The following is a 72,089-nucleotide window of genomic DNA, read 5'->3' as shown; positions in this document are numbered from 1 at the left end:
AGGTGGATCACATTTGGTCAAAACTCTCCACTATGACTTGTCCATCTTGGGTGGCCCTGCACGGCATAGCTCATAGCTTCTCTGAGTTATTCAAGCCCCTTTGCCACGGCAAGGCAGTGATCCATGATCACTGCAGATGGTGACAGCAGTCACGAAATTAAAAGACGCCTGCTTCTTGGGAGAAAAGCAATGACAAACCTAGACAGCATCCTAAAAAGCAGAGACATCACCTTGCCAACAAAGGTCCGTATAGTTAAAGCTATGGTTTTCCCAGGAGTGATATATGGAAGTGAGAGCTGGACCATAAAGAAGGCTGATCGCCGAAGAATTGATGCTTTTGAATTATGGTGCTGGAGGAGACTCTTGAGAGTCCCATGGACTGCAAGATCAGACCTCTCCATTTTTAAGGAAATCAGCCCTGAGTGCTCACTGGAAGGACAGATCCTGAAGCTGAGGCTCCAATACTTTGGCCACCTCATGAGAAGAGAAGACTCCCTGGAAAAGACCCTGATGTTGGGAAAGATGGAGGGCACAAGGAGAAGGGGACGACAGAGGACAAGATGGTTGGACAGTGTTCTCGAAGCTACCAGCATGAGTTTGACTGAAGTGAGGTAGGCAATGGAAGACAGGAGTGCCTGGCGTGCTCTGGTCCATGGGGTCACGAAGAGTCGGACACGACTAAACGACTAAACAACACATAAGTGGGTTAAAATTTGGGGGAAAACACACACACACACACACACACAGAGAGAGAGAGAGAGAGAGAGAGAGAGAGAGAGAGGTCCTGGGGCTCAAACCAACAAGAAGCCATACTCTCCCTGGCCAGGCAATATTGCACTCCCTTGCCCAGTCCTGTCCCCAGTTGCTCTGAATGCAGGATGAGGCGATGAGTCTATGGAGGGAAAAAAGCCCTTGAGGTCTTGCCAGAAGAAAGGGTGTTTTGACATCAGGAAGGCTGACACCACATAAACAAAGAGCCAAACATCTGGGGGTGGCGAGCGCCTCGTGTTTGTCCTCCTGCACCCTCCCCCTGCGGGGGAGGCCTTTGGGCTGTGACTCACTGCAGAGGCACTCTGTGTCCTTGCCCCATGGAAGCACGGCTGTCATCTGCTGCGAAAGCTCTCTGCTGCAGCCCAAGGGTTGTTTATGCACTTTGGAGCTGGCTTGGGCAGGGACAAGGGAATGGGAATGGGAATGGATGGGGGAAGGGCAGGACAGTGGTGACTGAGCAGGACATCCTTGCAGAGGTGTGGGCATCAGCAGGTGCCCAGCTGTACCACCCCTGGGAACAGCTGTAAACCTCCTGGGAACAGAACTATTCAATTTGAGAAAAACAGCTGAAGACCACTCTGAGCCCTAGGGATACACCACAAGAATGAATGAATGAATGAATGAGTGAGTGAATTGGAAGTGACCTCAAAGATCCTCTTGTCCAATGCAGAAAATCTACAGTGGTACCTTGGTTCTCAAACTTAATCTGTTCCGGATGTCCGTTCCAAAACCAAAGCGTTCCAAAACCAAGGCACACTTTCCCATAGAAAGTAATGAATCCATTTTAAAAACAACCCCTAAGACATCACCTTGCCAACAAAGGTCCGTATAGTAAAAGCTATGGTTTTCCCAGTAGTGATGCATGGAAGTGAGGGCTGGACCATAAAGAAGGCTGATCGCCGAAGAATTGATGCTTTTGAATTATGGTGCTGGAGGAGACTCTTGAGAGTCCCATGGACTGCAAGAAGATCAAACCTATCCATTCTGAAGGAAATCAGCCCTGAGTGCTCACTGGAAGGACAGATCCTGAAGCTGAGACTCCAATACTTTGGCCACCTCATGAGAAGTGAAGACTCCCTGGGAAAGACCCTGATGTTGGGAAAGATGGAGGGCACAAGGAGAAGGGGACGACAGAGGACGAGATGGTTGGACAGCGTTCTCGAAGCTACCAGCATGAGTTTGACCAAACTGCGGGATGCGGTGGAAGACAGAAGTGCCTGGCGTGCTCTGGTCCATGGGGTCACGAAGAGTTGGACACTACTAAACGACTAAACAACAACAACAACAACAACAACAAAACAGCAATTTAACACAGATTTTACTCTCTGACGAGACCATTGAGCCACACTCTTTGCAACGGGAGAGCAAACTGAGCAACTGTTTAGGTCACCTCCCCTCTGCCCTCCCCGCTGTGCCGAGATGTGCTATATCTCAATGACAGTGGTTAATTTCTAAATTTGCATCGACGCTTTAAAATTAGCATGTGCGCATTCACTGCAAAGCTGCTCCCATGTGTGTGTCTTGTTCTCTCTTTGGGGACAATGCCTTAAGCGACCACCCTAGGAAGAGTATTGGTGGAACCCAGCAATGTAGAAAAAAGTGTCAATTCCTGCAAAATAATACTGGCCCCCTTTCGCTCCTAACTCGAAGGAAGTGTCCACACAAGGCTTTCGCCATAGCGCTCGTCTCCCTCCTGCGTAGATGCATTTCTGATGTCGCCCAAAGTTGCACCTCCTGCTCTGGTACCAGTTTTACCAAGCCAGCTGGCGTGATGCTGCCTGTCAGTGTTGCAATTCTCCCGCTCTGTGTACCGAGTTGCAAAAACTGCAGTGGTGCACACATGCTGAGTGCGCCTGTTTTCCTCTCCCTGATATTGCAGGGCATATGCTTTTAGGGGTGATGCTGAATGAACGTTGGAAGGTTCAGGACAGACCAAAGAAAGCCCTTCGCACAGCGCATAGTTCAACTATGGAACTCTTTGCCACAACCTCGATGACTTTAAAAGAGGATTAGACAAAATGTGTCAAGTAAATGTTGGAAGTGTAAGCATACCGAAGGGTCTTTTTTTTAATATACTTGGTGGACATATAAAAAAAGCTAAAGGCTTTGGGGGAATTATACATAAAGAATTGAAGAAAATGTTCAAAAAGTCCTGAAGCTTTCAATAAATTTGTGTATGTTTATTCAAAACCTGCCAAGGAGTCCAATTCATTTTGTTGTCTTTTTAAGTAATTTGTGGAAAGTTTATTGATTGATAACATGGTAGACAGATAATGTGAGCATAGCTGTCAACGTTTCCCTTTTTTAAAGGAAAATTCCCTTATTCCAAATAGGATTCCTCTCAAGAAAAGGGGAAAGTTGAAAGCTATGAGTATGAGGATTTGTATAATTTTATAACATGCAGAGAATAATATGGGTTGAGAAACCAGAGAGAGGAGCTGAGGGACGTCTCGGGGGGGGGGGAGGATTTGAGGAGGGGTGGGGAAAAAAGGGGGAATAATGAATATGATAAGTTTTGATATGTTGTTATGTTGAAATTGCTAATAAAAGCATTTAAAAAAATAAAGTCCTGAAGCTTTTCTCCTTGGGATAATAGGGAGGTCCCGAAAAAGGTGGTTAAACTATTAAGGTATGTAACAGCAGCCAGAATCCTGTCGGTGCAAAAATGGAAAGAAAGAGAAGTAGAAGGTAAAAGGTCAAGGACCCCTGGACAGTTATGTCCAGTCAAAGGCGACTATGGGGTTGCGGTGCTCATCTCGCTTTCAGGCCAAGGGAGCCGGCGTTTGTCCACAGACAGCTTTCCGGGTCATGTGGCCAGCAGGACTACACTGCTTCTGGCACAACAGAGCACCATGAGGGAAACCAGAGCGCATGGAAACGCCATTTACCTTCCCGCTGCAGCGGTGCCTATTTATCTACTTGCGCTGGCATGCTTTCAAACTGTTAGGTTGGCAGGAGCAGGGACAGAGCAATGGGAGTTCACCCCGTCGCTAGGATTCAAACTGCCGACCTTCTGATCAGCAAGCACAAGAGGCTCGGTGGTTTAGACCACAGTGCCACCCGCTCCCCTAGAAGTGCCAGCTGAGGAGGAATGGCTTCAAACATTAACAGACTGTGCAGAAATGGCAAAATTGACGGCAAAAAATGAGAGACAAAAGAGATGAACAGTTCATGGAAGAGTGGAGAACCTTTTCAACATACCTGAAGAACTGTTATAGTAAAATGAAAACACAGGCAGGGTTTGAATGATGAGCAGCGGAATGAAAACAATGATAAGTGACATGAAAGATAATTGTATTGGGTTAAAGTATGTCATATAAAGCAGTAGTAGGACGCGGGTGGCGCTGTGGGTAAAACCTCAGTGCCTAGGACTTGCTGATCGTAAGGTCGGCGGTTCGAATCCCCGCGGCAGGGTGAGCTCCCGTTGTTCGGTCCCAGCTCCTGCCCACCTAGCAGTTCGAAAGCACCCCTAAGTGCAAGTAGATAAATAGGTACCGCTTTATAGCGGGAAGGTAAACGGCGTTTCCATGTGCTGCACTGGTGCCGGCTTGCCAGTGCAGCTTCGTCACGCTGGCCACGTGACCCGGAAGTGTCTTCGGACGGTGCCGGCTCCCGGCCTCTTGAGCGAGATGAGCTCGCAACCCTAGAGTCGGTCACGACTGGCCCGTACGGGCAGGGGTACCTTTACCTTTAGGAATAAAAACGTCACGGAAGTGAGGGTGGGAAGTCAACATTTAAGGGGGGGAACCATATTGAAATATAGGTAAATTTGCAAAACCTGTGAAAAACAATTAAAGAATTATGTCTTTAAAAAGAGAAAATTAGACACATTCATGGAGGAGAGGGTTATTAATAGCTACTAGCCACAATGGCTAGTCTCCACAGACAAATACCCGTTACAGTGGTACCTAGGGTTAAGAACTTAATTCGTTCTGGAGGTCCGTTCTTAACCTGAAACTGTTCTTCACCTGAGGTACCACTTTAGCTAATGGGGCCTCCCGCTGCCACCGCACGATTTATGTTCTCATCCTGAGGTAAAGTTCTTAACCTGAGGTACTACTTCCGGGTTAGCAGAGTTTGTAACCTGAAGCGTCTGTAACCTGCAGTGTCTGTAACCCGAGGTACCACTGTAGTGGAAACCATAGGAAGAGAGAGCACTTTTGCGTTTGAATCCAGCTTGTAGACTTTCCATAGGCACCTGGGTTGCTACTGTTAGAACGTGATGCCGGACTACGTGGGCCATTGGCTTGGCCCAGCAAGCTCTTGTTATGCTCAGGGTTTAGGTGCCTGCCTGCTAGGGAATGGGAAGAAATTCAACTCCGTTCACATTTAACAGCAAACCTACTTAATTCGCACTTTCAGAAACAATTCGCAAACAGAAAGACAGCCAACCTTCAAAATTCATGCGTCTCCGGATTTCGCAATGCAGCTCTCCAGTCAAATAAATGTGTTCAGGAAATGCACCTACCAACGCAGTGGCTCCCCTCACAGACCACTTGAAATTGCCTTGGCAAACCATGTCATTTCTTCTTCTGTAAGTCGTAAGCAATTGTAATGCAGTTTGCTAGCTGCTGTATGATTTTTACTACATTGGTAAAGGGACCCCTGGCCATTAGGTCCAGTCGTGACCGACTCTGGGGTTGCTGCGCTCATCTCGCTTTATTGGCCGAGGGAGTCGGCATGCAGCTTCCGGGTCATGTGGCCAGCATGACTAGGCCGCTTCTGGCAAACCAGAGCAGCACACGGAAACGCTGTTTTACCTTCCCACTGGAGCAGTACCTATTTATCTACTTGCACTTTGACGTGCTTTCAAACTGCTAGGTTGGCAGGAGCCGGGACTGAGCAACGGGAGCTCACCCCGTCATGGGGATTCGAACCGCCGACCTTCTGATCGGCAAGTCCTAGGCTCTGTGGTTTAACCCACAGCACCACCCGTGTCTCGGGCTAAGAACTTAATTTGTTCTGGAGGTCCGTTCTTAACCTGAAACTGTTCTTAACCTGAGGTACCACTTTAGCTAATGCGGCCTCCCGCTGCCACCACACAATTTCTGTTCTCATCCTGAAGCAAAGTTCTTAACCCAAGGTATTACTTCTGGGTTAGCGGAGTCTGTAACCTGAAGCGTCTGTAACCTGAAGCGTCTGTAACCCGAGGTACCGCTGTATCTCTATGCTGCATTTTGGGCTGCCCATGTGAGGGAGCAGCCAGCTCCCTCCTGCCCAACCACAGCTCTGCTCCTGGGTCAGGTCTGACCTGGGAAGGGGAGAGAAGAAGAATAGTCATGGCAGCATTGCCACCCCTCTCCTCAAACAGGCTCCCTGCACATCCTATGCGCTCTGGCCAGGCGGCGGGAGCGTATGCATTGTCGCTGGGCATGCTGACATTGGGTGCTCACGCCCCCTTGGTGTGTGTGGCCCCAGTGCAAAAAATTGTGGGTGTCCCTTCATGGAGAATGTTGTGGGGGCTGTAGCACCCAGCCCCCCGCCCCGCACCCGGCGCCTATGCTTCTTATGTACAATTTTTGGAATAGAATGTCTTGAACTATTAAAGAGTTAATCCAAGGAGTAACTCCACACACACACACACACACACACACACACACACACACACACAGTTCCACGCAGCTTTCTCCTCTCAGGGCTGCGTGCAAACAGGATCCTTGTGCCGGCGGGTGGGCAGACAATGTGGAGACAGCAGCATATTTTACTACAACGAGGCTGCCAACTAAAGAATATATGAGAGAGAGAGAGAGAGAGAGAGAGAGAGAGAGAGAGAGAGAGAGACAGAGAGAGAGAGACAGAGAGAGAGAGACAGAGAGAGAGAGAGAGAAACAAGAATCAGGGAGTTGACAGACATGTTTAAGTCCATGCTGGGAGTTCGTTTAAAAGCAGACACACACGCACTGCACACCTCTGGCTGTTGCTAAAGATGCTTTGAAGAAGAAGGGCCGCAGTCAGGGCCGGCCCTACAATGAGGCAAAGTGAGGCAGCTGCCCCCAGCGGCCAATGCAGAGGTGCAGGGGGGGCACAGAGCTGTGAGTGCCGTGTAGCCTGCTGTGTAGCCGGCCTAGGCTAGCCTGCTGCCCTCAACAGCAGTGGAAGACACTGTCCTTTCGCCAGTATAGGAGTAAGATTGAACCACCCATCCAATTGGCTTCTGTATGTGACTTGGGGGAGGGCGCCATCTTGTCCTTCGCCTCTGGCAGCAAAATGTCTTGAGCCGGCTCAGTGGTAGAGCACCCACAGAGCTACTGCCAGCCAGTGTAGACAGTACTGAGTTCAATGGATCAACTGCTTGACTCAGCATCAAGCAAACTGAATGCTAAATCACCCAGTTTAAAAGTAAGCAGAATATCTCTGCATGGGTTTTTGGGAGGGGGCAGTGGTGGTGACTTCTATCTTCTTCACCTTCTTCTTCTTTAGTGATTGAGAGGACAGATTCTGCACATGCTCAGAAGCTATGTCTTGATCATTACTTTACACCTTACCTTTCGTGGTGTGTGGAAAACAGGTTGCAGGCCGTCTAACTCTTCAGCCCCCATCCCCCCCAAAAATGGCCCTTTGCATTTCTTGGCCGGCTCCCAATATTTTGCAGGATTCAGTTGGAGTTATTCCTCCATAGAAATCTCTAGATCTCACATTCCTCCTGCTCGTCTGCTTTCCTCCACCCATTCCTGTCTCCTTCCTTGTCAGACACTTCCTCCATTTCTCACTTTCGTTTGTTTCATTTGCATTTTTTTTAAAAAAACAACAACACACAATTGAACAAACTCGGAGTGGCCTTCCTCCATCTAGTTCAGCCTTTGCCAACCTGGTGCCCTCCAGATGTTTCGGAACACAACTCATCGTCAGCCCAGGCAGAGGTAGGTAAGGCCAAGTAATTCTAGAACCATCTTCCCCAACTTGTAGACCAGATGTTGTTGGGTGATAGTTCCCATTATTCCATCCTACACCATCCATCAGAGTATGGCAATCTCTGGAGAGCACCAGGAAGGTACTGCCCCTCCCCTGACACCTCATGCAAATACTCCAACAAATATCGGGTTCCCTATCCCTGACATAGATAGTGCTGAACTAGCTATACCAATGATCTGATTTGGTACAAGGGTGGCGCTGTGGGTTAAACCACAGAGCCTAGGACTTGCCGATCAGAAGGTTGGCGGTTCGAATCCCTGCGACGGGGTGAGCTCTCATTGCTCGGTCCCTGCTCCTGCCAACCTAGCAGTTCGAAACCACGTCAAAGTGCAAGTAGATAAATAGGTACCGCTCTAGCGGGAAGGTAAACGGCATTTCCGTGTGCTGCTCTGGTTCACCAGAAGCGGCTTAGTCATGCTGGCCACATGACCCAGCAGCTGTACGCCGGCTCCCTCAGCCAATAAAGCAAGACGAGCGCCGCAACCCCAGAGTCGGTCACAACTGGACCTAACGGTCAGGGGTCCCTTTCCCTTTAAGCTTTCTATCTTTCGCACAGGAATTACAAACCGCCACCTGTTTTGAGAGCTCAGGGAACACAGATCATATCAGCTGCACAAGCAAGATCATTTCAAGCCAACACGAAACAGAAGGCCCCAGAGCCTTGGTGTTGAGTGACTCAAAGGTGGGCCTGTCGGGTCCCTAATCCTCTTTGCTGTTCTTCCTCCTTCCCACTGGTGTCCCCAATGTCCTGCCATGACAGGAAGCTGCTATGACAAGGGAAGAGAGGCATTCTGCCCAGGGGTGACAGCCCAAGCTCACCTCGCCCTCAGAAGAGCCACGTGCCAAACAGAAGTTGCCCAACTTGTTTCGCTGACGAGGCCGAACGGTGACTTGTTACCAAACCGGTGGGACAGAGTGGGTGGCGGCTACAGCCCAGAGAGGGAGCGAGAGAGAGACAGTGAGACAACCAGGGTGCGGTTAGCAAAATCCGGGACATCCCCTCCCAGTTGTCCTTGCTTTGTGGGTGTGTTGCTTGCCGGCATGGAAGAGCTCTCCCCCTAACTCTGAAATATTTAATAGGCACAGTAAAGGAAGAGGCTGACACTAGAGTCCTGGAGGTGCTTTGGAAATTAACACATTCTTTTTTTGTCGCCGTTCCTGCTCAGGACGGAACCCAAACAGTAAACCGAATTGGCAGGTGTCCAAATGACAGCTGACTTAGACTGCAGTCACTTACCTGGGAGTAGGGAATGGCGAATCTGTCAGTTTTCGTTTTCTCTGCTTCTCATTTTTTCGTTATAAGTACAATTCTCCATATTTTCAAGCATGTATCTTTTTAAAAAAGTCCCTGTGAGAATTAAATCAGCATTTCAATGCAGAATTTCTCCTAATGCATGCAGTTCAGTATGCAATTTTGCCTAATATACACATTTTTTTGCCAGACATTCCCCTAGAATATCACATGTTTTATTCATGCTATTTTAACTTATATGTGCATTTGCAATAGAGCCACCAGCTGGTGCAAAATAGAAGCAGACAGACATAGCAGGCTTACAAATAGTGCTGGGTGAATCTGTGAATTTCAGTTTCTCTCTCTTATATTTCCCATCTTAAATCCAATTCTCCCCATTTCCATATCAGTGGGGGGGGGGGGAAGAATGAAAGAAGGAAGGAAGGAAGGAAGGAAGGAAGGAAGGAAGGAAGGAAGGAAGGAAGGAAAAGGAAGAAAGGAAAAGGCATTTTGAAAATTCATCAGCATCTTATTACAAAATTCTCCTAATGTTCACATTTTTATAAACTTTTTTTGTAGAGCACGTACTACCAAAATAATGCATTTTGTATGATATTTTCACTAATAGACACATTTTTAATGGGCACTTTACCCCAGTATTTGCATTTTAATCCATGTTACTTGACTGGATAACAGCATTGCAAAATTCGGAGAAGTGTGAATTTTGAAGGATGACTGTTTTTCCAGTAATAATAATAATAATAATAATAATAATAATAATAATAATAATTACCATGGCAATCTGGTTGGGTTTCCTCAGCCACTCTGGGCATCTTCCAGCAAAATATAAAAAATAATAAAATGTCAAACATTAAGAACTTCCTGATACAGGGCTGCCTAGAGATGTCTTCTAAAAGTTGTGTAGTTCTTTATGTCCTTGACATCTGACAGGAGGGTGTTACATAGGGAGGGTGCCACTGCTGAAAAGGCCCTCTGCCTGGTTCCCTGTAACTTCACTTCCTGCAATGAGGGAACCGCCAGAAGGCCCTCAAAGCTGGACCTCCTACTGTTTTAGAAAGTGTGGACAAGATTGCCTTTAAATATGAACAGAATCAAATTACTCCTCCAGCCCTACCTACAATTAACTGTGCTCCTAGCTTCCAGCCTGGATGAATATATGCTGATCAGTGACTGGGGGGGGGGGGACAGGTTAGAAGAACGGTTTCTGACTGTCATGTAGGGCAAGAACCCTCAATAATGGGAACCTACAGTCCCACTGGGACGTGGGTGGCGCTGTGGGTTAAACCACAGAGCCTAGGACTTGCCGATCAGAAGGTTGGCAGTTCGAATCCCCACGATGGGGTGAGCTCCCATTGCTCAGTCCCTTCTCCTGCCAACCTAGCAGTTCGAAAGTACATCCAAGTGCAAGTAGATAAATAGGTACCGCTCCAGCGGGAAGGTAAACAGTGTTTCCGTGCACTGCTCTGGTTCGCCAGAAGCTGCTTAGTCATGCTGGCCACATGACCCAGAAGCTGTACACCAGCTCCCTCAGCCAATAAAGCGAGATGAGCGCTGCAACTCCAGAGTCAGCCACGACTGGTTCTAATGGTCAGGGGTCGCTTTACCTTTACCTTTACCTTTACAGTCCCCCTGTGGGGGAGTGTCTGCACCACCCCAGTTGAGAGATGGGGTGGGTGATTGGATGTGTGAAGCTTGAGTGTCAGGTCCAAACGACAGATGCATTGTCTGGAAGGTGGTGATTATTTTTTTTAAAAAACTACTTTTTAGTTTCTGTGTTAGACATTTCTCTCCCTCCTGTTGAGTTTAAAGCTGTTAAATTAGGCTGGTGCATTTGTGCTGAATCCATGCAATGTGGTACGGCTTGATTTTGGGGTTTGTTTGGGGGTGGGTTTTTTTGCGTGGATATTATTTATTTCTGATTGTTTCCAATATGTTTTTGGAAGTGTTATATATTTTATTCATTTGATATGTTGTGAGCCTTTTTAAGCACTTATTTGCCTGTGGGCCTTCCCCTCGCCCCACCCCCTGGCTTGGGCAGTCCTCTGTTTTTGCTCTTCAAGATATGGCAACCATACCTGGACTAAAAATGAAACAGCGATTCCTTTAAAAATGCACAATTTGATTATCTGTGTATCTCTGTGCATCTACGGTATGCATATACAGTCATATCTCGGGTTGAAGTAGCTTCGGGTTGAGCGTTTTCAGGTTACGCTCCGCGGCAACCCAGAAGTGACAGAACACGTTACTTCCGGGTTTTACCACTCGTGCATGCACAGACACTCAAAATGACGTCACACGCATGTGCGGAAGCGGCGAATCGCAACCCACACACGCGCAGATGCGGGTTGCATTCACTTCAGGATGCAAAAGGGCCTCCAGGACGGATCCAGTTCACATCCAGAGGTACCACTGTATACTCATGAAAAATAAATAGTTATAATGCTAGTGTAAATTGTTGAGAGAGGGATATTTTAGGCAGAGGCGGAGCTAGCTGCTCCGGCACCTGAAGCAGTGCACCCAGGGGTGAGGCAATCAGCCCACAAGGGTGCCATCGCCTGTGGCCAGCGTCCCGGGGGGCGCAGCGAGTGGCGAGCGTCCCAGGTGACGCTGCCTGCTGCGATGTCACACCCCCCTCAGGTATGGCACCCAGGGCAAACCGTGTCCCCCATACCCCCTTCCTCTGCCACTGATTTTAGGACCCACACTAGTTGTGATGGTCATTTGTTTTAAACTGTTTTTAATGTTGTGTTTTAGATTGCTCGGACCGGCCCTGGAACCTCACGGTGGGGAACGGGCAAATAATAATAATGAATGAATTAATCTTTATTTGTGTCAGCCATCGGCCATAGCAACAAAACAACAATATGGCATACAAAGGATAGAAATAAAAAGTCTATTATATAAAATACATTTTAAGGTTTTGAATCAGTAGTCAAATAGTGGATCTTATTCTTATTGCCCCGGCTAAAAACCTTGCAGCCTTTGCTGTCACCTGCTCATCTTGATCTGCCAAGAGAAAGGACACTGTGGCAGTGGCTGGGCGACCCAGAATGGAGAATAAAAGAGGGGTGATAATCTCATTCCTCAAGGCTTTGTAAACAGTGCAAGCCAGAAGGTACTGCCATTGCCACAGGGACATAAGCATTTTTCATGTGGAATCTGTTGGAATCGTCCCTCAAGTACACCCGAGGGCAATACATTCAATCTTGCGAGAGTAAAAGCACAGAAATTATTATTATTATTATTATTATTATTATTATTATTATTATTATTATTATTATTTTAAAATAAACAGCAGGTTTCTACCTATATCCCATAGGCTGTAGGTTGCAGAGCAGGCCATTTCCATAATTCAATGCAAATGCTCTGTATAGCCCTACTTATTCCACTGCTGGCTAATTATTTGCCAGTTCGCTTCCTAAGATACTGATTAAAATTTGCATCCCGTTCTATATTCAGTTGCTCAATCAGATAATTTTTGCTTAATAATCCTGTGTCAGAGATCGGATACACTGAGGATACACAGCTAAACACTGATCTTTATCTCTGGCTAATGCTCCCGCTAACAAACAAAAAAAGACAAATTGATACTATTCCAAACGGCAGGCGGTTCAAATGTTGCAAGCATATATAGTCTACCATACAAAGGAGCTAAACAAAGACGTCCTCTTCTTTAGTCATACGGTGGAGAGCTGCTTAAATTGTGCTAAATTGCATTGCACACAAAGACAGCGCGCTTTCTGTTTTAGTTAGCCTCATGTGACCTCCACAACGGCACAGGGAGGGAAAAGCAAGGTATTACATTTGGTCTGGTTTAAGATGAACCCACACCTCCAGAACGTTGGACGTGGTCCAGCCAGACTGAAGCACACTGTGGTCCCATTAGTTTTAGAGCAGAATTAAGTGCACACTTGCCATGCTTGTATGTAACACGCTACAGCACGAAGCGTGCTTTATTAAACTGTCCGGTGCACGCTCCCTGTTGTGCTTCTCCTTTCGTGCAGTTGCATAAGCAAACCATGACTAGGCATGATGTCCGAACCGGAGATCGTGGTTTGTTTGGCCCTAACAAACCATGGGTGCCAAGCCAGCAACAAAATTATTATACAAGGCTGAATGGCGATTGTGGTTTCTCAGAGCAAAACAAAGTATGAGCTCAGACCCAGGTGTCTTGCTAAGCAAGCCTGGTGGTGGTTTGTTTACCTTGTCTGTCACCAATGTGATGTTTTGGATCGGAACTCCCATCAGCCCCTGCCAGCACACCCTTAATCCTTACTCTCCCATTCCTAGCTCCTGCCTACCTAGCAGTTTGAAAGCACACCAGTGAAGTAGATAAATAGGTATGGCTGCAGTGGGAAGGTAAACAGCGATGGAGTGAGCTCCCGTTGCTCTGTCCCAGCTCCTGCCAACCTAGCACTTCGAAAGCACACCAGCGCAAGTAGATAAATAGATACGGCTGCAGCGGGAAGGTAAACGGAGTTTCCATGCGCTCTGGTTTCCCTCACGGTGCTCTGTTGTGCCAGAGGCAGTTTAGTCATGCTGGCACCCTGACCCCGGAAAGCTGTCTGTGGACAAACACCGGCTCCCTCGGCCTGAAAGCGAGATGAGCGCCGCAACCCCATAGTCGCCTTTGACTGGACTTAACCGTCCAGGAGTCCTTTACCTTTTTTTTTTTTTTTTTTTTACACATACGTTTACACCCTTTCTTATTCGCATGGGTTTTCTCTACTCGTGGGACTGTAAAATGAATAGCATTTTACAAGCTGAAAGTTCAGGCGAAGTTGCGCAAAGGATTAATTCCTTGTTTCTTTGTTCTAGATTGAAGGAGGTTCTGCGTGAATCTTAATATTTTTTTCCAGCGCAATATTATACACAGAAGAAATATACAAAACAATGGGCAAGGTGACTTATTGTTGTGCCTGAAAATGCCCCAGAATAAAGTTTAAGAGTTGTGTGACATCAGCTCCAGCCACCATAGTTGATAGTCAAGGATGATGGGAAATGCAGCCCCAAAACTGTTGGAGGCCCGCAATCTCTGCTTTGAAAGATGCCTAGGATATAACTGTCTTAAGGCGTTTCTGGGTTGTTGCTATTTTCACGTGGTATTTGCAATCACATACCAGCAAATTCAGCTTGTGCAATTGCAGTCGATTGGGAGGGTCTTGAGTAACAAACCCTCGTTCCTGAAAGACTGGACTTTTGGTGATAAGAAAAGTGGACTGGGATAATACTTTGACCTATCATGTAACCTCCCTGCAAACAAATCAGATTCAATGCTCAATAAACGGGTCATCTAGAAGCACTCTTAATGAGGCTATCTCAGCCCAGGGAGATATGTTATTTTAAAGAAAATAAAACATTGGGATACTAAGGTGGCTTGTATATGGGAGCAGAAAGCAGTCCAGTGCTTCACTAGGAACTATTTATTGCTACATACTGCCTGGAAATTCCAGAGGAAGATCAGACTAGTTCTGCAATGGGTCTCCTAACTCCTCTCAGCACTCTTAATGAACTACAGTTCCCAGGACCCTTTGGGGGAAGCCATGGCTGTTAAGTGGTATAAGGGTGTGTTATGGTGTGGATGGGCCCAAGAGAAAAGATAAAAACTAAACTAAACAGAGAGCAACCCACCTGCTCTTGAAAAGATGGAGGTTGCTTAGACTAGGTGGAATCTACACACGTAAAAAAACACAGTGAAAATGCTTTTTTAATAATCATCATCATAACGTTTCGAAAAATATATTGAATTTGCCATAGCTCACCATCGCCACCCAGTGTCACATTTGTATATCGCATTTTGCAACACACTTAAAACGTTCTATTTGCAGCTACATAGCTGAGCCCTATATGCTGGCAGGGGGAGCATATTCCATCCCTCGCCCTGATCTCATGCAGATTCAGCTTAATTTCATGTGGGTGGCAAAAAAGGTAAATAGAGGAGAGGGAAGGAAACCCCTTTTGGCTCTGGCTAGGCACATTTTTGGGGTTGCCCCCCCCCCACTAGCAGCAAGTGGTGCTTTGATCTCCCAGGAAATATGGCTCCCAAAGGAAAAAGTTCCCTCCCCCTGCTATACACACTTGCCTGGGCCTCAATGGGGCTTCCTTCTGAGTAAAGTATGGGATTTCACTATTATACACCATATTTTTCCATGTATAAGCCTAGGTTTTTTGTTTTTACCAAAAAAATAGGTTTCAAATTGGGGCTCGTCTTATACATGGGTAGTGCTGAGGGGTGTTTTCTTAATTTGGAGCCCCCAAATTACATGGGGGTGTCTTATACACTGAAAAATACGGTATATGTGTGTGCACGTCCTTTTAAGAAAACAATTACTAGTCCTCAAAGCTAGCAAGCAGGAAAGCAGGCTGGCAGAAAGCAATTAAAATAATTCAACCTCTCTTGTTTTAAACCTTGAGGCATCCTGAACACTAAATTTATTTATTCACAAATAGAGTCATAACACTCCTTAGCATAAGCTGGCATCTGTCTGTCTCGGGCGACAATGGAGGAGTCCGCTTTTGGGCGCGACATCAAACTGTTGTAGAGTTACAGCGCCTGCTGTGGCTGTAGAGACCGATGAGGGAGAGACATGTGTTGTTGCAGCTGGGGCAGATGAAGGCGTCTCATTGTACTGATGCAGATATGCCATTGCGTTTCTAACATTACTTGGGAGGAAAATTAGGATGCAGGTTTCGTAGCGTTCAGAGATAATGGGGGCAGGTCACAAATTCATTGATGTCTACTCACAAGTAAGATAAGATTAATATATATTTTTTAAATTTACTGTTTCAAAAATTTACTGCAGCTGTAGATAGCTTGCACCAAAGTTTGGAAACATTTTTTTTTAATGGAAATGCAAAATAGTCCCACCTTGATCAAACGATTAAGAAATGACAAGCACACCCTACCTTGTCATGACGCTTCAATAAATAGAAACATAAAGGGCAACTTTATATATTTTATTTTATAGCCTCTTCTGTTTTAATGCCCCCCACGCTTGTCCCAATTAACTTCCACTCCAGGGAGACATTTATGTTAGATCTTATCTACCTGCGGCATGTCTTTCGCTTGCTAAGGGAAAAAAACAACGCAGCAAAAAAAAAAAAAAGAAATGTTATCTTGAAATTGCTTTGACAGCTGAGAGAAAGGAATAAACTTTAAACACACACAGGCACACACCTTTCCTCCGTGATGGCTCAAATGAAACCTGACAACTGTGTGTGTGTTAACCTTAGCTCTACCAGATTATTTATCGACTATTTATGGGAGAAAAGAGATTATTAAAATAAAATAAAAATGCCTTTACATACCCTTCGACATTTCCCCAATGAAAACAGGGATGTCAAAAGGAAAAGAGGGACATTTAGGGATCAAATCAGAAACAAGGACAGGTTCTGTAAATCCACGACTGTCCCTGGAAATTAGGGACACTTGGAGGGTCTGACTTTATAGAAAACTTGCCCTGCAAGTGTATTTCAGTCTCATGGCCATTTGCTACAGTGGGCATATTCCAGCCAAATTTAAGTGCAAGATGTCCTTTTGAGTGTACACTTATGATTACAGTCAAACCTTGGTTGTCGAACGTAATCCGTAAGCCCGTTTGGCTTCTGAAACATTCGAAAACTGAGGCACGGCTTCCCATTGGTTGCAGGAGCTTCTTGCACTCAAGCGGAAGCCACGTCGGACGTTCGGCTTCCAAAAAACGTTCAAAAACCAGAGCATTTACTTCCAGGTTTTCGGAGTTCGGGAGCCAGAACGTTCCAAAACGGAGCCACTGGGCAACTGAGGTTTGACTGTATTTATGCTCCTGATTGTACTGAGCCATTTATATATAATCCCACTTTCAATACTGTTACATGCCAGCCTGACCTCCAAGCCAGGGCCGGATTTAGGTTTGATGAGGCCCTAAGCTACTGAAGGTAATGGGCCCTTTATACGTCCAGCTGTCCTTTGCCAACAACAAATTGCAGCTGTTTTCTGTGTTGAATATATGCTATATGGTAATTTATGGACCTAATAGGTATCTAAAGCCATTTGCCCATGTTGCCATGCAATCAGTCCATGGAGAATGTGGGCACCCTATATATAAGGTAAAAGGCAAAGGTACCCCTGCCCGTACGGGCCAGTCTTGACAGATTCTAGGGTTGTGCGCTCATCTCACTCTAGAGGCTGGGAGCCAGCGCTGTCCGCAGACACTTCCGGGTCACGTGGCCAGCGTGACGAAGCTGCTCCGGCGAACCGGCACCAGAGCAGCACACGGAACACCGTTTACCTTCCCGCTATAAAGCGGTCCCTATTTATCTACTTGCACTTAAGGGTGCTTTCGAACTGCTAGGTTGGCAGGCGCTGGGACCGAGCAACGGGAGTGCACCCCGCCGCGGGGATTTGAACCGCCGACCATGCGATCGGCAAGTCCTAGGTGCTGAGGTTTTACCCACAGCGCCACCCGCGTCCCTATATATAGAAAGGAGCAAACCAGTGATATTTTAGGGAGTAGGCTAGCAGGCAGGCCCGTGACTTACATCATAGGAGTCTACACAACACAAAACACTGTTGCTGCATGTAGGTTTTATTTTATTTGTTTTTTATCTTATATTTTGGAAATGTACATCCTGGTGGTTTTTTTCCTTTAATTTTTTTGGGGGCCCCCAAGAGAGTGGGGCCCTAAGCTATAGCTTGTTTAGCTTATATGTAAATCCAACACTGTCAAGTCCCACGGGGCCCTAGTCTCTTGTGATAGAGCGTTCCACCAGATCGGGGCCACAGCCGAAAAAGCCCTGGCTCTGGTTGAGGCCCGTAAGGAGTCTCGCCGTGGCACTCTGCACCCGCTGGAGTTTCTGGGTCAGTCTCAAGGGCAGTCCCACATAGAGTGAGTTACAATATCTTGCTTCTCCATTAATCACAGCTTTGGATCTAGCCCACGGCAAGACATGTCTCTGTCCCCAGTTCTTCCTTCTCCAGCTTCCAGCTCATACGCGCAGCGACTGTCTAGCCCAGCTGCCCTTTTCTGTTGTTTCTCCCTTAGTTGCAGCTATTGCAACCCAGCTCATCCCTTTGAAGTCCTCCTCAGGGCACTCAAGCCGGTCTTTGTCTTCAAAGAAGCTTGCCCGACCAGTTCCCGGGCCTTCCCTGGCCTCATAACAATGCCATTTGTGCTGGCAACAGTTTTGGGGCAGCCGCACTGCTTCGTGCCATAACTTCCTGCTGAAATCCTGCAACTTCTCTTACCGAAAAAAGGCTCTTTGGGGAGGGGGAATCGCACCACAAAATCGCTTGAGATCACAGCAGCCCAAATGGCCACTGTTCTATTGCAATAGAAAATAGGATGGTTTTTTCCCCGGACGCTTGAAATACTCTGGGATTTGTATTGCTTTCTCCCAAAAGCAAGGCCAAGACTGGGATCTGATGTTCCCAGTGTTCTTTGAGGGAAGTTATATGCTTTAAAATGTTGGACTGCAGTCTGGCAGACCCGAGTTCGAATCCCTGAAGTGGAATATAAATGTCAGATAATAATAATAATAATAATAATAATAATAATAATAATAATAATAATAATAATGTTTCACTCCATAGTTTGCCAGGGGGGTTCAATGACATCTCTCCTCTCCTCTCTGGGTGTGCCCCTACCCCAAAGCAGTTCATCTGTTTCCACAAAATATGGATTACAATGGCTGCATTGCTTTCCACTGTCTAGTTATGGCTTGGCTTTGAAGCTTGGAGAGGGGCGGCAGACTGAATCTTTATTTGGTGCCCACTTTAGGGCTGTTATTGTCTTCCTCGGCTTTCTAAGTCAAATCTTGAAGTAATTAACTTTTCAATGGCTGCATATCAGGAGGGGTGAGGGAGGGGAAGAGGCAGCCCACCTCCCATAAAAAGCTAAATTCAAAAGCCTGCCTGTCTTCTCTCCCTCTGCCCCTCCACTCCCCCCCCTCACTTTAAACCCCAAATAGCTGCAACCTCAGTTTCATTTGTCATATGCCCCCATTCAGGTAATTGCAGAGGCCGCAGTGGAGGTGAAAGAAATGAAACTGAGACCGTGTGTGAGGAATATAAAGGTCCTTCTTATTCCAGAAGGCCTATTGAGGGGAGGGGGTGAGTCCAGTGACCCTGGCGAAGTTCATTGGGGGTTAATTACACGGCAGAGATAATTTGGAGGTGTCTGCTCTGACCTGTGAATTATGAAAAGAGCCAATCCAGAGGCATCGACAAGGGCAACTTCATCAACTTGTTGATGAAGTTAAGCCCGCCTGTCAGTCTGACTCGAACCCTGAACCTCAAATGGCTCTCTTTCTTTGAACCATACATTTAAGTGCACAAACCCTCCAAGAATCTGCGGAACTATAATTTGCTCCTCAAAGAGCAGGCATAGGCAAACTCGGCCCACCAGATGTTTTTGGCCTACAACTCCCATCATCCCTGACCACTAGTCCTGCTAGCTAGGGATCATGGGAGTTGTAGGCCAAAAACATCTGGAGGGCTGAGGCAGCCTGAGCTACAATGTCCAGCATCCTTAGCAAACTACAGTTCTCGGGATCCGGGGGGGGGGGGAGTGCTGTAAATGTCCTGTGTGTCTTTCTGTGTGAAGCCATTGCCAGCCTGTGTGTGTGTGTGTGTGTGTGTGTGTGTGTGTGTGAGAGAGAGAGAGAGAGAGAGAGAGAGAGAGAGAGAGAGAGAGAGAGAGATGGATGGATGGATGGATTTCTGTCATGGCTACCGGCCAAAAGTCATACCTGCTGTATGACTAGAGATTCCAGGAGCGTGGAAAGAGGCTACACAAGTGACTCATTCTTTACACACACACCTTTGGCACCATGAGTGTGTGAGCAACACCCTCCATAATGAGGAAAACATGCTCTGCATATGATTTGAAACACTTGATGGTTAGGGCAGTTCTTTCCCCGAGGGAGTCCTTCCCCGGGGATTGTGGTGGGGCTAAGAGGAGCAGGTTCTGTAGGGACAACCCAGAAGATGGCAGGCCACTTCACAGTAGTGTCGTACCACTTCAAACAGTCATGCTTTCCCCCAAAAGAATGCTGGGAAATGTAGTTTGTTAAAGGGTGCTGAAGAGTTTTGCCACAAGACCCTTGTTTCCCAAAAGGAACTACTGTTCCCAGAGTGCTTTGATAATCAATCCCTCTTTCCAGGCAACTGGGAATTGTCGTTCTGTGAGGGGAATAGGGGTTGCCGAACAACTCTCAGCACCCTTAACAAGTTCTCAGAATTCTTTTTTGGGGGGTGGAAACCAAAACTGTTTAATGTGGTAGTAAAGGTAAAGGGACCCCTGTCCATTAGGTCCAGTCGTGACCGACTCTGGGGTTGCAGTGCTCATCTTGCTTTATTGGCCGAGGGAGCCGGCGTACAGCTTCCGGGTCATGTGGCCAGCATGACTAAGCCGCTTCTGGCCAACCAGAGCAGCACACGAAAATGCCGTTTACCTTCCCGCCGGAGTGGTACCTATTTATCTACCTGCACTTGACGTGCTTTCGAACTGCTAGGTGGGCAGGAGCAGGGACCGAGCAACGAGAGCTCATTCCGTCACGGGGATTCAAACCACTGACCTTCTGATTGGCAAGTCCTAGGCTCTGTGGTTTAACCCACAGCGCCACCCACGTCCCTGTTTAAAATGGTATCGCAGTGTTTTAGATGCTCAATGCCGATGCAGCCCAAGTTGAAGGTGGAGATCTCTACCCAAGAGAATTTTTATTTTTGATGCATTTGATGCATTTTACACACACACACACACACACACACACACACACACACACACCATATTGTGGCATGCAGAACCCTGGTGGGGGCTACATTGTGTAGACTACAACACTTAAAATGGTCGCCACATCCTGTGTGGCAAGCAGACAAGGAAGAGTCACCCCAGCATTGGAGGAGGAGCTTAATTCATTCACCATGTTTTGCATATGCATGACTTTACCAGTAGAAGTCTGTGGCTTGGCTCATTTTCTTAAATTATTTTGTCTTTTTTTATGTGTTTTGAGTTCTCCGCAGTTGAGTCACCAATGGCCCTAGTGGTTCCCATCTGTAAAATGGATAAATGTTTTCTAGATGCTTAATTCCCTTGGCAAAATGTGCTGCATGTGTGTGACTTGAGCTGCGGACATTTGTGGCTCGGAGCTCATTTCCTGCATCTTCTGCTTTGCATGTATATTCCATCCCATTTTCTGGATGTGGCAGAGTTGCAACCTGGTTCAGATTATGATCTTGCATGGCCTGCTATCGTACAGTCGTGCTATGCCCGGTGACAGATTTGTAAACTCATACACTGGCAGTTTTCATTTGCCAGCAGAACATTTTCTGAGCCTGCCAAGCTCCGCCTCTGGGCCAAAAAAATAATTACCGTATCTCAAGAGCTGGGGATCCTACCTGGGCAAAAACTGATTTTGGTGGGTATGAGCGAAAACACCTTGCCTGTCTCTAAAGAAACACAGGGGGTGTCATCATACTGAAGGAAAATCCAAGTACAGTGGTACTTCTGGTTACGAACTTAATTCATTCCGGAGGTCCGTTCTTAACCTGAAACTGTTCTTAACCTGAGATACCACTTTAGCTAATGGGGCCTCTTGCTGCTGCCACACCACCACCGCGTGATTTCTGTTCTCATCCTGGGGCAAAGTTCTTAACCCGAGGTACTATTTCTGGGTTAGCGGAGTCTGTAACCCGAAGTGTTTGTAACCCGAGGTGTTTGTAACCCGAGGTACCACTGTATCACTCTTATTTAGTCCAGACCTTCAAGGAACAAACACCCCAAAGAGGCCACATCTTGTGATGATCCCTTACCAGTTTGCAGGAAGTACTACTCTGCAGTGACGTAGCATGGGTAGCCAGGGTCCGGGGCAAGGCAAGTATCCCCAGCACTACCCAGCAATAGGCTGGACTGAAGGGGCAATAGCTCGACGACATGCCCAAGTGGCAGCTGTGGTGCCCCAGGAGCATAGACCTCGGCAGAGAGTGGGACGGGGGATTGGCTGGGAGAGGGTATGTTTCTAAAGCCTATGCAGATGGTGCCCTAGCAACAGGCCATCACCCAAATCCACTTCTCAGTCCACCTATGCAGACATCGGGAGATTTTCTATGTGAGGGGGAGGGCACACTAGGAAACTGGATAGCTCAGTTGGTTCAAGTGTGGACCTGATAACACCAAGGTTGCAGGTTCAATCCCCATATGGGACAGCTGCATATTCCTGCATTGCAGGGAGTTGGACTAGATGACTCTCAGGCCCCCCCCCCCACAACTCTATGATTACGACTTTCTCTTTTTTTCCCTTTTGAAATTTTGCGCCCCACAGAATTTTGCGCCCAGGGCAACTGCCCCTATGGCTCACGCTATGCCACGACTACACCATGTGATTGTGTGTGCGTGTTACAAAGCCAACCATGGGTTTCTTCTAGGACCTTCAATCAACAAATAACTATTAGGAACACTGGTAAATCTAAAACTTCAGTGGTGGGGTAGAATGCAGGTTTGCAGAGATACCCGACCACCTATTCTAAAGTAAAGGTTGTGATCCTCTAACTGCTATAGGACTCCAATTCCCATCAGGGCCTGGCAGTCAAGGATTATGGGACCTGGACTCCAACTACATCTGGAAGGTCCCTGGTTCCCCATGCCTCATCGAAACTCATTGGCCTTCCAGAGCCTGGTGCCATCCAGATCTTTAGGATTTCAATTCCCATTAGCCCCAACCACCATGGCCAATGGTCAGGGGTGATGAGAGTTTAGTTCAAAACATCTGGTGGGCACCAGGACAGCTGAGAGAGATTATAATGGCATGGATTTGCTAAGATCGGTACAGTTGGGACCCCTGTTATGTTCCATCCACAGGTCCCAATCTGGAGAATTTTGCGTCGGGTGTGGAAAAGAGGAGACCGAGAGGAGATAGGACAGCCATCTTCAAAGATCTCAAGGGCTGTCCCATGGCAGAGGGAACAAACTTGCTTTTTCCGAAGGGAAGGACTCGAACCAATGGCTTCAAGTTACAAGAAAAGAACTTTTTGACAGCAAGAGCTGTTTGACGGTGGAATGGTCTCCCTCTGGAAGTTGTGAACTTTCCTCCCATGCAAACTCTGAATAAATGGGAAGCCCAGTGCCGGATTTACGTATAAGCTATAGCTTAGGGCCCCACTCTCTTGGGGGTCCTAAAAAAAACAAAAGGAAAAAGAAACCTGGATGTACATTTCCAAAATATAAGATAAAAAACAAATAAAATAAAACCTACATACAGCAACAGTGTTTGGTGCTGTGTAGGCTCCTATGATGTAAGTAATGGGCCCCACCTGCCAGTCTGCTCCCTAAAATATCACTGGTTTGCTCATTTCTATATACAGTGGTTCCTCAGGTTAAGTACTTAATTCGTTCCGGGGGTCCGTTCTTAACCTGAAACTGTTCTTAACCTGAAGCACCACTTTAGCTAATGGGGCCTCCTGTTGCTGCCACGCCGCCGGAGCACGATTTCTGTTCTCATCCTGAAGCAAAGTTCTTAACCTGGGTTAGCAGAGTCTGTAACCTGAAGCGTATGTAACCTGAAGCGTATGTAACCTGAAGCGTATGTAACCTGAAGCGTATGTAACCCAAGGTACCACTGTACAGGGTGCCTACATTCTGCATGGACTGGTTGCCTATGAGGTCCATAAATTACCATAGAGCATATATTCAACACCAAAACAGTGACAATTTGTTGTTGACAAAGGACAGCAGGACACATAAAGGGCCCCATTACCTTCAGTAGCTTAGGGCCTCATCAAACCTAAATCCAGCCCTGGGGAAGCCCTATGGCAAGGGTAGTCAACGTGCCCTCCAGATGTTGCTGAACTACAACTCCCACCATTCTTGATAATTGGCCATACTGGAGGGGGTGGTGGGAATTGTAGTCCGTCAACATACAGAAGGCACTACACTGGCTTTGCCTGCCCTATGGGGTTCCTCATTATGCAGTTGTGGGGTGCTGCTGAGGCAGAGCATGGCATTGTGTCTCTGGAGGTCCAGTTCCATACAATAACTGAGTCTGCAGGAATGGTGGCGTTGAAGACTCATAACAGTCGTCTCCATTTATTTTCTAGATTCAAACGTTACAACAGGCATGGCCAAACTTGGCCCTCCAGCTGTTTTGGGACTACAACTCCCATCCTCCCTAGCTAACAGGACCAGTGGTCAAGGATGAGGGGAACTGTAGTCCCAAAACAGCTGGAGGGCCAAGTTTGGCCATTCCTGCTTTACAAGAACCATAAAGGAGGAGCTTGACAGAGTTTGTTTGTACAAAAAAAATTATTTATAGTTTTACATTCTGTTTATAAATTGAAAACAATACAATATACCAAAAGCTGTATTTCAATAAATAAAAATGTCATTATGCTTGGCAAAGTGGGGGGGGGGGGGGGAGAGAGAAGTTAAATTAGTTTTTTCTTTTAATGGTTTAGTTAAATAGCCTCCAGTTATTTGCTGGAGGTGGAGAGGGGAAAGACTTCATGTTGTAGCTGAAACAAATATGAAAGATCCTTTTTTCTTTTAAAAAAATGGGAGAGGGGAGAGGATATGGAGATTACATTCCACAAACGTTTCATTGACTGTAAACATAATCCTGGCTTTAGCACAATTTTTAATGAAAAAATATTTTAGTACAGACAGACATGGAAGCAAAATTGGCTTTGAAGAAAGCAGTTGGATATTTTTAAAAATATATATATTTCCCCCCTGCTTTTAGCAAATTGCGGCTCTATGGGGATTGGCTACCTAGAACTATCACCAATTTGTTTTGCAGGTAGAAAGTGAACTGAACCAATTTTGATAGGTAAGTTCTTGCCAGTTTTAACCCCATGAGAATATCCAGTCTAACTTGTTTCCTTGCCCCCTCCTCCCCATTATGAAATTAAGCCAATATTTAGGCTCTCTTTCCTACAGTGCTTGGAGTGAACTGCTTTGATTTTACAATGTTCACTGAATTGCTTCCAAAATCTCTGAACCTGAAAGCCATTCCTATAACTAACAGGTGAACTAAAATCAAGTTTGTTTTGGGGTAGAGCTTTGAATGATTTCTAGTTCATTCCCTTTTTAATTTTAATTTTTATATTTTTTATATTTTAGACTCTCTGGGCCTTTAAGTTTATAGAACATAATATTTGGGGGGAAATAAATGAAACCATTCTCATTCCACTCTCTGTGTGTGCATTGACATTTTCTGAGTCTTAAGTACTGTATTTTTCGCTCTATAAGACGCACCAGACCACAAGACGCACCTAGTTTTTGGAGGAGGAAAACAAGAAAAAAAATATTCCGAATCTCAGCAGCCAGAACAGCAAGAGGGATTGTTGTGCAGTGAAAGCAGCAATCCCTCTTGCTCTTCTGGCTTCTGGGATAGCTGTGCGGCCTGCATTCGCTCCATAAGACGCACACACATTTCCCCTTACTTTTTAGGAGGGGAAAAGTGAGTCTTATAGAGCAAAAAATACGGTATATTCTATACTCCAGCATCGCAGCTTGTAACATTCTGAATCGGTTTATTTTGGTGTGTTGTTGTTGTTGTTGTTGTTGTTGAGGATTTGGACGGACTTGAATTGAACTGTGAACTGAACTAGTTTGTCTTGTAAAGGGAAGAACCCGAACTGAAATTACTTCCTTTTTCGACATATAGAACTAGAACTAGTCCCTTAAATAAAAAGAACTCTCCAAGCGCTGCTTTCTTGCCTGTTGGACCAGTTAATCATTCCTTCTCTCAGGTCCTTGCCTTGGAGTACATCTCTGTGCAGCTCAAAACCTTGCTACACTAACTAGGATTGCCAAGAAAGAAAGAAAGAAAGAAAGAAAGAAAGAAAGAAAGACAGAAAGAAAGAAAGAAATGTAAAGATGGCAATGCTTCTGTACCTTGATCCTCTGCAGAACAAGGCAGAAATACAACAGATAAAGTCCTCCCGTCACTGAATCTCCAAACCAGCAACACCACCACCTGTTTATTTCCTGTCTTCCATCAATACTGCTTAAGTCACAGAAGCCTTGCTGGATGAGAGGGGGGAAGAATGGCAAAACCTGACCTCTTACTAATGCAACTAGATCTGACGTAAGGTCCATGTCACCCATGAGCCTATCTTTGGAACGAAAAACACACAAAGCACCTCTCTTGTAAAATCCCTGATGAAGAGACGCCGATTAAAATGGGACCCTGACCTTCCATTCGTGTTTCGGAGCTGGGGGAGGGGTTCTTTCCCTAACTTTGCCTCACACAACCTGCCATCGTTGTTAAGATCTGGTCCCTGGACATGTCCGTTCGAAGTCCATCTCCTGCCAGGGATGTTCTCACCAAGAGAAAAGTGCTGGTGATTCCTTCAAAGAAGCCAACTTCTCCCTCCAAACTCCACGCCCTCCTTTCGCCTGTTCCAGGGACCCTGATCAGCACTTTGGAGGAAGAGACACATTGAGGGTGGGCTGATGCTGCCAGTGCCCCTTTTGTCACATCACCGGAGGCCTCCCCATGGCGTCTTGGTGCTGCGGTTGGTGGTACCAAGGTCCAAAACTGTTGATGTAGCTGCTGGGAGGCAGGGGAGGGCCTTTGCAGGCCATGGGGATGTCCCAGAGTGGGGGGATGTTGGGGGAGCAAGGGGACAAGGATGAGGAACTGTGGAGGTGGTCATCTTGAATGCTGGAGCCCTGCTTCATAATCTTTTTGAACTTGGAACGCTTGTTCTGGAACCAGATCTTCACCTGCGATAACAGAGAGGGAAAGGTGTAAACAGAGCATGGAGAGAAGCAGCCTAAATTTATTTCAGTCAATAACCAGTTGAGAGAAGCGAAACAAGGCTAGGAGAAAGGGGGAAAGTCATCAAGCAAGTTATTCCTTCTTGAACGCCCTTGCTAAATATATATATATATATATATTTCTCATCTTAAAGGTCTTCCCCCACTTTGAATTTATGAACAGTGTTAGGTTCAAGAACTGCAGTGCGGTCAAATATTGAATATGCAAGTCAACACTTGCCTCGATTCTCTTAAAGTTCTCCAGCAACACTCAAGCTGAAACTCAAATGTGAAATCATTGGAAAAATTCTAAATTTGGATGCAGAACTACTGTCAGGTATTGTCTTGACATCCCTTTCCCTTTCCCGTCTGTGTTGAAGTTGCCATATATGGACTCAGCCAAATACTCAGACTTGGAGTAACATTCATGCAGGAAGGAAGCCCTTTACTGGTCCTACCTGTGGCCTGACTCTGCTTAAGACATCTGATCCTATGCTCCTATGCAGTGTGGGGATGCCTATGTCAAACCACTTGTGTATAATATTCTTGAATAGCACTGTCCTGGTGCTATTTCCACCAAGGGCAAAATTGTGGTGGTATTGCTGGTAGGATTCAACTAGCCCATCACATCAGGGCAAAGACTTCTACTTGTGGGCTGGGACTTTCTCTCACACATGCCCTTAACCCTCCAAAAGAGTGATTCTGTTTTAAACTGAAGGTAAAGGGAACCCTGACAGTTAAGTCCAGTCACGAACGACTCTGGACCTAAGACTGGACCTAATGGTCAAGGGTCCCTTTACCTTTACCTATATGTTGGAAGCTGCCCAGAGTGGCTGGGGCAACCCAGCCAGATGGGCAGGGTATAAATAATAAGATTATTATTATTATTATGGAATAGGACATACCTATTTTCATCGGAGAATTGGAGGGTATGCATGGTCACTCAAAGCAGCAGTACAGTAATGTGTGGCGGGGACTATGCCAATAAAGGAACTTAATCTAGAGAAGGATACCCTAGAATTCATTGCAGCCTGGTACCTATTGGATCATGTGGCATGGCCTCTGAGGCCAGAAATTTCCAAACACTTTAAGTCAACCTGTGATGAGCCAGTGAATGGATAATCCTGCCTCAAGGCAAGGGGCTGGGGTTGCCTTGACTCTTGGTGCCTTCCAATGCCATAATCCTCTTTCCATCTGCCTTAATTTCCTAGTCTGTAAAATGGGAATAATCGTGCCCTATCTCCTAGGGCTATTGCAAGGATTAAAGATCAGGGCTTGTGAAGCATGCTGCATATTTTGGCAACCTCCAGCAGCTACCTGCCCCTACCTGCCTTTGTAATACGCTCTGTTGCTGCCTGACCCCAGCTAACTTTTTCAAGAAGTTCTCCTCCCCCACCTTTTCTTCCTTCTTCTCCACCCCCACCCCCCAAAAAAGCTGGTTGCACAATGGCATTTGTGGAAAGATCAGAGAGGGCAAAGTGTAAACATTGGTCTTCAGGGCATTTCGAGGAGGTGGAAAACTACTGGAGGGAGAAGCAGTAGAAAAATATGTGATTTATCCCTCCAGAGTCTTCCCTTCTGATGTGCTACATTATCCCCGTCTCATCATGTTGAAAACCTAGGAGTGCAGTGTAGCAGGGGGAGCAGATGGAGTGTCATATAGTACTGGGTAATAGTTTAAAATATAGAAGGAGAGAAACAATTGCGGGGGGGGAGGATCTAGTGTCAAGCACCTGTAACTTTGGAGAAAAATTTTTTGCATGCAAAAGAAGATTCACTGGAGGCTAATCTTCCTAGTAACCGGTTCCTCATAAGTGAAAAGTAGCCAGAAGGATTGGGACTGTGATTCCAGTATTATTAATAATATGTATTTTTAATTTATTACCTGCCCTCAATGCCAAGGTCCCAGGGCAGCTTACAACAATTTAAAATGCAGTGATAATACCCTGCCAGCAACGTACACCTCCCTTTTGCCCCAGCTGGGGCCACGAGGTGGTAGAAAATATGTAGAGTTATTGTACACCTCCATTTGGTGAGCTTTTAAAATAGGTGCCGGGGCTAAAGGCCAGGTTGAAGCTAATGGGTCATAGCTCAATGGTTGAGCAGGCATGTTGCATGCAGGAGGTCTGAAATCCAGGTCACGCTCACATCTTACATATAAAGTACTCTTATACCGCTTCAGCAGTCATGGCTTCCCCCAAAGAATCCCGGGAACTATAGTTTGCTAAGAGTTCTGGGAACTGTAGCTCTGTGACCAGTGCCGTAGGAAGGGATGTGCAGTGGGTGCGGGTCGCCCCGGGTGTCATCACTGAGGGGGGTGACAAAATGGGGGAAAATATGTGTTTTTGAAAAAATAACCCCCGCACCCACCACACACTCCTTCCTAAACTCTCCCCTCGAGCGATTTCCAGAAACAAGAAGCATTATGCCTCCAAGTTTGCAGACAGAGCACAGCCTTTATGGCTAGTATCCTTCAACAGCCCTTTCCTCCATAATCCAGAGGCATAGCTAGGTGAGGAGGGGGGCACTGGGTGTCACACCACGGGGCCTGCAGCGTGCCTGAGCCACGCGACTCTCCTGAGACCCCAGGAGACCCCAGGCACCCGAGTGGCTAGCTACGCCGCTGTCTGTGACAAGTCTCTTAACTACTCTCTGCAACCTTTGCAAATTATGGCCTCCCAAGATTCCTTGGGGACGCGGGTGGCGCTGTGGCTGAAACCACAGAGCCTAGGACTTGCCAATCAGAAGGTTGGCGGTTCGAATCCCTGCGATGGGGTGAGCTCCCATTGTTCGGTCCCTGCTCCTGCCAACCTAGCAGTTCGAAAGCATGTCAAAGTGCAAGTAGATAAATAGGTACCACTCCAGCGGGAAGGTAAACGGCATTTCCATGCACTGCTCTTGTTCGCCAGAAGCGGCTTAGTCGTGCTGGCCACATGACCCAGAAGCTGTACGCCGGCTCCCTCGGCCAGTAAAGCGAGATGAGCGCCACAACCCCAGAGTCGGCCACGACAGGACCTAATGGTCAGGGGTCCCTTTACCTTTAGGATTCTTTGGGAGAAGCCAATGTGGTATAAGATATGGTATGGATGCAACCTAGATCTCAGGGATCTCCAGATCAAAGAATCTCAGGTAGCAGTGGATGTGAAAACCCCCTTTTCGCTTGAGACTCTGGAGAGCTTCTGCCAACAAAGGTAAACAATGCTGGTGTAAGGAAGCTTTGTTTGCTCCAGCTGCACAATCAGCCTTTATTATTGAACATACACACAGAGAGAGCCTGGGACAGATTATTTTCTCCCGAGAAAGGGTGGCTCAGAAGAGGGATCCTTGCTCATGGTGTGAAGAACTCATCCCACTTTCATCCCTGGAAAAACAGGTCCTGCAGGTTGTTGCTTTGTCTCCAAAACCTGCCAAACCTGTTTGTCCAGAAGGGAGGTTGGGAGAAAATAAATGTGCACCCCACAAGAAGTGAAGACTCCCTGAAACCACCTCGAGCTCTCTTTTAAAAGAAAATATATATATATATATATATTGTCCACCATGGACTTCCCATGAGCAAGTGGATTTAGGTGACAAGGCTCAATTTTTTAAAACAACATATTCATTCTAAGTTCTCTCTCTCTTTCTCTTTCTCTTTCTCTTTCTCTTTCTCTTTCTCTTTCTCTTTCTTTCTCTATTAAAGGGAGGGAGGGGCTAACTTTGCCCCATCGCTGTGAAAAATATTGGAAACCGTAGTTTACAGAAAGTCATATACTTTAAATACATGGTGTGTATGAAAACTGTAGCATAAATGCATCACAGCTGCTGAACCCCACAGACTTGTTCAAGGCCTAAAACTAAACCTCTTTGGTTCTGATGAAGTTTAAGAGAAGAGTATAGGCTCATATTTGGTGCACCAGGGAAGACAATTTATTTGTATAATAAGTTTATACCCCGACATTTTTGAGAGGGGGAGAAACCCTTTCCAAAGAAGCTCACAAGAATGTAAAACAAAACTCAACTGATCATTTAAAAAGTTTTTAAAAAGTGGGTAAAACAGGTAATGAATAAATACTAATACTACTACTACTAATAATAATAATAATAATAATAATAATAATAATAAATAATAATAATAATAATAATTGGAGCCACGCTTTACGACCAGCACATGCAACACAAAAATAAAACACTGAACAGAACAAAATGTGTTTTTGAAGCCTACTCAAATACAAGCCGATACAGACAATATCCTAGGTTACTTATTTGGCTGAACTTCACGCTACACAGTGTCTAAGTGTGTAAGCTGAGCGTGCTTGTGGTGTCCAAAGTATAGAGGAACTTTTTGCACACCCAGAGGAGCAGAACTATCCAAGATCCTTGTTTCCACAAGTGCCTCACACTGAGGCAAGAGTCCTGACTTTTGCTGTTACTCTTCCATTCCACTGCGGAACCAGAATTTGTTGCAGAATACCAACTCCTCCCCTGCCCGAAAGCCAAAAATTCCATGGGCTAATCTATTCTAATTTTAATCTGTTTTAGCATGTTAACTTTTGTACGTTTTAAAGCGCTGTTGTAATTTTTTTTTCTTGATTTCATTGCTTTATCTTTTCGTAAACTGCTTTGAGGTTTCTACAAGCGAGCGGTGTGTCCATTGTATGACATAATACGAGTCCTCTTAACCTCAGAATAATGGGTTTGAGCCCCATGTGGGGCGAAAAGATTCCTCCATTGCAGGGGGTTGGACTAAATGTCCCTTACAGTCCCTTCCAGCTCTTATGATTCTGTGAAATACACATATAGCTCCTTTATCTACCAAGCAGCCAATTGAGGGAGCTATTCAGTTTGGAATATTCCATGTGCTCCAGCCCATAGCTCCTCAGAAAGAGACCAAAACAAACTGCTGCCTTTTTTTTCTATTCATGTTTGGTTTACCTGCTAATTCTGATATCGTACAGAGGAAGCACCCCGTTTTATAATGCTTCACAGCCCTACAACACAATTCCCTGCCCTCACCCACCCCACAAGTTCTCAGCGTGCAGATTTGGCAGGTTCTTACTTGACTCTCTCCTTCTCTGCCTAAATAAAAATAAATCTTTTTTATGCCTCTGGCTCTGGGCTCACCCCTGACATCTGTCTGTCTCGAGCGATCTCCTTAAGCTGCTCAACCACCTGTGAGGAAGGGCTTCTGGGTGAGTGGAACAAGCTTTTGACGGTGCCAATTCCCCTAAAATCCCCAAAACCCAGGGGGCGAGACTCCAGCCCGAGTCACGTGGAAACAGACATCACCGGACCGTGCCTTTAGATTTGGCACACCAAAAGGGGAGTTCATAAGCTTTACCAGTTGAATATACATGGTTGTTGTCATCCTGGCAGGGAGGCCGTGCTTCTTAAATAATGGGGGCGCAGACAGAAATTCAACAGGTGTAGCATTTCCAGCCACAGGGGGAAACCTCGTACTTCATTTCCACTCAACCCCATTCCCACAATCTTCCTGTTTGTTCCTGAGCTTTCTCCATTAGTGTCTTGCCTAAGGAAGAGTGCAACACCTTCCGGGCAGAGAACACCTCACGACACCTGCCACAGTCACTCACACCTGCGCAATAAAATGTCACCACTGGCGCACAGTGTTGCTGCCCAGGATTCCAGCCTCTCCCTTCCCTTCCCTCGCTCCCTCACTTTCCACCACCTCCCTGAAACCGTCAGTCAGCATTCCACAGCCACTGAGCGTGCTCAGTGCGCCCTCGGCTGCTATTGGGTCCCACACTACGCAAAGCACCCTCCCCTAAATGCATTTCTTGTACTTCCGCAAACCTCTCAAGCCTGCTGCCAACTCTTTCTCGACCGTAGGCTGCGCAGTTGTGGCTACAAAAGGAATGACACACACAGCCATAAGCTCAGAAATGGAGGGAATGGGAAACAACGATAACATTTCAAACCAATTTCAATTATCAGAAAAATTATTGCATTTTCTACTAGCACGTCAAAGTGCAAGTAGATAAATAGGTACCTATTCGGCGGGAAGGTAAACGGCGTTTCCATGCGCTGCTCTGGTTCACCAGAAGTGGCTTAGTCATGCTGGCCACATGACCCGGAAGCTGTATGCCGGCTCCCTCGGCCAATAAAGCCAGATGAGCACCGCAACCCCAGAGTACCTATTTAGCTACTTGCACTTTGACGTGCTTTCGAACTGCTAGGTTGGCAGGAGCAGGGACCGAGCAATGGGAACTCACCCCGTCGCGGGGATTCGAACCGCCGACCTTCTGATCAGCAAGTCCTAGGCTCTGTGGTTTATCCCACAGCGCCACCCACGTCCCTTACCCTACATGTAGATCACACCTAAAACTCCTAGAAACCTGGGGGTGGGGGAAGTTATGTTACAGATAAGTGAACCAAAGGACATTTGCAACATCTCACCTGGGTTTGGGTCAAGCCCAGCTGCGCTGCTAGTTCTGCTCGCTCGGGTAACGCCAGGTACTGGGTTTGCTGGAAGCGCTGGTTGAGGGCCTGGAGCTGGAGACTCGAGTAGATCGTGCGTGGCTTGCGGATCTTCTTGCCTTTGCCGTTGATACGGATTTCACCGTTCTCAATGATGGTCGATTTCTCAAGGTCTTCGAAAGCAAACAGAAAGGGGAAAGGGAAAAGGAAGTAAATAACTGGACCCAATTCCAGCGACTGTTAACATATAACCAGACAAGGATTTATCCAGGATTTGGATAAATGCATGCAACCACCAGGATGGGGTGTGTGGTGGGATCCTGTTAAATCTGTGGTTACATCTTTATAAAAATGAATTCCTAATATCGTTACATTTGTCCATGGCAAGTCTATGTTTGTGCACAACTTGTTCATTTGTAGCAAGCTTATCCTTAGTCTCCATCCAATCATTAAAGGGAGATACATTTTTATTTTCCAGTTCATAAATACCGTATTAGATTCAGGTCTGGTTAACTACAATAACAAGCCTCCACCCCCCCCCCTTTTTAATGTACACAACATCTTTTTTTCTGCTTTGTTTTCTGCATGGGTACTATTTCTTATTTCTTCTTCTTTTTCGGGCCTTATCTTACTCTGTGCACTTGTAATTTTGTACTTTTTAAATTTTTCAATAAAGAATATATTTTTTTAAAAAAAAAGAAATCTGTGTTTGTATCATCTTCTTCAACCACTGCTTGAAATGGCACCAGGAAAGTTTTTTTTTTTCCTCCTTCCCAGTGAGGATTGTACAATCATAAGATTGCAAGATGTGTATACAATGATGAAGGGTGTATTTGGAAACGGGCGCTTTGTGGTAGCTAGTCCATCCGTTGTTGTTGGCATTTTTGCTCATTAGCATTTGATGCTGAAAACACTGCTATTCACACAAACTGAATTTTCAAATCAGCCGTTTTGTGCATTTTTAATTTTATTTATTTATTTATTTGGGTGCTTGAAATCTGGTGAATGCATCAGCACAGGAGCTGGAATCGATTTCCAAGAGGGTGATATAGGAATCTTAATCTACCTCAGAGCCCCTGATGTCCTTAAAGACCTTGATGATGCCATCAAGCAGGATTTGGGGGCAGACATCCAGGGTCCCCCCAGTCAGCAGAATGACCAAGAGAGCCAGTTTTGAAGTGAACAAAGGTATACCCACTAACTTCTAAAGAGAGTCTCTGCCCCCCCACCCCATAATAGCATTGTTTGTTTGTTTTTGTTTTTGGTGGGTTTTTTGGGTTTTCAAAAGTTTACAAACATACAAATACCAGACACATAACTCACAAATAATCCAGAACAGCTATGAATTTGCCTTTCCTCCCCTCCTTTTGTGGTTTTTTCTTTAGTTTTAGTTTTTTATACTGCATTTTCCACATAACTCCCTTTTAAAGTTATTCTTTTCTTTCTCTTAATCATTTTTTTATTAAACTGCTGGTTTTAGGTTAACCCTGCTGATGCCATAACTTTTCAAATATTCCATAAATTTCCGCCACTCTTTAGTAATTCTTTCCCCCTCTTGGTTTCTTATTACACCTGTTAATTTTGCCATTTCGGCATAGTCCATTAATTTGATCGGCCACTCTTCCTTGGTTGGAATAATGTCTTCTTTCCACCTCTGGGCAAATACCGTTCTAGCTGCGGTTGTAGCATACATAAACAATTTTATAAGGTCCTTTGGAATCTCTGTATCTAACCCTCAATAATAACATGGAGTCTGGGGTCTAAACTGCTACACCACTGCAGTTAGATGAAGAAAGCACTCTGCACATGCTCAAAAGCACTGTGTTCACATGTCAACCCGCAGGTGCAAAAATAAATCTGAAGATGCCCACTGTTCCAATTAGTCACAGTTCAGTTCCTAATTCCTAAATGAAGAGGTAACACAAAAAACTGATTTTTTATGGTGGGAGGGCAGGTTGTGGTGACTGCATGTGGCTCTCTGTGTACACTCAGGAACCCTCTAGTACTAGCTCCTAGGGGATGAGATATTAATTCACAAATCTGTAGGGTAAGTCCTGGCTCAGAGTTGAGCCTCAACCACTAGCCCAGATCCCAGATCCCAGCAGAGCATTATGAATCCAGATCCCCGGTCGTGATGTCACGTGATTGACAGGCAGATGGCCCTGCCCATCTGCCAGATTTAGCCACACCCTAGCACTTGGCCCCCACTCCTCCACTAAGGCAGGATTTACACCATGCAAACGTTTACAGACCCTCCAAGTGTCCCTATTTTCCAGGGATGCTTCTGATTTAAAGAAGACATCCTGGTTTCTGATTTCCCACTTTTCTATTTTAATTGGAGAAATGTTGGAGGGTATGGTAGGATGTCTGTATTTTCCATTGGAGAAATGTTGGAGGGTATGGTAGGATGTCTGTATTTTCCATTGGAGAAATGTTGGAGGGTATGGTAGGATGTCTGTATTTTCCATTGGAGAAATGTTGGAGGGTATGGAATTATCTGACTCCCAAGCTGTCTGAAGGCAATCCTGTACAGGGAAGGGGGTTATTGTTAATGTTTTATTATGTTTTTATATATGTTAGAAGCTGCTCAGAGTGGTTGGAGCAAGCCAGTATAAATAGCAAGATTATCAATATGGAATGGGATGTCCCTGTTTTCATCGGAGAAATGTTGGAGGGTATGCGTTTAGTATGGGCTAAGGGCAGGGCCAGATTTAGGTCTGATGAGGCCCTAGGCTGCAGAAGGTAATGGGGCCCTTTATATGTCCAGCTGTCCTTTGTCAACAACAAATTGTCGCTGTTTTTTTGTGTTGAATATATGCTATATGGTAATTTATGGACCTAATAGGTATCTAAAGCCATTTGCACATGTTGCCAGGCAACCAGTCCATGCAGAATGTAAAGGTAAAGGTAAAGGGACTCTTGACCATTAGGTCCACTAGCAGAAGACTCCGGGGTTGCGGCACTCATCTCGCTTTATTGGCCCAGGGAGCCGGCGTACAGCTTCCGGGTCATGTGGCCAGCATGACTAAGCTGCTTCTAGCGAAGCAGAGCAGCACACAGAAATGCCATTTACCTTCCCACCGGAGTGGTACCTATTTATCTACTTGCACTTTGACGTGCTTTCGTACTGCTAGGTTTGCAGGAACAGGGACCGAGCAATGGGAGCTCATCCCGTCGTGGGGATTCGAACTGCCAACCTTCTGATCGGCAAGCCCTAGGCTCTGTGGTTTAACCCACAGCGCCACCCATGTCCCTTATGCAGAATGTAGGCACCCTATATATGGAAAGGAGCAAACCAGTGATATTTTAGGGAGCAGGCTAGCAGGCGAGGCCTATTACTTACATCATAGGAGCCTACAAAATACAAAACACTGTTGCTGTATGTAAGTTTTATTTGATTTGTTTTTTATCTTATATTTTGGAGATGTACATCCAGTCTTTTTCCCCCCCTCTAAATTTTTTGGGGGTCCCAAGAGAGTGGGGCCATAAGCTATAGCTTGCTTAGCTTATACATAAATCTGGCACTGGCTAAGGGGGCAGGAAAATAGCTGCAGACATTTTTTTAAACCCCAAAATGACCATGTGGATCAACTGGGTGTCAGGGACTGGGCATTCTTGCACATCCCTTACTGACTACCTCCCTTGGAAAGTGTAGCTGTCATCTGTCTTTTGAAGGCTCCTTCAAACACGCAAGTCATCACTTGGTAGTGCATCATGCAATGGGCAAGGATATCTGAACAGGGCTGAGATTCTGGTAACACAAACATACAAAGCCAGACAGGCATACAGAGCATGGCTGCCTTCTCACTATACATATAAAGCCCTGCATTGTCATCACTTCCAGCAGCTATGGAGAATCTTGAAAACTGTATGATTTTCAGAGTGCCACAGTGCTTCTTCCCAGTGATCTTTGTGATTCAGGGGAAAGCAGCCCAGTCGCCTGTGTACTACTGGATTCCCATGTGGTGAACAACAATATTGTAGAGGAAATAATCAGGGCTTGCATGTTATCACAGAACCTCCAAGTTAGGGTTGGCAAATTTCAAAAAGTGAAAATCCGGAACCAAAAGGTTTTTTAAAAAAACGTTTTTGAGCTATTTTGAACCAAAAACTACGTACTTTTCCGACGTTGGTTGCCATACGTCCGGATTTCCCCGGACATTCCAGTGATTCCCTCCCAGATACTGTTATCGGTGGCCAAATCCCCACTACGTCTGGGAAATTCCAGATGTAAGGCAACCCTACTCCAAGTGTCCCTATTTTCCAGGGGCAGTCCCAGATTTACAGAAGCCGTCCTGGTTTCTGATTGGATCCCGGAATGTCCCACTTTTCCTTAGGGCGTCCCTATTTACTTCAGAGAAATATGGCATCAACGTTGAGTGAGATTTCTGCACTCCCACAGAACTACATCTCCCAAGACCCCTTGAGAGACCTTCAACCATTAACCCACTCTGCAGTGTCGATGTGATGATATATGGACCTTCAATGTGCTTCTTTAAAAAGGTGCCCAAATCTGCTTAAGGGACTCGGAACATTTAAACACTGTGCAAGGATTTAAGCCCTGCCGAAACACAAGTCTAATGGGCAGCTGGGAGAAGAGAGGAGGTGACAGAAGGAAACACCATTAACATTTTACGGCAAAATATACCTCCTCGCAATGTGGCATAAAGGTGTTTCTGAACTGAGCATGGGATTTAACCTCTTCAACAGATAGGAAGAGAAATCATGGTAGAAAGGGTTGAAGGAATGGACTAACAGAGCAATCTAACCCTGACCTGAAATCAAGGTCAGATTTAGGTTTGATGAGTCTCTAAGCTACTGAAGGTAATGGGGCCCTTTATATGTCCAGCTGTCCTTTGTCGACAACAAATTGTCACTGTTTTTTTTTGTGTTGAATATATGCTATATGGTAATTTATGGACCTAAAAGGTATCTAAAGCCATTTGTACATAACAAAGTATGTATTTTATCATAAAATACCTATTTTATGTAGGCACCCTATATATAGAAATGAGCAAACCAGTGATATTTTAGGGAGCAGGCTAGCAGGCGGGGCCCATCACTTACATCATAGGAGCCTACACAACACAAAACACTGTTGCTGTATGCAGGTTTTATTTTATTTGTTTTTTATCTTATATTTTGGAAATGTACATCCAGCCTTTTTCCCCCTCTAATTTTTTTGGGGTCCCCCCAAGAGAGTGGGGCCCTAAGCTATAGCTTGTTTAGCTTATATGTAAATCCGGCAGTGCCTGAAATGCTGGAGGGGGATTGGATGTGGTAAAAGTCTCTCTCTGCCCATCCCTGCCTGGCTCTGATGGTGGGAGTCTTCTACTGACTGTGGGGGAGCCTTGCCAGCAAGGAGAACCTCAGTTTGCCTACCCAATTGTGGTTGGGCAGAAGCTACCGCTAGGAACCATTGGTAACCATCAGAGCCTCCAGAATGGAGCATTTTGGGGGCTGCAGCCCCAGAGTAGGACCAGGATCCAGACTACACTAGCACCTTCAGCTCTTGGCTGAAACCGAGCAGAGTCCCCACAAAAGGCAATTTTCCAGGGAAGCTTTGGCAACCTGTAGGCACCTCCCCCTTGCCTGGCAATTCCGGTGTGGTTGAAAGGGTTTCGCTCAGAGCGAGGGCAGGAAAGGTTGCCCTGAATTGGCTTTGTGATGTCAGCACATGGCCAGATCTGGTTGGCTACGGGATAGCGCTGCCCAGATCTGATTGGCTAAATGATAGTCCTGTGATATCCTCACGGTGGCTAAGTCTCAATCACATCACCAGGAAAAAGGAGCCCCAGTTTAGGCAACGACTAGAAGGAATGATATGTTGAAACAGCTGCCAATCAGCCGGCGAACAACAGCCGAGGAGATGAGCGTGGGGGAGTTTGGAGGACATTTTACATGCATATACAAAGCTCCACGGTCAAAATGTGTCCATTTGATGCAACCCTGTGAAATTCAAGTCTGTGCCACAAAATAACGGTATATATATTATAATAAAACCATCTCTGAAGGAAATAAAATCATTATAACACTAAAGGGCTCAGTGCCATGTTACATTAAATTCAAAGTGTTCAATGTCATCAGCGTTAAGAGTAATGATAATGCAAATTTTTTTGATAAGCAATATTTTATTTTAATGATAAGCAATTTTTATGGGGTTTCTTTTAATGCATAGAGGGTGCATTAAAAGACTAGGGGAGGAAGGGTAATTTAACCCTTCCCTCCCTAGTCACAGCCCCATGAAAATCACCCACCCTGCACAGCAATTACACTTAGGCAAAAAGCCTCCATTTATGCCAAACTTTCAACTTTAGAAATTCACATTTTCCATATCTCTCTCCCTTTTTTTATAGCAGTCTCATGGAGAACAGGCAATTAAAAAATCATTTACCAAGTACAAAACCTAAGGATTGTAATGCCTAGTTGATCAGCATGATTTTTCCTCCTCCGTACTTTGGAGTTGCAAAGCCTATTCTGTTTTAACAAATCTGGTCTTCTTCTTCTTTTCTAAATGGGAACAGAAAATCTCGCACACATTCTCAGTTTTTTTCCAACCCAACATACTCTGCATAAAAATTCCAGACTTGATTGTATTATGCAAAAAAAAATTCCTCATTATATTCCTTGTTTTTAAAAACCTGCTCCTTTCCCCCCCCCCCCCCAAGGAGGAGAGAGTAATTGAGGAGAAGAAAGCAGAGTCCAAAAAATGCAAACAATTTCAGGAAAGAGTCGCTGTCCAATCAGAGGCCTTGTTTTCCCTCATCTTGGCTTGAAACTGTGTCAGGGGAAGGAGGCGAGGGGGAGAGGTCCCTGGGCAGTGCGGCTTGTAATTCTCACCGGGGTGAATTTTAATTAAGAAGCTCAATTGATGTGCAAAGCAAAAGACAAGCTGTTAGGCTTAACGAAGAACACTCCCTAGGCGCCTCAATAAACCACATCCATGTGCTACTGTCGAAGCCACAATAGAGAAGACAAACACTTGCAGAAGACAGAAGTTTTGGCAAGTCAGAGAAAGATTCAGGGCAGGGGAATCACACAAAAAACGGCCGCTCCCTTTAACTATCAAGATGTGCCTATACACAGTTAATTATTATTTATTTACCTATATGCCGCTTAGATGCCAAAGTGGCTTTACACATATACGCGCAAACATGTGATTTTTTCCCCATTAAAAAACAAAAAGTTGAGGGGGTACTCTCATTTTCCTACTCATATTGAAATACTGCCTCTCACTGAGGCCAAACTTAGATTCACAAAATGTTTAGGGGTATGCGCACAAAGACACACATTCTCTCTGTGTGTTCCTGCACATACACCATACATTTAAAGCACATTGCCCTGTCCCAAAGAATTCTGGGAATTGTAGTTCAAGCCTCACCAAACTACAATTCCCAGCACCCTTAACAAATTCTACCGTTCCCAGAATTCTTTGGTGGCCGTGCTTTAAATGTATGGTGTGCAGATGGTTTTTGAAACAAGAAAGCCACATGTTTTTGTTGCATTTTTCAACTAGCAAAGAAACAAAATGACAAAGTAACACCCTGTAAGAAAGTAGCTGCTTCTTTTGGCAAAAAAAAAAAAAAGTTGACTCTCCGCTTTTAAAATTTTTGCAAGTGCATTGCACAGAGGGGGTTGAGATGCCCTGTTGCCTAAGAACTGCTGTCATGGCACAAAGATGTTTGTGCTGCGCCAGAGGCTCAATGCTGCCTCGATCACAAGCCTGGGGTGCATTGTCAGAAACAAGGAGGATAGTGTAGGAGAGAGATGTGGGATGGGACAAAATTCTGGAGAATTCATGTTTACCATTGTTCATTGAAGAGCATCTACCTGCAATATTGCAAGGGATCTTGGGACCCATTGCTATTGTCTCTCCAACTGCCGACTTCAGTGTGGATCCCATAGGATCCCATGTGGGGCACATAATTCCCCTGTTTGTTTGTTTGTTTGTTTGTTTGTTTGCTTGCTTGCTTGTTTGCTTGTTTGTTTGTTTAATTTAAAATCATAATACAGTGGTACCTCAGGTTAAGAACCTAATTTGCTCTGGAGGTCTGTTCTTAACCTGAAGCACCACTTTAGCTAATGGGGCCTCCCACTGCCGCTGTGCCACCGCTGCATGATTAAGTTCTCATCCTGAAGCAAAGTTCTTAACCCGAGGTACTATTTCTGGGTTAGCGGAGTCTGTAACCTGAAGCGTCTGTAACCCGAGGTACCACTGTAGTGTCTTCTCACCTCCACACACACACAAACTTCCCCCATCTCTTTTCAATTTTATTCTGTCTATTTAGGCAGGAGAGCTTCTCCCCCCCTTCCACCCCAGCCACCTTTAGTGCTTTAAAAATCAAATGTTGGAAGTTTAACTTCTCATCACAATGCTCCCCACTTCATTCTCCCAAAACATCTTTGTGTGGCACCAAGTTAGAAGTTAAGCCCTGCTGTCTTCCCTCCCACGTTAAGAGTGCATTGCACTGCAGTGACACAGACCTCTGCTCAGAAACAAGTCTCATTGAGTTCCATGGGTCTCCCTCCCTAGACAGGAGTTAAGTCCTACTGAAATCTGCATACTCATGCCTAAGTAAATGTACATAGAATTGGGCTGGAAAACTGCCGTGGTTGCTGGTTAGACCATAAGATTTGGCACCTGTTATGGTTAAAAGCCACCGGGACACATAAATGTTGATGGTAAAAGCATATAAATAATGCTGTTGGCTAATAATAATAATAATAATACTGTTGGCTTTTTATGTTATGTAAAACATAGCCAAATGTTTGCCAAGAAATCTTTCCTATCTTGGTAAGAGATCCATGTTAGTTGATCTTAAGAGGACATGATCCATTTTATTAGCATGAATGATGCAGAGATAGAGTCAGCAGAAACAATATTAAAATCCACCAGGCAGAGAATTTAGTTTCCTAAGATAAAACTCAAATCCACACCCAAATTCATATTATTTCTGGTTCCTATCTTGCTTTCACCACCATCATCCCAATAGCATATCCAAATAAATGTGCCTAGGGTTACACTCTTACATACATCTACTTGGAAGTAAGTTCCCTCAAGTTCAATGGAGCTTACTCTCGGGTAAGTGGGTGCCTGAGAGTAGCAACTATTCCCTGCCACCTCCCCTGTTTGCTCTGCTAATATTGCCCTTCCCTGTAGGGCCACTGCAAGGATTACTAGGTCTGTAATTACTCTTCACACTAAGCAATATTATGTACACGCATTATGATTTTATTTGCAGCCTGATTACCATCTGAATTTCTGTATGACAAACTATACAGATGAGGATCATACCAACACTACTTAATAATACCCAGTAATAACTTTTAAGAAATCTTCCACTGGATCACATTTCACAGCATATCCTTGCCAATTAACAGAACCACTCCACTAGAGTAACATAGCTAGAGCTCATCCTTTCTCATAATCTTGGTTTCCTAGAACATAAATTCATAACAAGAGCTTGGACATTTTAATCCTTTGGGATTTCTATCTTTATGAGCTCATCTTGGTCACCTTAGACTCCACATTCTTCCGGGGTGTGTTACTTTCCTTTATTTTTTACAGTGCAAGAGCTCTCTGTCAGAGCAACACGGTAAGGCAGAAATGCAAGTGGTGTAGCTTCAGCCCATCACCGCAGCTTCCGGCTCAGAGAAGCTTCACCTGTTGAATTGGCCAGATAAATAAGTCCCTGTGGTTGTGTTATGTTTTCATATATTGGCAGACCAAGAGGGGGACTGGACAGGATATTTGATCCAAGACAGGTGTGAGAATCTTCTAAATTGAGGAAGGGGAAGCATTCCCCGCCCCCACCCCCCGGAAACAGTATGGGATCTGATCCTATGCATCCTTGCCGGACTTTATGAAAGGGGCGGACTCTGTCGCTTTTGCAGTAATCAAACTTGGAATGAATTCACCTGATCCACATTCCTCTCTAAAAGGATTTACAGAAACCTGAAGCAGCAACTATCAGTTGCGTCAGAAGCCTTCTAAAGACACAGGTTTCCGTTTCTCCTGGGCCATAAAATTGAATCCCATTTTTATTTTTCAAAATCCCCCAAATTCTGATTTTATATGACTTTATACTACAGTTTTTTATGTTGTATCGGTTATTTTCTTAAAAAAACAACAAGACAATAATAGTGTTCAATTTTTAATGCTGTATAGCACTTAAAGCTTCTTTTTAAAATATTAGTATTAAAACTTATATATATATATATATATATGCATTAAATAAATAAATAAATAAATAAATGACTTAAGCACTGCACTGACTTGGAAAAAACAACAGCAATGGCAACTGGGGGCGATGGGATTCAGGTAACTTACAGAAAGTAGGAAGAAGCAGACCTGCCTTTCAAGTCTAAGGCTGCAAATTTATGCACACTTACTCAGCAGCAACTTCCACTGAACTCAATGGGGCTTGTTCCTGAGTATTCATGTACAGGCTTGCATTATAAAGCTGCAAAATCCTATGCATGCTTGTCTGGGCTGATTTCTGACTAAAGGCAGAGCCACACTGCACAACTGCCATTACTTGGGAGTAAGGCTCATTGGCTTCCAAAGAAATAAGCTTAAAATGGAAAAGCTGCAATCCTAGCAGAATTCCAAGGTAGGAATTATTTAGAAAGGATCAGAGCCGCCCTCCCCGAACTTGAAGCATGGGAAGTCCCCCCCCCCCCAAAAAAATTATAATTTGGCAGAATATTTGGACTCTATGATTTGTATAATTTGGAATATTTAATGTGATTTGATTGGATTGTTACAATGGAAAATTTAATAAAAAATTATTTAATAATAATAATAAAAGGAATTATTTAGAAAGGGTCTGAAAATTAAACTGCCAATAATATCATCATGCCCTTGTACAAATCTAAGGTGAGACCCCATTTGGTAGGCCACAGATGGTTCTGGCTGCCTCATCTCAGGAAGAATATTGCAGAGCTGGAAAGGTTTCAGAAAAACACAACCAAAATTACCTAGGGGATGGGAAACCTCCACTATGAGGAGCAGCAACAAAACTGCTAGCACAAGTGCAAAGCTAAGCATTAGATGACCAAAGTATTCCTTCCAATTGTACAGCTGGAATTGGGCAGGGTATAAACAATAAAATTATGGTTGTTATTATTAATACAATTCTAAGATTCTAGTTTTTTTGCTTCCTTTTTTAGTCTTTTGGGGGGAACCCTAGAGCAAAGGGGCACATGATGGAAGCGTGTAACATTTTGTGCATGGAATGGGGGAGGTGGATAATAAGGAGCAGTTTTTCCTCCTCTTGTAAGATTAGAACCCAAGGCCACCCCAGCCAGCAAAGGGGAATAAATTTAACAGCACGTGGTTTAAAGCACGAAATCCGCTCCTGTAAGATGGTGCAGCGATGTTCACCAGCTTAGATGGCTTTCAAAAGGAGAAGATTAAGACAAATTAATGGAAGTTAAGTCTTTCTATGGCTACTAGACACTATGGCTATGTTCTATGTCTGCTATCAGAGGCAGTATGCTGGGGATGAGAGAGGGCAGTGGTGCAGGTTGTTCTGTTTGTGTGGGCTTCCCATAAGCACATGGTTGGCCAGTTCTGAGACCCGGAAGCTAGATTAGAAGGGGGTTTCGGCCTGAGCTTGTTTCATAGAATCATAGAGTTGGAAGGGACCCAAAGGTCATCTAGTCCAACCCCCAACAATGCAGGAATCTCAACTAAAGCATCCATGACAGACGGCCACCCAAGCTCTGCTTGAAAACCTCCAAGGAAGGTTTTCCTCGAGAGCAAGCTCCTCTGGACTTCTAGAACAGGATAAGGATCGTGACCAAAGGCTTACAACCCTATCCACACTTAAAGGTAAAGGTACCCCAGACCATTATGTCCAGTCATGGACGACTCTGGGGATGCGGCGCTCATCTCGCTTTACTTGGCGAGGGAGCTAGCATACAGCTTCCGGGTCATGTAGCCAGCATGACTAAGCCACTTCTGGTGAACCAAAACAGCGCACGGAAATGCTGTTTACCTTCCCACCACAGCGGTACCTATTTATCTACTTGCACTTTGATGTGCTTTCGAACTGCTAGGTTGGCAGGAGCAGGGACCGAGCAATAGGAGCTCATCCCGTCGTGGGGATTTGAACCGCCAACCTTCTGATCAGCAAGTCCTAGGCTCTGTGGTTTAACCCACAGCGCCACCCACGTCCACACTTAAAAGGTAAAAGTAAAGGGAACCCTGACCATAAGGTCCAGTTTCCGGGTCATGTGGCCAGCATGAATAAGCCGCTTCTGGCGAACCAGAACAGCACACGGAAATGAGGTTTACCTTCCCACAGCAGTGGTACCTATTTATCTACTTGCACTGGTGTGCTTTCGAACTGCTAGGTTGGCAGCAGCTGGGACAGAGCAACGGGATCTCACCCCGTTGCAGGGATTCGAACCTCCGACCTTCTGATCGCCAAGCCCAAGAGGCTCAGTGGTTTAGACCACAGCACCACTGCGTCCACACTTACGCAGGAGTAAATCCCGTCGTAGTCAGTCAGATTTACTCTTGAGTAAAGGATGCAGTCATTTCTCGGGACTGTCAAGCCCGGGAGACCTTCGTTCCCGGTAAACAAGCGTCGGTTCTGGCTGTCAATCCCGGAGTCGCAACAGATCTCAAAGTAAACAAGCCGCAGTCACTTCGGGAGCGGGAGCTTTGCAGGTGAAGAAAGTTATTTGTTCCAGGGCCAATAATTGCATGGAGTGGAGGGTGTTCGGTTACCTGGGCCCGCCCACGTGGTCCTCCCCACCTCTCTTCTTCCCCTAAGGAAATTTATAAGAATTTTTTTTTAGGGCTGTACTTTGTTGATCTCAGTTAAAACACACGCACACAGTTTCACCAAGAAGATCCTCTGTTCAGTTTTTTCCCCCCTTTTCTGTTGATACCAACACAACCGGTTAATGTTATCAAATAAACGCGATCGGCCTTGCTTGGTTAAACCAAAATACCTGGATTCAAATGGATTAATAATAATAATATCAACACAATTTGCGGAGGTGGGGACTCCGAATTTCACTAATTTAACTGCAGGCTGCAGTTTAACTGGCGAATATTGGGCACGAGCCTTTATTAAATATAATTCGCTTCTCTCTCTTTTTTGCCAGCTTATTCTGCAACCGATCACGTGCTTACGTGGAAGCAAATCCCCTTGAACTCAATGGGGCTTACTTCTGAGTAGACTGCTCCTGTCCGCTCCATTTCTACCGGAAACGGTCCTCAGAAGGAAATGACAAAGCGATCTACTCCGAAATCGCAGGGCTTGTCTACTGAGAAGGAAGCCCCATTTGTTTTTCTATGGGATTTACTCCCGAGTAAGAGCGCGCGGGGCGCGCAAACTGCGCTCTCACTCCCGTTGGACGCAATGGGAGTCATTTGCGCGTAAACGCGCATAGGACCGCGCTTCTTATCTGCTTGAAATCGAGCAGTGCAAAACAGCGGGGGAGTTCTCCTGCGCAAACCCCGCCAAAGTGAAAAGTAAGCTCTCTTTCCCCTCCTTAAAAAAAAATACACAATTCTTGTGGTTTTATAAACCGGTTGAAGACGCCGCTTGTCTTTGATAGACGAGGAGAGACCTAAATAATGACCGCCTACACGCAATCCACGAAGTACGAGATGTCAGCTAGTCAGAAAGATTAAAGTGCCGAGCCCTTAAGGAATAATTTAAGTTGAAAAGAAAAATCAAGGCGCCTGACCCTGTGTCTACGTTTTAAAAAAAAGTTTAATAAATATAAACACGAAGAAAAAGAAAATGGAACACCGCCCCTCCAGTCAGTCTAAGAAAAGCCTTAATATTTCTGCATCAATTAGAGCACGCGTAAATCTGGATTGAGATCAAGGCTGCAATGCTATATTTAAGCACACCATTTACCTGGGAGTAAGTCCCAGGGAGTCAAATGGGGCTTGCTTCAGAGTATACAATGGCTGGGGTTTGAGGAGTTGCCATCGAAATCAGTTGGAACTAAGCCGTGACTTGAGCGATTTAAATTATTAAGATTGTAATTCAAGGGGACCAGTTCGGTCTGGATCCAACCGATGATTTTATTTTAGTTTATCGATTGCCAGATTTTGCTTGGATGGCTGTGTTCTGTTATGCTGAAGGATCTGCTGGGTGGGGGACGTGGATTGTGTACGGAGTAGATGCACGAGGATCGAGGCCCTCAGAAACTTAAACGGGGGAAGGGGGAGATCTGAATGTGTGCGTGAATATATAATATATATAAGTTCTAATATGTAAATATATATTATTATATTTTATTGCTATTGTTATTATTATTATGCTCTATAATGGAAATTTTACCTAAAATCCTGACGTTTCCCACAACGTTTATGACCAGAAGTGTCTCTGATCGCAAATGGTAAAAGCCAGTTATGGACTCCTTTGAGTAGAGGAATCACAAGCGACCGACCTAAACACCGACCTTGCACGCACACAATTGATTTTAAGAGACCGTCAAGGTGACGTCTCGGGGCACAAATCCGCCGGTGGTTCTCCTGCAAATCAACCTCGCGCTCTTGCGCAGGAGAACTTCCAGCCGGAGCCTACAACGCAGGTGCCTCCCACCCCAGGCGAAGTTGACCGTTTCCCCGCTGTCTCTAACACTGGGGGTGCTACAAATTGGAGTGGGGGGGGGATCACACCCGACTAGCCGCTTCTTAAACTCTTGGTTCTCTAAAGCAAGAAATCTCCTCTGCCAGTATTGAAACACAGTTGCCGAAGTCTTGATTTTAAAGACTTTGGAGACCGCCTTTCACTGCACAAAAAAACAAGGCGGTTGACAAAATAAAATATTATAATACCGTAATAAAACCAGATATCTGAAGTTTAGCAGAGCCAGGGCGATGAATTATTCCCTGAGAGAACATGTAAGGGGTTTTTTTTTGGGGGGGGGGGTCGTTTGTTTGTTTCGCTAGGTGGAACTAACACACCTGCAACCACAGGTGCCTGTCGTGTTAATATATTGTTATTATTGTATATTATTAATATACAACAACTCTAAGGACAGATGACTGAGTGGGACCATTGGCTCACCTAGCTCAGTATTAAATATAATGGTTGGCAGGGTGATTTCAGCATAGAGAGTCTCTCGGTCCTGCGTAGAGATTAATATTATTAATATTTTATTTATTATTATTATTATTATTATTATTATTATTATTATTATTATTATTATTATTATTGCATTTATTCTAAGAGATTGCCATACACTTGGATTCTGTCAAGCCGTCTTGAAATTGAAGGGGGCTTCCGATGCGTTTGGAAGAAAGATCTCAGGGCCTTATTCATTCATTTTCTAATTTAAAAAAGGGAGGGGGGCGAGGAGAAAGTCTGGAAACGAAAGCGCCCTTCAAGAAACTTAACACATCCAGAGCGGTCGCTCGGATGATTCATAGAAATAACGATCCGTCGAAAGCGCAAACCTGCAGCAACGATTTGACTGCATGAAATCATCTTCATTTCACCATGTCAGGTTTTAAATCGAGATTTTAATTAGCAGGGTTTGAGGACGCTCAGGAATTGGAGCGCGGGTTAAATGGAACCCTTGAAATTTAACCACATAAGAGCACTTTTCTCCTTAAGGAAGAGCTTGCTTTGCCAGCCGGGAGGAACCACAAGACGAGCCCAAGAAACCGAGCAGAAACGAAGCAGCGAAATTAACCTGATATTTAACACCGCCTAAACTGCAGGCCTTCGGGGGGAGGGAATGCGCAGCGGGTGGAAACGGCGGGGGTTTCGGGTTCACTCCAAAACGCGCGCGCACAAAGCCAGATCGCTGGTTTTAAAAACGACAGGTGAGCGATTCCTTCTTTCCTAAAAGCGCTCTTTAGCTCGGGTCGCCTCTGCTCCACTAAAATGATCTACAGGGCGATCCCGCGCTCGCTTCCTCGGAAGGAAACGCCTGTGCAAGCGCAACGAAGGTTTTGTTTTTAAGCCTTCTGCTCCTCACGGCTCCTTTCCGAAGGAAAAATAAAACGGAGAGGTTATTAAATGGTTTAAATAAATTACTTGGGACGCACAGGCCGAAATTATTCCATGCGGTGTCTCTATTCTCCGCGAATGTTTCTGGGGTTGCTGGGATGAAGCCAAGCGGACTCCTGGCCTCGCCTTTTACTTATTCCAGGGACCGGTGTGTTTTCTGCCCAGCTCTTCCGCAGTAGGCGTAGGATTATGCTTTTATAATAATAATAATTTTAAAAACCCGATTCAATTCGGGTTGCCTTGCCTTTCCATGCCCCAAAACTCATTGCACTGACGGATTCGATTTTAATGCTGATTTTAAACGCCCTCACCTGCTGAAGCTTAAATATAAAAACATCAAAAGGGCCGCTATGTTGCCTATTTTCTTCTTCAAAGCCAGAAAACCAGGACTTGCCAGGCTTCCGCGCTAACGTTGTGTGTGGGTTTTTGGTGGTGGTGTTTTTTACATTTCCGACACACCGCAATTTATGGCACTACTTTCAATTAATTTTATTATTATATAATTGAAAGCCTTAATACCACATTTATTATTGTATTTGTTTTGAAAGGGATTTTGCAGCCGCCTCTTCACCCATACCACAAGACTGTAATAAAAAAAAAAAATCAGCCTCCCTTGAGGGGAAAAAAATCATTGGCGTCAACATTTATTGGTTTTAAGGGCTCTTGGTGAGTGGCGTTTTAACGCATTTGTTTGTAGGCCGCCTTGCGAAGCTTCGGGCTGAAAGGCGAATCATTAAAATAACAAGGACAACGGAATTATCTTCTAGGATTGCTTTTTGAAGCCAGGCTTCCCCGCCTTCCCCGGCTCATACTACATGCTACTTGGAAGCAAGTCCCACTGCATTCAATCCAACTAAATGCACACAGGATTGCAGCTTTAAAACAACGCGATCCTATGTACAGGTCACTTGGATTCTCCCAAGCGTTGCGCTACTGGCCTGCAGCCCTATTCCTGCGCAATCCGCTGAACTCAATGGATTTACTTCCGAGTAGACGCGCATAGGGTTGCAAAGTTCCTCTTCTACAAGCGCGCACCTGTTTAAACGGAAGCGATTTGTGGAAAATTGCGCGCTCCGACGCACAAGCTTCCAAACCATTTTTAAATACTGTTTTTATTAATGATTTCCTCGGGTTACAAAAGTGCGTGCATTATCTCTGTTTTCAGACCATAGTCCTTTCTACAGATCAGTTGTATTCGATGTGAGATATTAATAATTCTCAGTATCCCAACAGAATTGATTTGACAGTCTTAACGCTGCTGCGCAACACACTTTACCTAGGAGTAACGCTGTTAAAGTCCATAGGGTTTACTCCTGAGAAGAACAAGAAGGTCCGACCTGCTATTCAATCAGGCGGATTGCATACGTGCGCGCGCATTGTAATCCGCCTTGCTCTTGCAAACGTGATTACACTCGGTGTAAAAACAATTATAATAAATCGATCACGTTGTTTCGCTAGACTGACGCGGCCACCCTAATCCCATTTACCTAGGAGTAAACGGCACGACAAAGGAACCTCTCTTCTTCCAACTTGAGAACTAATTTCCCTCTTGCCTAACGAAGAGCTCTGTATCATTCGAAAGCCGCCACAGTCGCCTGCTTCCACCCAAAAGCAACTTGTGCCATCAAAAGCCAGGACCGTTTGACACCTCTTAGCTGACCGCGCTTCGCCAAGAAATCTGTTCCTGGGATCTCAGCGGGGCTTTCTCGCCAGGAATCACATTTAGGATCGCGCGCAATCAGGACGCAACCAGGCGGCCTAAGTCTTACTGATCTCAATGGGCGTGGGGAGGCGCGCGACCTACCCAACATAGGGCTTTGGGGCCAAGTCCCACTGGACTCAGGAGGCGCTTACTTCCGAGTAAACGGGCCCAGCAGCGAGCTGGAAAGTGCCTTTCTGTCTTGAGGCAGAGTTCTGGGTTACTGGGGGGGGGGGGGGGCTACAACAAAAAGAAAACCGAGGCCACGTGTTTTGTGTGTTTGCGCGTGGGGTGGGACGGAATCCTAGGAACGGTTTTTTCTCCGCTAGCTGCGCCAGCTAGGAAGATCCCTCTTAATTTTGGGATCTTGGATTGCATGATTAAGCGATATGGCAGCGGTTGCCCCCGTGGCAAGTAGTAATCATCGCCTCCTCGAATTAGAGCGCCTCGGCGCGTTCCAAAGCTCATTAATTAAGCCGTCGGTGCGTGCGATCTACGCCGGCCTAATAAATCGAAATTGCTCTTCAGCCAAGCAGAGAGGGCAGCGCTTGCAAATGGATTTCCGTGGTGCTGCAATTCTGCCTCAAATTACCATAAAGACATCTTCTATCTCCCTTGCTGATCTTGACAGGTGCCAATTAAAAAGAGTGTTTGTGGGGGGGGGGGTGAGGGCTGGGGATTCAAATATATAAACAAGACACACTGCGAGGAAACGAATTATTGGCTATTATTCAGGGCTTCTTTTGAATAAGCGGCGCGGGGGGTGTTGAGAGCTGCCTGGACTCCTCGTTTCAAGAGGGCAGCCTACCGTTCTTCGGGGATGATGGAGAAGCACTCTGTGCATGCTCAGACGCACTGTTATTGCCTGGGCAGTCAAGGGGGTAGTAACTCAACTCCTCCACATCTCCAGCTATTAAGATGAGAAGCATTGCTTTGTCTGTAAATTTAATAGCATACATATTCCTTGAATATAAACAATGCACATTCCTTGCTTGGGCAGTGGAAAACTCAGGCCGAGAGAGCCAAGCGCGGGAGCCCATCCCTTTCACAGTCGTGTTTTCTACCACTCAGGTCCTAGAGCTGTATTGAAAATGGCAATATATTACAAACATTCTGCTAGGGCGACTGGAGATGCGATTTTTCGATTGCACTCATTCTTACAAGTTCACACACACACACTTAATAATCAAGAAACGAGTCAAGTCTAACTTGGATTTTCCACAAGTTTAGCATTATGGACCCAGTTTCACAAAAAAAGTTGAGCAGAAACTCCCATGGAAGGGGGCTAATTTTATGGGTTAATTTCAGTCCAAACTATCTAGCTGAAAATGGCTCAGCATATCCTGTTTCTAAAGTATCCTTTTTTCAAAATAAAAATAAATCAGTCCTGTAATTGATTCAAGAATATTCTTATGCATCTTTTTAAATCTTATGCATAAGACATCATTTTACCACTGCACTCTGAAGCACCCGTCCCACCCCAGTTCATTAACATAGGAAGTGGGGAAGGAGAACTGGGTTTGGAATGTCCTCTGTCTAAATCACATTTAAATAAAAAATTAAAAGTATAACAGTTAGCATTTCCATTTCAGATTTAGAACAAAAAACCTAAACAACAGACAATGTTTTCAGTTACAGAGTTCATATGTTTCCCATTTATGAACCACCGGATAACTTTTAAATGGCTTTTTAGAAAAAGAAAAAAGAAAGATCAATTGCCTCTTTTAAATCCAATAATAATTTTTCAAAATGCAGCAGGCCCTAAAACAAACAAAACATCTCCAAATCATCCTTTGCAGTTCAGTGTCTCAGGAATGAATCCATCTAAACATTCTTTTTTATTAGGTTTGGGAGCTCATTTTAAAGCCAAGGTTGGTTGGGTACGGCATGCAACAGAGAAGTCCCTTTGCAATGCAAAACATGCCAGAGAAATATTAATATATTTGCATGCCCTCTTTGGAAGAAACCAAGTCAAGCAGTTTCCTATTAAAGGATTCTGCAAAGTTTGCCTCGTCATCTGAGAAAGCATCTGGGTTTTGTCAAAATTATTTAAAATGCTACCCAGAACGGATAAGGACTCATTCCAATGATATCCCTTGATAGTATGTCAGAAGGAGGGGGGGAGGAATGAGAAAGAAAATTGCCCATCATATGTGTCAAGAAGGAGTTGTGAGTGGAAGAGATATAGGTAAAGGTAAAGGGACCCCTGACCATTAGGTCCAGTCGTGACCGACTCTGGGGTTGCAGCGCTCATCTCGCTTTATTGGCTGAGGGAGCCGGTGTACAGTCATGTGGCCAGCATGACTAAGCCGCTTCTGGCGAACCAGAGCAGCGCACGGAAACGCCGTTTACCTTCCCGCCAGAGCGGTACCTATTTATCTACTTGCGCTGGTGTGCTTCCAAACTGCTAGGTTGGCAGGAGCAGGGACCGAACAACGGGAGCTCACCCCGTTGCAGGGATTCGAACCGCCGACCTTCTGATCAGCAAGTCTGTGGTGTATCTCCCTGGAAGAGATATACCCCCCCCCCCAAAAAAAAAATACAAAAGAAAAGTTTTCCTAAAGTACTGGGGATGGAACATATCTCTCCCTGCATGGTGGGGCCACAGACTGTACCCCATTTCTGACATAAAGTAAGTGTGTGTTTGTAGCATCCTGTCTTGGAGCTGAGGAAGTGTCTTGGATCAAAAGGCACTCTGCCCATGTGCAAAGGGTGGACCAAACTGAAAGCAGCCAGGGCTCAGCCCCAGAACATCAGTCTAAGGGCTGCCATGAGGCTTGCTGGGTGGCTGAACCTCCCTCATCCTTCTGTGGCAAATTATTTACACAGCACCATCCAGGTACATGGCAGTTTTACAGAGCAATACAATCAAGAGGCAACAAGGCCTTGCCTGCAGGCGCTTTCGATCTGAACAGAGCAGGAAACAGGAGAGGACTGAACAGAAGAGGGTTAACAAAGGGTGGTTGTGAACAACTGCAGTTAGGAGAGCTCCAGCTCCAGGACGAGGACTAAAGGGGTTGCCAAAAGCCTGCACGCCACACATCTAAACCCCTCCTATCCTCTTTTGCCTATGTACCTTTTCTGCGGCACTTGTGGCCCTTCTGACCAGTTCCCAGACAGGGAGACTGAGGCAGAAAGACCAGGGCTTACCCACAACAAGCTATGGGTTAAAGGAGAGCTGCAACAGCATCTTGGGCCTGGAAGGACACTGGGGGTGGGGGATCAATCTCTCCAAAATTTCCCTCCCCACCTCCAACAGTCCTGAGACAAGGATGTTGCTGCACAAATACTCTTAAGTGTATGGGAGCCAACGGGGTCGTCTCGTCAAACCTCCTGCGATTAGGCAGCTTCAAATACATTTGAAGACGACCGTAATGATTTTAAAAACCAAAAAACAACAACCAATAAACCAAATACTATCCTATTTATAAAGGGTATCAGGAGCAGAGGAACTTATCTCCAGTGACTACAAGCCCCCAGTTATGTTCAGATAACTGCAAAGGTTGTTGCCCCAAGAGGAACGCTCCTTGTCCATAGAGATTTAGTCATGTCAACCTACTCCTGGTGATGTTTTTGGTGCCTGTCAGGTGGGTTGCCCCGCGGGGCAAATGCTCTAGTAGCCCCTCCCATGAGCCTCTCTGCAGCTGGTGGCCAGAGGGAGAGGTTTATTCCAAGTAAAGTGTCTGTATGCAGTCTTGGTGGACGAGAAAAAGACCTGCAAACTGCAGAAGATGTGCAAGGAGCTGTACACCACAGTCCTTGTACAGTCCCCGCAGCCAGCGGGCTTTTGATTTGCATTTTGGTCTGCACCTAAGAACACAACTGAATTTGTGAAGCTCACAACTGCTTCTCTACCGCTGTAGGCCGGTGGTTTGCATCTAACCAAGCCCATTGAAATTAGTGGCTCTCAGTTACCTATGCCCAACAGATCAGCTCTGAGTACAGCTGACATTGGATGGAAACCAGGTGGTTTTCCTAGAGGGTATACAAAAGGTAGGGTCCTCTCCAATCATCAGTGGGTGTTTTCCACAAGCGATCGATGCTAGTTTGAGATCCCCACACTTGCGAATGTTGACTGATACGGGGCAGAAATCCAGAGTGAGAGAGATCAGGTTATTAAGCCATTGGCACATTGGACTCAGTGCAGGCTTGACACTGCATGAATCCTAAATCCGATTTAAAGTTCACCTCAAGTTCTCACCAGGTACCCCTCCCCATCCTCACTGATGATACCGGGGCACGGGGGTGCCAACTTGAATAAATTATTGGGGGGGGGGGAGGAAGCGGACCTTCAAATACTTTATTGAGGGGACCGAAGGGACCTCGGCCCCTAGCCGTTGGCTCCTATGCCGGGGCAACATTTTATTTATATGCGTCTATGTATTAAATGCGTGTTAAATGGGGGTTTGATGGAAAGGGGAAACGAATTGACCAACAATGCCAAATATTGGCATTAGAAGCCACCGGAAACACAGCGACTTTCCCCCCAGGTTCTGCCTCCCGAGTCAAAAGATCAGCTCCCCCAACTCATCGCTCTCCCTCGCTTCGAAGTCACGTCAAGGCATCCACATTCGCGACCCCTTTACTACGTGTCCTTTTCAGACTTTGTGCTTGCCCACGGAAAACGGGGGCCTTGCAACCCCTAGCCGTGACCTGCGCTTATGCCAAGGCTCCTTACACTAGGCAAGCAAGCCCCCTCCAGCAGTTTTCTCGTCACTGCGCCGCAACCCAGCCCTTGATCCGGATCGGCGACAAACCGGATCGGCGACCGTGTGAACGGCCTAGCCGGCTACTCCGGATCAAGTCGGAGAAAGACTCCGCGCCGGGGGTGCTTTCGCTGCCCCGGAGAGATGCTTCTCTCCCCTTCCCACCTTTTAAAGACCCCCTCCCCTCTCCAAGTCAGCCAGCCTCGCCTTACCCGTCTCCTCCAGCCTCGTCCCGTGTCCCAGGGCGCTGGAGGTCTGCTGGTAAGGCGAGTACGAGGCGCCGTGGTGGTGATGGTGGTGGTGGTAGAAAGCGTGGTGGGGGCTGCTGCCGGCTGCCCCGGGGTAGGGGGCGTAAGCCAGGGGTCTGCCGTACGAGGCTGCGCCGGGGGGGAAGGCGCCGCCCCCACCACCGTCGTGCGGCGGCGGCTGCAGCGCTTGCAGAGAGTAAGGGGGCGCCAAGCCGGGTTGCTGCTGCTGCTGTTGCTGGTGATGGAGAGGCGGAGAGGGAGGTGGGGGGCCGAGCCCGAAGTCCAGGAAGGACGCCTTGGACGGGTCCGGAGGGCCCAGCAAGCTCTCGGCCAGAGAGTTCATCGTCATCATCCAAAGCTCGGCGGGGCTGGCGGCAGCCGGACGGAGCGGGCAGCGCCCAGGCGCAGCCGCATCCAGAGGAAGCCCCTCAAGAGCTGGGGCGGAGCGGGGTGGGGTGGAGGGGACTACCGGGTTCCCGCAGAGGATCGGCGGCTTCTGGGGGCGGCAGCGGCGGCGTGGGGCCCGGACAACCTCATGCCTGGGGCAGCGACTCCTTCCTCCTTGCCCAGATCAAGCCAAGTCCACCGCCGCTGCTAGAATTATTATTATTATTATTATGACTGTTATCGGTACTGATATTGATAGCGCCGCCGCCGCCGATCGCTCACGTCCAGGCAGCGAGCTCCACTCCTCGCCTCTTCCCAAAACAATCAAGTCCCCCGCACCAGCGCCCTCTCGCCCGGCCAGCTTCCCGCGAAAGAGACGGCGAGGGCGAAGAGCTGCCTAAGGGGGCGGGGTAGCTCCCTTTCCGCCCTCGCGCCTCCATTCCGCCGCCTTTCATCTCCCCGCCGAGCCCCGCCCACCGCCTCTCCCGGTTGGCTCGGGAGGCTCAGTGACGTCACGGAGCCCCCTAGGGACACCCCTCATTAAGCGCCGGCTTGAAAGGCAGCTGTTGTTGGGATCAAGCCCCGCCTACCTCCTGCCTTCTCTCTCTCTCTCTCTCCCCCCCAGCACCCGCGACACACACCCACACACGCACGCACAAGGGAGCATAAGTTAGGGATGCAGCAGCGACAGGTTGGGGCTTGTCCTATTTTCCTCGCCCATCTTGGAAAGAGAGGAAAGGGAAGTCCAGGGCTGAAATGTTTGTCAACCCTGCGAGTGGGCGGGGCGGGCTGGCAGGGGAGGAGGGAGGGAGGGAGGGAGGCAGCAGGGGAGCTGGCTTGGGGAGTACTGTAGCTGAAATTTCAGAGAAAAAACGACACAGTAAATAATTAGGTCCGGCGGGGGAGGATGGGGGCCGGGGCTGAGATGGCGAAAAACGACGTGTGGACAGGTTTGGACAAGTCCCCTTCGCCCTTCCAAGTCCCTCTGGGGAAATGAAGAGGAATCCAGGTAGAAAAGTTTGTCAACACACTTAGGAAGGTGCGGGGAGAGAATTCCCTGAAGATTTAATAGTTAAAAGAGCTGTAGAAAGCATAATACAATTGAAAGACGCCTTGCCCTATTGATGGGTATGGTTTCTCTATCCTTTTAATATATTATGTTGAGTCAAGTATGGAACTTCTTGAAAGGTTTCCTTTTTTAAAAAAATACTATCTCATTGTTTTCTGTTTGTGACTAGGACTAAGGCAGGCTTCTTCAAACTCTGCCCTCCAGATGTTTTTGGCCTACAACTCCCATGATCCCTAGCTAGCAGGACCAGTGGTCAGGGATGATGGGAATTGTAGTCTCAAAACATCTGGAGGGTCGAGGTTGAGGAAGCCTGGGCCAAGTGGTATCTGGTTTTCAACAGCGTGCCATGTCACCAGCTAAACATCCCTGTTTGTTTACTGATATTTCATGGTGTCTGAAATAAGGATTGGAGGCATTGGCTGGCTTCACGGTTTCCCTCCACATTGTAATTTTTGCATTAGCACGCATCCATCCACTCACCCTGATTCACGATATATTGCAAGGTCAAAAATTATGAAACTGATATCACAAAATGGACTTTGCTGGGAGGGAAGGAACCCTGCCGGGGCTGCCAATTGGTGCAGCCACGCCATCCGCCTGCTGGGGTTGCCAATTGGTGCAGCCGCCCACCCTCCAGAGGGGGGTGCCGGGGCTTGCAGATGCTTTGCTGCTCCCCTCTTCCTCCGCCACTCCTGGCAGCCATATAGTTGGTGGGGCGCAGCTGGCAGGCGTGCAGGGAAAGGGGAAGCCACCGGCAAAGCCGCACAGCTCCCCCACTCGCTGGGGCACCCCTGAGAGGCCGGTGCCCTGGCACGACAAACCACTAAGCCCTATGGGAAAGACGGCTCTGGCTTGTTCAATTACCCAGTCCATCACACAAAATACTGAAGAGTATATGATGAAATGAGGAAGACAGTCAAATCATAATTTGTACCAAAAGTAATCTCCTTCATGGATCACTGCCTTGCCGTGGTGAAGGGGCTTGAACAACTCAGAGAAGCTATGAGCTATGCCGTGCAGGGCCACCCAAGATGGACAGGTCATAGTGGAGAGTTTTGACTAAACGTGATCCACCTGGAGCAGGAACCGGCAAGCCACTCCAATATCCCTGCCAAGAAAACTCCATGGACAAAGACAACAGGCATATAAAAGTTATGATGCTGGAAGATGAGCCCCTCAGGTCGGAAGGCGTCAACATGCTACTGAGGAATAGCAGAGGACAAGTACAAGTAGATTCAGAGCTGATCAGAGCCAAAGCTGAAAGGACGCTCAGTTGCGGATATGCCTGGAAGCGAAAGGAAAGTCCAATGCTGTAAAGAAAAATATTGCATAGGAACCTGGAATGTAAGAACCATGAACCTTGGTATGCTGGAAGTAGTCAAAAATGGGATGGCAAGAATAAATATTGACATCCTGAGCATCAGTGAACTAAAATGGACGGGAATGGGTGAATTCAGTTCGGATGATGATCCATGGACCAGAGCATGCCAAGCACTTCTGTCTTCCACTGCCTCCTGCAGTTTAGTCAAACTCATGCTGGTAGCTTTGAGAACACCGTCCAACCATCTCATCCTCTATCGCCCCCTTCTCCTTGTGCCCTCCATCTTTCCCAACATCAGGGTCTTTACCAGGGAGTCTTCTCTTCTCATGAGGTGGCCAAAGTATTGGAGTCTCAGCTTCAGGATCTGTCCTTCCAGTGAGCACACAGGGCTGATTTCCTTCAGAATGGACTGGTTTGATCTTCTTGCAGTCCATGGGACTCTCAAGAGTCTCAAGAGTCAATATATATATATATTGCTTTGGTTCTGTTTGTCTCTGGGTGACCTAGGCAGATTAAAATTTTATACCAGTTTTGGTTTCTTCTAAAGCATCTTGGGATTGTAGTTGGTTTAGCATTCTTCTAACAGGGACAACCTCTGCAGCACTACAGTTCCTCTGGGAGGGACTGTTAAACCAGTTGAACTCTACGATGTGGCTATAAAACACAGGTCCCAGTTCGTTTTGCCAATCCCGCTCCTTGGTCTCAAATAGCAGCCTGCCATATAGAAGCCTGCAGGGCAATCCTGACCATGTTTTTCTCACAACTAAGTCCCTTCGAACAAGTTAGGTGAGCTTTTCGGTGATGGGCGGTTCTGAATGTATTTGGAGGGTTGCTGGGGATGAGATTTGCAGTTGCAGCAAAAATAATAACATGCAAAGTTACTGATGTAATAAATCATTAGAATGACTACGATTTTTTTTCATGCTCCTGATTTAACTGCAATTGTGATGTTACTGCAAATGAATGTGCAAATGATATGTACTCTTTGATCGTTTTCTATAACAACTGTTGCTAATTTTTGTATGTCATAAAAGATGGGGCTGTCTCTGCGGCACACTTTGTGTTATTTGCCCTGGCTACAAAGTACCTAAGTTTTGGCCCTGTTAAAAATATTCCATATCAGAATTAGGATTCCCAACTTTAAAAAAATAAAAATAAAAGGACTCCATTCATGGGTGTGGCTGGGGGGTGGTGGCTGCCTTCCCTAAATCAAGTAAATGACCCACTTAATTTTTATGATTGTAAGTTGTTTAATATATATTCTTAAAATTGTGTTTCAATGCTAAAACCGCAGGACCTTAGGGTAAAAGGCGGGTAATAAATTAATAATAACAAATTAATTTTATTTTCTGTAAAGAATGGATATATGTCTGTTATTAACTTTAATCATGTTTTTGACACCCCCTTGAATTAGGTTCCCATGGCAAAGCCCGCCTGCCCCCACTCCCCTTGGTCCAGCCCATTGCTTTAAAAAGCGACAAACAGCTCAGGCCGTGCGGCAGGTTTAATATTACAGAGTATGGAAGTGACTTGGCTCTTACCCCTAGAGGAAAAATGGGTGGAATGGAATGCCGTGCTCTTAGGAAATCCAAAGTCCTTCCCCACTTCAATATCTGAACACCAGAAGAAGGACTTTGTTGCTCCCGAGGCAAGGAGTAGAGCAGGCTTCCTCATAGGCGCCGACTCCATGGGGCTTGAGGGGGCCCGAGCCCCCTCAAAAATTCGTTTGGGGGGGCTCCGCCCCCCCAATAATCTCCGGCGCCCCTCCAGCAGAGCGCCATCGCCGCCCCTCCCCCAGCCCAAAATGCACAGGGGGGGCGGGCTGCATGCCTCCTGCCCTCCCTCCCGAGCAAAAGCTCCACCCAATTTCCTTTGGAGCTGATTAATAGGCGCAGCACGCTCTCCCCTATTCGCTCACGAGGAGGCGGCGCCACTTTATTTGCATATTCATGAGCTTATTTATTATTCATGAGCTTTCCCGGGCCCCCCCAATATTTTTTATAAGTCCGCGTCCCTGGGCTTCCTCAACCTGAACCCTCCAGATGTTTTTGGCCTACAACTTCCATGATCCCTAGCTAGCAAGACCAGTGGTCAGGGATGATGGGGATTGTAGTCTCAAAACATCTGGAGGGCTGAGGTTGAGGAAGCCTGGAGTAAAGTAAATGGGTGGGGACGGCAAGGAAGCAAATAGATCAGGTGGGAAGAACCTTTGGCCCTTTCTGAACTACATCTCCCATCAGCCCCAGTAAGCATGGCCAAGGGTCAGGGATGATGGAAGTTGTAGTTCAGCAACACCTGGGGGGCCAAAGATTCTTCTGGGGAGGAAAGGGTTAGAAGGAATAGGTGGAAAGGGCAAGGAAGCAGATGGAGAAACGTCCCAAAAATGAGAGCTGTTTGACGGTAGAACAAACTGCCTCTGGAGGTGGTGGTCTGTCCTTCACTGGAGGTGTCTAACTAGTGGTGGACTGCCATTTGTTAGGGATGTTGTAGTTGTGTGTCCCACACTGTAGATTCTGCATTGAGCAGGAGGTAGGCAGAATGACCTGCCAGGATGATGATGATGATGATGATGATGATGATTTATTAGGTTTATATACCACACTTCATCATAAGATTTCAGGGCGGTTCACAGATCCTTCAAACACTTCACTTGGTCCCCAAAATTCAGACCCTCCAAGTGTCCCTATTTTCAAGGGACGTCCCTGATTTAGTGAAGCCATCCCGGTTTCTGATTTGATCCCAGAATGTCCCACTTTTCCTTAGGATCTCCCTATTTTTATTGGAGAAATATTGGAGGGTATGGAGTTCTCCGATCCCTGAGCCATCTGAAGGCAATCCTGTATAAGGAAGTTTTTTTAAAAAAATGTTTTATTGTGTTTTTATATACAGTGGTACCTTGGTTCTCAAACAATCCATTCCAAAAGTCCATTTGACTTCTGAAATGTTCGGGGGAAACCAAGGCGTGGCTTCTGATTGGTGCAGGCGCCCCGGAAACAATAGCCGACAGCAGCATCAAATGTTCAGCTTCTGAAAAAAACGTTCGAAAACTGGAACACTTACTTCTAGGTTTTCGGTGTTTGGGAACCAAGGTGTTTGAGCACCAAGGCATTTGAGAACCAAGGTACCACTGTATGTTGGAAGCTGCCTAGAGCGGCTGGGGCAACCCAGTAAGATATGTGGGGTATAAATAGTATAGTTATCATTATGGAATGGGGTGTCCCTATTTTCATCAGAGAAAGGTTGGAAGGTAGGAAAATTTGTTACAACAAGAAGCATCATCCTGCTTTAAGAAGCAACCAAAGCAGCAGATACATTTCTCGGCCACTCTGCAAAGCCGTGCTGTCAATCACACAGACTCCAATGAAGTTTTCATCATTCCCATCCAAAAAGAGGGGGCTGTCTGCATTTTCAGAAACTGGTTGCTTGAGACGTAGAGTGCTGAATTCAGCATTGTGCAAGACAGACAGCATGAAGATCTTGCGAAGACAACGGCACAAAGCATACCTGTTATCACTCACATCGTTGACTCGGGGCCAAAATCAACCGTGGGACAAGAAAAGACAGTAATTGTCTTGGTTGTTTAAGTGAACTCCAAAAGATCACTTACTGCTGTTTGTTTAATCCTAATGAGCGTCAGCCTCCTATGATTGCGCTTAAGTCTCTGTGGCGGCAATGCTTCTGGTTCATCCATACGTTGAAGACTCTCTAATTCTTGGAAGCCTAAATCATATAATGAAGAGGTGTCTTTGTTCAAGACTGCTTAGAACTCTTTACCCTGAATCTCAGTTGTGTAGGCATTGATTGCGGTCCTAATCAGAGATGCACACTCTGTGTTTCTCTTTTACCGTTGCTTCACATCTCATAGAGTCATAGAGTTGGGAGGGACCATGAGGGTCATCTGAAGTCCAGACCCCCAACAATGCAGGGCTCAATCTTGAGATTGAGAGTCATGTTCTACTGACTGACCTATCCCAGCAGTTCCCTACCTTTTAAAGGAAGTTATTGGGTTCAGTATTGTTTCAAAGGAAACTTTGATTCTGTGGGATGTGAAACATAGAGCAGTCAAGTACAACATCCCTAGAGTGGACATAAAAAGGGGATGTCTGGACCAGCCAGTCAGAACTTCCTGTTTCCTCCTAGGCTTGCAGCCAAGAGAGGACAAAGGGAAATAGTTGTCAACCTTCCCTTTTTTTGCGGGAAATTCCCTTATTCCAGTGCCATTTCCCGCTGCTTCCCACTGCTGTCCCCGATTGTTAGATATCCCGTAGAATGTCCCCAGGACAGGTGAGGCTTCTCATCCCTTATTTTCGAGGCTGCTGATCCCTTATTTTCAAATCTGAAAGTTGACAGCTATGCAAAGGGACTATCTCTTTATGGGATAGAGTCCAGGTATATTACTTTTGTAACTTAAGTCTGCCTTCTGGGATCCATCTGTGAACAGAATGAGTGAGTGAGTAAACTCTTTTTTATACTTTTATAGAAGACAGTGTCGTGTCCATCTTTTTATGAGGGGCTAAAGGGGAAATACCAAGGAAACTTATTTTAGAGGCTTTAGTGAGCCTGAGCAAATGCATCCACTGTGCAAGTTTAAAAGGGGAATGTTATTCTGCTAAATTGTAGAACTTGTTAACGTAAGTTGGAAAGGATATAATCGAACAATATATCCTCTCCTGCATCCCCGAACATTCCCACAGATTTCACCCATCAGGACGTCTGGTGATAGGTGAACATCCCTTGGCTCAATTTGGAATTGGTTCAGAGTGATCTATAAGCTTTTTCAGATAATTTTTTGGGGAAGCCTTGCGTGTTTTCCAACACTTTGCTTCTGACTTACGATGTTAACATCCCATGTGGATGCTGCTGCACCTTATGATATTATTGTTCCCTGAAAATGGCAGAATTGGGAAGTGGTTTTGTAAGTCAACTAGTCCAATCTTCTACTAAAAGCAAAAGGTTTAGAGCTATGGCACCCACAAGAGGTGACCATCCATCTTCTGCTTGAGGGCATCCAGTGACAGTAACCCAATAATTCCCAGATAAGGATGGGGGAGAGATGAGATTCAGTTTGCATTTACAGGCAAACATACCAATTCCACACTTTCTGGAACAATACACAAACCAAAATTTGCCCCTCTCTGTGTTGTTCTTCAGCCGAGTCATATGTAAAAATACACATGGAGTGTGGTTAAGTGTGCATTATATTAAGGAAAGCAGCTTTGCAGGGGAATAAATGTGTATATTAGGCAAAATTGCATAGAAAAATGTGTATATCAGGAGGAATTCATACTAAAGCGAATCTACACGAGGACCTAAAAATAATAATCGCAAACTGATTAGCAAATGTGGGGGGGGGGGGGCTGAATTTAAGATTGGGGAAAATGAGATACGGAAATGGACATATTCTCTCATCTCTACTCCCAGGTAAATTGGTTCCCTTGTCAAACTGCTCTTACCCTTAAGATTTTTATCCTTACGTTCAACAAAAATCTACCCTCCTGTTAAATACCAACCTACTAGGTGTAGTTCAGCCGTTGAGGGCAACAAGAGAAGATGTATCTGCCCTCTTCTGTGTGACAGCACTTCTGGTATTTGAAGACTGTGATAGCTCAGCTAGATTGAAGAGTCTCGGGATAGCTGGATAGCTCAGTTGGTTAGAGCATGCCAAGGTTCCAGGTTTGATCCCCTGCATATTCCTGCATTACAGGGGGTTGGACTAGATGATCTTCAGGTTCTCTCTCAACCGTATGATTCTATAAAATAAATAAGCTGATCCTGAGCTGTACAGGGGCTGAATATGTTAGCACCAACACTTCAAGCTTGGCCTTTTAGCAGGTGGGCAGCCCTTGAAATCTTGGAAAGGGGATTCTTAAGGACATACATAGTGGGACACGAGTGCTGCTGTCTAAATGACTGAGCCTCTTGGGCTTGCCGATCAAAAGGTTGGCAGTTTGAATCCCCGTGATGGGGTGAGCTCCCATTGCTTGGTCCCAGCTCCTGCCAACCTAGCAGTTCGAAAGCACGTCAAAGTGCAAGTAGATAAATAGGTACCACTCCGGCGGGAAGGTAAACGGTGTTTCCGTGCGCTGCTCTAGTGTTGGTGTTCCATTGTGCCAGAAGCGGCTTAGTCATGCTGGCTACATGAGCCAGAAAAACTGTCCGCGAGTTAAGTTCACGACCGTGAGTTAAGTTCACGACTGGACTTAACTGTCAGGGGTCCCTTTACCTTTAAGGACATACTTAAGGACAAAGGACAGCTGCTCTTCCTTTAGTTACAGTAGCTACTACTCGGAGTTGAACTATAGCAGAGCTGAAGCAGATTGTGGCACAGACATGCACAGTGGTAGGTCTGATCTTTGCGATTAGGTTATCAGCCCTGCCTTTGAGAAGAAGCCTGACAGCTCGAGGTGTGTAGCAATGCAAATGAGAACTGCTTTCCATGAAAAGGAAAGAACAGCCAAGCTTCAGCCCCAGTCTGCCGCTGGCAGAGCAATTAAATCTTGTCGGGTGTTGAGTTTCTTCAGGGGCCACTTTCAACAAGGGAAGGCAGGGCGAAGGCTCCGAGGTTTGACGCGATAATTGCCCAGCCTGGCAATGGAAATCCAAACTCTGGCCTCTTTTGCCAGGAGATGAACCAGCCACCACCTGTCCTTATTACAACCTGTCGACGGGGAGACCTTTTCGGTAGCCAAGCAATTAATCTGTGGGGCTTTGGTGTGTGTGTTTGAAAATTAGGACTCTTCCTGCGTGGGAAGCAGAGGGAGAGGAAGTCTGAAAACGCACACGTTCGCCTTGGTTGATACTACACTTAATCCAGAATGCAGCAGCTAGACTGGTGACTGGGAGCAGCTGCCAATATCATATAACACCGGTCCTGAAAGACCTACATTGGCTCCCAGTACTTTTCCAGGCACAATTCAAAGTGTTGGTGCTGACCTTTCAAGCCCTAAACGGTCTCGGCCCAGTATACCCGAAGGAGCGTCTCCACCCCCATCGTTCAGCCCGGACACTGAGGTCCTGCTCCGAGGGCCTTCTGGCGGTTCCCTCCCTGTGAGAAGCGAAGTTACAGGGAACCAGGCAGAGGGCCTTCTTGGTGGTGGCGCCCGCCCTGTGGAACGCCCTCCCATCAGATGTCAAAGAAATAAACAACTATCTGGCTTTTAGAAGATATCTGAAAGCAGCCCTGTTTAGGGAAATTTTTAATGTTTGATCTTTTATTGTGTTATAATATTCTGTTTGGAGCCGCCCAGAGTTGTTGGGGAAGGTAGATGAAGAACTACACAACCTTTAGAAGACATCTGAAGGCAGCCATGTATTGGGAAGTTTTCTAAAAAATGTTTGATGTTTTACAGTGGTACCTCGCAAGACGAATGCCTCGCAAGACAAAAAACTCGCTAGACGAAAGGGTTTTTTGAGCTGCTTCACAAGACGATTTTCCCTATGGGCTTGCTTCGCAAGATGGAAACGTCTTGCAATTTTGTTTCCTTTTTCTTAACACCGTTAATACAGTTGCGACTTGACTTCGAGGAGCAACTCATAGCACGCGGTGTGGTAGCCTTTTTTGAGGTTTTTGAAGACTTTGTTGATTTTTGAAGCTTTTCCAAAACTTTCCCGACACCGTGCTTCTTAAGACGAAAAAATCGCAAGACGACAAAACTCGCGGAACGAATTAATTTCGTCTTGTGAGGCACCACTGTATTATGTTTTTGTATATGCTGGAAGCCACCCAGAGTGGCTGGGGCAACCCAGTCGGATGGGCAGTGGAACAAACAATAAAATGATGGTGGTGGTGATGCACGCTGCCTACAGAAGCTGTGGAGGATGTGAGCATTGCATGGGACCAGGGCTGTCTTAAGCATATCCGGCGCCATGGTGCAAAGATCCCTCCGGTGCCCCCCCCCCGGCAACTCCAAAACAAGGGAGGGGGCAGTGGAAAATGTCCTCTGCCTCCCCCACCACCCTGATCCCCTGGGTGGTGGCTGGAAATCAAGCAGGAAAATGTGCTGGCAGACATGCTCTCTGGTGTTGGGGCGCCCGAGAAGGCAGCCCGGGAAGGCTGTGTGCCCCCTTTTGCCAGGAAGCAGGAAGAGGACAACGACCGGGAGCAGGGCTGTCTTTAGCAGATGCACACAGCTCCCACCCTAAGCCTCCAAGGGGATCGCTCTCCTCCTGCAGAGGCTTGGGAAGGAAGCTGCATGCCCTCCAGCCATATAGTTGGCGGGGCGCAGCTGGCGGGCGTGCAGGGAAAGGGGAGGCTGACGGCAAAGCCTTGCAGCTCCCCCACTCGCTAGGGTGCCCCTGAGAGGCCAGCGCCCTGGCGCAACAAACCACTAAGACCATTGGGAAAGGCTGCTCTGCATGGGACAGTGTCGATGTGGGCTTTCTCCTCTTTGCTCACGAAACTCAGCCATTCTTTCCATGTGTAATGTGAGCATCACTCGCTGCTCTACAAGTCATGCATAGACTGCATGGGAGCTAGAGCCACCTCCTGCGTCAAAAATCATAGAAGTGGGACCCACAACTCAATGCTGTCACCATTCATTTTATTAAATTTATATACCACCTTTTCCTCCAAGGAGATCCAGGTGATGAACATGGTTCTCCACTCCAGTTTTTATCCTAACAACAACCCTGTGAGGCTGAGAGACAGTGACAGGCCCAAGGTAACCCAGGAAGCTTCATGGCTGAATGGAGATTTGAACCCTGCACTTGGAAGTCCTAATCCAACATTTGTTGTTGTTGTTTAGTCATTTAGTCGTGTCCGACTCTTCGTGACCCCATGGACCAGAGCATGCCAGGCACTCCTGTCTTCCACTGCCTCCCGCAGTTTGGTCAAACTCATGCTGGTAGCTTCGAGAACACTGTCCAACCATCTCATCCTCTGCCGTCCCCTTCTCCTTGTGCCCTCCATCTTTCCCAACATCAGGGTCTTTTCCAGGGAGTCTTCTCTTCTCATGAGGTGGCCAAAGTATTAGAGCCTCAGCTTCAGGATCTGTCCTTCCAGTGAGCACTCAGGGCTGATTTCCTTCAGAATGGATAGCTTTGATCTTCTTGCAGTCCATGGGACTCTCAAGAGTCTCCTCCAGCATCATAATTCAAAAGCATCAATTCTTCAGCGATCAGCCTTCTTTGTGGTCCAGCTCTCACTTCCATACATCACTACTGGGAAAACCATAGCTTTAACTATACGGACCTTTGTTGGCAAGGTGATGTCTCTACTTTTTAATGATCCATGAAGAGGCTAGTCCAACATGCTAACAGTTAAACCACATCGGTTCTTGAGTTTGGAGCCCTCCTGCAAATCCAGCCAGCCAGCCAGCCAGCCAGCTATGCCTCCTTTGAGATGCTCCATTCCATTACCTCCTCACCATTTTCACACACACACACACACACACACACACACACACACACACACACACCGTACCAGAAACAACATTTTGGGTCTATTGAGTATACCTGGCCCCAGAGGGCTGGGTTTTTTTTGAGGGAGGGGGCTCTTGCATTTTCCCTCTCAACTTTTTCTTTTGTACCCCTGCAAATCTTGTGGTTCTGCTTAGCACACTAGTATCATCTACGTCTTATTTCTAACTTGGTGACCCTGTTTGGCTGCAATCCAATCGGCTCTCACCAGCTGAGCTTGCTCTTAGAGGGAGTGTTTTTCATGCAAAAGCATACCATCATTCCTTACAACTATGCAAGGGAAAATGTGGGCTAGTAGTCCTCACCTTTCAAACATATATGGCAAAGTAACAGTAGCAGGAACTTTGAGCAGGTGTTGAAATCTTTGTTGTCACCACATTTAACTCCTGTATATCTTGAGACAAGGGACATCTTAAGTGTTATTTTAAATTTAGGTCTCAGTCCCAGGGCCTGTCCTCAGTGATAAAGTTTTTAATTTCGTTTATTCATTCTGTGGATCGCAACCTCTTTTCCTCTATCAAATGGAGCTGCCTGGAGCAAGTAACAAAAGCAATCCATGATAAATTATGAAAACCACATCAAAACAGAGAACAAGAGCAGCAGTATAACCAGAAAGGAATTAATGACTTAACATGGAGCCAAACTGCAATAAGAAGAGTTTATAATACAGACAGAAGGGGTGGGTGTGTAGAAAAAAAGATTCCTGGTATTCCATCGTTGCTTGAAAACCTTGCTTTTCCAGCAAGGGAAGAGGCAGAATATTCAATGTGGCAGGAAGCTTCACGTATTGGGGGCCACCACCAAGGAGACCCTCTCACATCTCGCCCCCAGTGACATCAGTGCCAATAAAGCTTAGTGGCACGCAGAAAAGGACCTCATAAGACGACTACAGCTTAGTACAGGATCTGAATACAAGATGATTGCCTTCTGCTGTCCACCCTGTCTGCCAAGGATGGGGAACCTTAGGCTGACCCCATGTTGTTGACCTGCAATGGCCATTAGTCCAAGCTATTGTGGCTGACAGTCAGGGAGGATGGGAGAGGTAGTTGAGAAACTTCTGGAGGGCTGTAATGGATTGGCGGGTGGCCTGTGGTCTAAACCACAGAGCCTAGGGCTTTCTGATCAGAAGGTCAGTGGTTCGAATCCCCGCAACGGGGTGAGCTCCCATTGCTCAGTCCCTGCTCCTGCCCACCCAGCAGTTAGAAAGCACGTCAAAGTGCAAGTAGATAAATAGGTACCACTTCGGCGGGAAGGTAAATGGCATTTCCGTGTGCTGCTCTGGTTTGCCAGAAGCGGCTTAGTCATGCTGGCCACATGACCCGGAAGCTGTACGCCAGCTCCCTCGGCCAGTAAAGCGAGATGAGTACCACAACCCCAGAGTCGGCCACAACTGGACCTAAGGGTCAGGGGTCCCTTTCCCTTTAATGGACTGGCGGAATCATAGAATCCTAGAATCCCAGAACTGTAGATTTGGAAGGGAACCCCAAGGGAAATCTAGTCCAACCTCCTGCAATGCAGGAATCTCAGCTAAAGCATCCATGACAGATGGCCACCCACCCACCTGGGGAATGGCGGGAGGGCCAGCTGGGGAACCCCCCAAGAGAAGAGACCCTAGGCCAGTGGTTCTCATACTTTTTCTCTGAGCCACAGAATAAAAACTTGCTCATGCCATGCTGATTTTTTTTATTGATAATAAATACATTGGGAAACAAAAAGAAACAACGCCTAGCAGGGCTTGATTTATAGCATAGAACACGACTACTTTATAATATGTTCATGGGACATCCACAAAGTATATAACAATGCAGCTACATAAGAACATGAATCACTCCCAAAATATAATTATAAACGAGCCTCGTGCATATGTACCTTATGTATGCATACAAACTCAATTAGGGGTGTGAGTTTGCTTTTGGCGGGTAATCTCATTTATATGAGGTCTAATTGGAGACAAACTCTCATCTCCTCATCTACACGAAGAAGACTTTCTCTTTCCCCATCTTCCATATTTGTCAGAATTGAAAATCCCTGTTAGCAACAATACATTGTGGAGAACTGCAGAATAATAGCCAATGCTCTTGAAGAGAGGCGTGGGTACTGTTTCGGGTTATATATTTAATATATATATATATTGGATATACACAATATATTAATATTGATATCGTACTATACTGAAATGTTTAAATGTTTCTTTTATTGTCCTCATAGGAGCCAGCTCCTTGGGGCCGAGGTCCCTTCGTGTGCCCCCCATAAAATATATGAGCCCTAAAAGCCCTAAATGGCCTTGGCCCAGTATACCTGAAGGAGCGTCTCCACACCCTTCATTCAGCGCAGGCACTGAGGTCCAGCTCCGAGGACCTTCTGGCAGTTCCCTCCCTGCAAGAAGTGAGGTTACAGGGAACCAGGCAGAGGGCCTTCTCGGTGGTGGCACCCGCCTTGTGGAATGCCCTTCCATCAGATGTCAAGGAAATAAGAAACTATCCTACTTTTAAAAGACATCTGAAAGCAGCCCTGCTTAGGGAAGTTTTTACTATTTAATGATAGTATTGTGTTTTTAATATTCAATTGGGAGCCGCCCAGAGTTGCTGGGGAAACCAAGCCAGATGGGCGACGTATAAATAAATTGTTGTTGTTGTTGTTTGTTTATTATTATAGGGGGCCAGGTCCCCCAAAGTTGATGGGCACTGCCATTCAAATGGGGGAGGGGTGTGCCATGTATTGTCATCGATCTTGTGGGGCCAGGGCTTACCTGCCCCCTCCATATTTTATTCGAGTGGGCACCCTTGCTTGTCCTTGAATCTTCTTGCCACACTTGCCACCCTCTCCTGCCACACGCTTTGGGCATCACTGCCCTAGGCAAAGTGCCCTCTGGGGAGGGTGGTGGGTCTCCTTATGTCTGTAGACCCTGGCAGACTTAGATGGTGGTGATGGAGACAGCAGCAGCGATCTGAGAAGCATCCGATGCCTCAATCTGGCTGCCATTTTAATTACCCACAAGGCATCAGAGGAGCACGATGGCTACATTCATACCACACAATTACTACCAGGCCACTTTAGAAAGTCGCAGCTTCCCCCAAAGCACCCTGGGAGCTGTCATTTGCTAAGGATTCTGGGAGTTGTTAGGAGATTCCCTACTCCCCTCAGGGAGCTACAATCCCCAGAGTTCCTTCTCTCTGAGAATGGCAGCTCTGTGAGGGGAGTGTGTTAACAACTCTCAGGACCTTTAACAAATCACAGCTCCCATAAGCCTTTGGTGGAAGCCATGACAGTTTAAATCATAGTGCTTTATATGTCTTGGGTGAATGTGGCCTATATCAGGGGACTGTGGGGAACTGAAACCCGAAGCCAGATCCAACAGTCTAGTGACTTTTGGAGTGCTGGGCTAGAAAAATAATTTAATTCTTTAAAGGGAGGGTAAGGAGCAGTGACGTAGCTATCTGCTCTGGCACTGGGAGCAGTGTACATCCAGGGGCATGGCTGGCATGCGTTCTGGGGGTGGGTGGCGAGAGGCGAGCGTCCCAGGGGGCTGGGGCAGCCGTGATGTCACCCCCCCGGGATGGCATCCGGGGCGAACCGCTCCCTCCGCCCCCACCTTCGTCCACCATTGCCCAGGAGGGCAGGCATGAACAGTGGACAATGGTGGGGTGTCAACAGCTGGCCAAGAATCTCAGGTCCTCCAAGTGATAACACCCACCCTGTTTGAGTTATTGTTATTTATTAAATTTGTAAATTTGATTTTCACAGAGGTTGACGGCAGTTTCTGAGCAATGGGAAACAGGCACTCTTCACATGCTCTGAAATGCTCCTTTCGTCTTACATTTTCATATATGTCAGGGGTTCAGGAGCAGAGGGACAGGAAAGGGAGGAATTAGAGACCGAGGGAGAGGAATCCGAGGGAGAGGTCAGCGATGATAGCCAGCCGAGGTCTCTAAGTCTCTCCAGCGAATCAGAGGATTCACAGAAAGGGGCTCCCGTGGTCAGAGCTAGGGGGTTGCCAGAGGGAACACCCCAGGAAGGAGGGGCCAGAGGGGACTCAGAGAGCAGCAGCTGGAAATCGGGACCAGCTTCCCCACCGGAGAGCAGTAAGGGGGAGGAGTCCCAAGCATCGGCAGCAGGCAGCTTTCCGTCAGCGGAAGGACATGAGTCAGGGTTAGCCACGCCTG

General features: G+C 46.3%; 1 protein-coding gene across 1 annotated transcript; it reads right to left on the bottom strand.

The window, feature by feature from the left end:
• Positions 1-24,191: 24,191 nt before the first annotated feature.
• DLX4 (distal-less homeobox 4) lies at positions 24,192-56,303 on the bottom strand. Its single transcript, XM_077917365.1, has 3 exons — positions 55,697-56,303; positions 33,064-33,257; positions 24,192-26,637 (listed from the first exon to the last, which is right to left on the bottom strand). Exons 1-3 carry the CDS (start codon positions 56,082-56,084, stop codon positions 26,386-26,388), a joined length of 834 nt encoding a protein of 277 aa, XP_077773491.1. The 5' UTR covers positions 56,085-56,303; the 3' UTR covers positions 24,192-26,385.
• Positions 56,304-72,089: the final 15,786 nt, after the last annotated feature.

The sequence above is a fragment of the Podarcis muralis genome, chromosome 13 (genome assembly GCF_964188315.1).
Source record: "Podarcis muralis chromosome 13, rPodMur119.hap1.1, whole genome shotgun sequence".
Classification (NCBI taxonomy): Eukaryota; Metazoa; Chordata; class Lepidosauria; order Squamata; family Lacertidae; genus Podarcis; species Podarcis muralis.
This window is presented reverse-complemented; position numbering and strand designations above follow the sequence as displayed.

Coding starts and splice junctions, on each gene's coding strand:
- DLX4 (XM_077917365.1), bottom strand. CDS start 56,084: ATGATGACGATGAACTCTCTGGCCGAGAGCTTGCTGGGCCCTCCGGAC. Junction 33,258..55,696: donor GACGAGGCTGGAGGAGACGG/GTAAGGCGAGGC, acceptor TTGCTTTCGAAG/ACCTTGAGAAATCGACCATC. Junction 26,638..33,063: donor TGGGCTTGACCCAAACCCAG/GTGAGATGTTGC, acceptor CTGTTATCGCAG/GTGAAGATCTGGTTCCAGAA.